Source organism: Falco peregrinus, chromosome 19, assembly GCF_023634155.1.
Source record: "Falco peregrinus isolate bFalPer1 chromosome 19, bFalPer1.pri, whole genome shotgun sequence".
In the NCBI taxonomy this organism is placed as follows: Eukaryota; Metazoa; Chordata; class Aves; order Falconiformes; family Falconidae; genus Falco; species Falco peregrinus.
In genome coordinates, this window is record NC_073740.1 from 5,348,509 (window position 1) to 5,414,682 (window position 66,174).

At 60.2% G+C, this 66,174-nt stretch overlaps 7 protein-coding genes across 13 annotated transcripts in view; 3 read left to right on the plus strand and 4 right to left on the minus strand.

The window, feature by feature from the left end:
* Positions 1–3,038, plus strand: part of ITGA10 (integrin subunit alpha 10) — a 14,679-nt gene extending 11,641 nt beyond the window's left edge. Inside the window, 16 exon segments of the mRNA XM_055792444.1 lie at positions 61–168; positions 254–339; positions 437–578; positions 874–966; positions 1,064–1,140; positions 1,246–1,329; positions 1,427–1,511; positions 1,603–1,623; positions 1,626–1,718; positions 1,808–1,903; positions 2,024–2,104; positions 2,106–2,138; positions 2,246–2,299; positions 2,302–2,340; positions 2,436–2,549; positions 2,663–3,038. Coding sequence (XP_055648419.1) covers positions 61–168; positions 254–339; positions 437–578; positions 874–966; positions 1,064–1,140; positions 1,246–1,329; positions 1,427–1,511; positions 1,603–1,623; positions 1,626–1,718; positions 1,808–1,903; positions 2,024–2,104; positions 2,106–2,138; positions 2,246–2,299; positions 2,302–2,340; positions 2,436–2,549; positions 2,663–2,725 — 1,269 coding nt within the window. The 3' untranslated portion in view covers positions 2,726–3,038.
* A 2,198-nt stretch (positions 3,039–5,236) lies between these two features.
* On the minus strand, positions 5,237–23,158 carry RNF115 (ring finger protein 115). The gene is made up of 9 exons (XM_055791902.1): positions 22,842–23,158; positions 13,448–13,506; positions 12,347–12,398; positions 9,501–9,712; positions 8,893–8,964; positions 8,635–8,707; positions 6,953–7,046; positions 5,616–5,731; positions 5,237–5,500 (listed from the first exon to the last, which is right to left on the minus strand). The coding sequence occupies exons 1-9, from the start codon at positions 22,932–22,934 to the stop codon at positions 5,369–5,371; spliced, it is 903 nt and encodes a 300-aa protein (XP_055647877.1). The 5' UTR covers positions 22,935–23,158; the 3' UTR covers positions 5,237–5,368.
* A 1,040-nt stretch (positions 23,159–24,198) lies between these two features.
* On the plus strand, positions 24,199–31,122 carry POLR3C (RNA polymerase III subunit C). The gene is given in 15 exon segments (XM_055791903.1): positions 24,199–24,259; positions 24,261–24,371; positions 24,835–25,090; positions 25,414–25,613; positions 25,743–25,832; positions 26,960–27,064; positions 27,260–27,352; positions 28,198–28,278; positions 28,615–28,666; positions 28,763–28,823; positions 28,910–29,060; positions 29,168–29,269; positions 30,299–30,348; positions 30,438–30,587; positions 31,003–31,122. Coding segments are annotated over 15 exon segments (1,620 nt in total). The 5' UTR covers positions 24,199–24,223; the 3' UTR covers positions 31,085–31,122.
* A 175-nt stretch (positions 31,123–31,297) lies between these two features.
* NUDT17 (nudix hydrolase 17) lies at positions 31,298–33,110 on the plus strand. The gene is made up of 8 exons (XM_055791900.1): positions 31,298–31,433; positions 31,715–31,837; positions 31,914–32,097; positions 32,173–32,198; positions 32,280–32,372; positions 32,527–32,625; positions 32,700–32,836; positions 32,921–33,110. Exons 1-8 carry the CDS (start codon positions 31,350–31,352, stop codon positions 33,093–33,095), a joined length of 921 nt encoding a protein of 306 aa, XP_055647875.1. The 5' UTR covers positions 31,298–31,349; the 3' UTR covers positions 33,096–33,110.
* A 493-nt stretch (positions 33,111–33,603) lies between these two features.
* On the minus strand, positions 33,604–53,745 carry PIAS3 (protein inhibitor of activated STAT 3). Of its 7 annotated transcripts, none has more exons than XM_055791893.1 (16): positions 53,601–53,617; positions 52,294–52,351; positions 50,986–52,176; positions 48,488–48,953; positions 44,666–44,750; positions 43,870–43,920; positions 41,468–41,558; positions 39,843–39,977; positions 39,551–39,656; positions 38,883–38,956; positions 38,211–38,371; positions 37,609–37,745; positions 36,992–37,163; positions 36,414–36,547; positions 35,549–35,586; positions 33,604–35,028 (listed from the first exon to the last, which is right to left on the minus strand). In XM_055791893.1, exons 3-16 carry the CDS (start codon positions 51,043–51,045, stop codon positions 34,759–34,761), a joined length of 1,980 nt encoding a protein of 659 aa, XP_055647868.1. In that variant the 5' UTR covers positions 51,046–52,176; positions 52,294–52,351; positions 53,601–53,617; the 3' UTR covers positions 33,604–34,758. The 7 variants fall into 7 exon arrangements, with proteins under 7 accessions (XP_055647868.1, XP_055647870.1, XP_055647872.1 ...); XM_055791895.1 differs by having other exon boundaries at positions 50,986–51,412; positions 53,601–53,615; XM_055791898.1 differs by having other exon boundaries at positions 34,890–35,312; positions 53,601–53,618.
* A 768-nt stretch (positions 53,746–54,513) lies between these two features.
* ANKRD35 (ankyrin repeat domain 35) lies at positions 54,514–60,697 on the minus strand. The gene is made up of 12 exons (XM_055792420.1): positions 60,659–60,697; positions 59,527–59,675; positions 59,338–59,426; positions 59,011–59,075; positions 58,526–58,583; positions 58,363–58,433; positions 58,175–58,281; positions 57,359–57,522; positions 55,702–57,272; positions 54,948–55,037; positions 54,803–54,868; positions 54,514–54,640 (listed from the first exon to the last, which is right to left on the minus strand). Exons 1-12 carry the CDS (start codon positions 60,695–60,697, stop codon positions 54,581–54,583), a joined length of 2,529 nt encoding a protein of 842 aa, XP_055648395.1. The 3' UTR covers positions 54,514–54,580.
* A 946-nt stretch (positions 60,698–61,643) lies between these two features.
* Positions 61,644–66,174, minus strand: part of ARHGEF2 (Rho/Rac guanine nucleotide exchange factor 2) — a gene marked incomplete at its 5' end in the record, with an annotated part of 8,399 nt that continues 3,868 nt past the window's right edge. Inside the window, 9 exon segments of the mRNA XM_055792046.1 lie at positions 61,644–62,219; positions 62,321–62,339; positions 62,341–62,508; positions 63,285–63,698; positions 64,389–64,439; positions 64,549–64,590; positions 64,680–64,747; positions 64,863–64,958; positions 65,101–65,292. Coding sequence (XP_055648021.1) covers positions 62,134–62,219; positions 62,321–62,339; positions 62,341–62,508; positions 63,285–63,698; positions 64,389–64,439; positions 64,549–64,590; positions 64,680–64,747; positions 64,863–64,958; positions 65,101–65,292 — 1,136 coding nt within the window.

Below are 66,174 nucleotides of genomic sequence, written 5' to 3' on the forward strand. Positions count from 1 at the left end.
GGGGGCTTTTCCCACCCCCCCAGCAGCGCTGGAGGCTGATGGGGACCCCTCCCCCCCCAGGACACCACAGACTATCTGCGCCCCCTCAGCATCACGGTGAGGTTGGCCATGGCTGAAGCCACGGGGCCGGTGCTGGATGAGACGTCCCCCACCACCATCCGGAAACTGGTGGGTGCTGGAGGGGGGGTGGCAGCTCCAACCCCCGGCCCCCCCCAGTGCTCTCAGCACCAGGATCACACCCGGCTCCTTCCAGATCCCCTTCTTCAAGGACTGTGGGGAGGACGACGAGTGTGTCACGGACCTGGTGCTCAGGGCCACCATGAACATCGCGGGCTCCAGGTATGGGGTGTCGCCAGGGTGTCCCCAGAGCTGAGCTGTGTGCTGGGAGCCCCCAGGACCGTAACCCCACCCCCCACCCCCACCCCCGGTGCTGCAGGCAGAGCCCCCATGTCCTGCGCAAGGGCAGGAGGAAGGTGCTGGTCGAGGTGCTGCTGGAGAACAAGAAGGAGAATGCCTACAACGCCAGCCTGCTCCTCCGCTTCTCCAGCAACCTCCACTTCTCCAGCCTCATGCTCCAGGTACGGCGCCATCGGGGGGGTCCCCCCAGACCTGTGCAGACCCCCCCAAACCATACTGGTCCTTCCAGCCCTGTATCGACCCACCAGCCCATCCCCAGGACAAAGAGTGGGGTCTCTCCAGGCTTGAGTAGACCCTCCAGCCCCCCCTTATCACTAACCCATCCCTGGTGGGACACGGGGTGGGGGGGGGGGGCATCGGGGGCCCATGTGAGTCCCCTAACCCGTCCCAGGTGGGGGTCCGTGGGCCCCCCATGAGCCACCCACCTCCCGTGGGTGATGTCCCCCCTCTCCCCAGGACACCAGCCCGGTGAAGCTGGAGTGCACAGCGCTGGCTGGTCACCGCCGGCTCTGCAGCGTTGGCTACCCCGTCTTCCGTGCACTGGCCAAGGTAGGGGAGTGGGACCCCCCCTGGGACCCCCCTGGGGACCCCCCTGGGACCCTCCTGGTCACCCAACCCCACCGCTGACAGCCCCACTTGCCCTCAGGTCTCCTTCACCCTGGAGCTGGAGTTCAGCTGCTCCCTCCTCCTCAGCCAAGCCGAGGTCGCCCTCCAGGCCAGCAGGTAGGGGCGAGGCGGGGGGGCTGCACGCCACGGGGGGCTGCAGAGGGGTGGCAGGGGTCTCGGGGTCCTCCTGAGCTCCCCTACAGCCGCCTCCCCCCCCTGCAGTGACAGCACCGAGGTGACACCAGAGGACAATGTGGTCCAGCTTTCCGTCCCCATCCTCTACGAGCCCGACCTCTTCCTCTCCAGGTAGGACTGGGGGGAGCGGGGCAAAGATTAGGGGGGGGCTTCAGGGGGCTGGAGGGTGGAGGTGGGGGCAGGATCCGACCCCCCTCTCATCCCGCAGTGATGCCAACCTGCACCGCTATGAGGTTCACCCGCTCGGCACCTTCCCCCACGGCCCTGGCCCTGAATTCAAGACCACGGTGAAGGTGAGGAGATACGGGGGGGGGCAGGGGTCCTGGCGGGGGGTGCGGGGTGGTGGGGGGGTGGTGGTCCTGGCTCACCCCGCTCTCCCCCCAGGTGCAGAATTTTGGGTGCTACCCCCCGTCCGAAACGTCACCCTCCGCATGGCCCTGCCAGCCCTGGGCTACCGCCGTGCCACCTTCCTCTCCGTCACGCGTGTCCTGGCCGACAACGTGAGTCCCTCGCCCTCAGTGGGGGCTCTGGGGGGGTCCCTGCGCGCCCCCCCCAGTGCTGAACCCAGCTCCTCTCCCCCCCCCCCCAGGCTACCTGCATGCTGCAGACCCCCCCCGAGGAGCCGCGGCAGCAGGGCACGGTGGTCCCTGTGCACCCTGAGGACCTCCTGCACGTGGACAGGCTGGTGAGCATCGCCGTGGCACCCCCCCGAGCTGGGGTTTGGGGGGTGGGGGTGGGGTGGGGGGGTCCCCGGGGGGGTGTGGGGGGGTCCCCACAGTGTCACCCCACGGTTTTACCCCCGTAGGACTGCGGCAATGCCTGGTGCCAGGAGCTGAGCTGCCGGCTGGGGCGGCTGGATCGCGGCGGGGAGGTCTCCATCCACGTCCCTCCGCACCATCCACAACGACTTCTTCCGTGGGGTGAGGAGGGGAGGGGGTGCTGGGGAAGGGTGACATCCCCTCCCCCCCCGCCCCGCTCCAGCCAGGGGCAGAACAGGGCTTGAAGCCCCCCCTTTCCCCCTCCCCAGGCTAAATTCAGGAGCGTGAAGGTCGTCAGCACAGCCTGGCTGGGGGTCCCAGGAGCAGCGTGCTGGTGCTGGAGGAGGGGGCACATCGGAGGGAGGTAGGAGCCCCCCCAGACCCCTCCCCCATTGTAGGGACACCCCCCTGCTTGCTTCCCAGAGACTCCCGTCTTTTATGGTTCTTTTTTCCCTGCAGACGGTGCTTGAAATCATCCAGGGGAAGCGGGTGCCCATCTCCCTCTGGATCCTGGTGGGCAGCATCCTGGGGGGGCTGCTCCTCCTGGCGCTGATCATCTTCTGCCTGTGGAAGGTGAGAGTGGGGCTGGGCTCAGCTCTGGGGGAGGGGGACAACAGCAGGGGACGGGGGGGGGGGCTCTGCCTGCCGTCCGCATGCCCCCCTCCATCCTCTCCCTCTTGCCCCAGCTGGGCTTCTTCAGCCGCAAGAAGCTCCCCAAGGAGGAGGAGGAGGAGAAGGAGGAGCAGTGAGGGCAGGCGGTGGCCCCTCGAGCCCAGCACCGTCAGGAAGGGGACGTGTCCCTTCCCCCACCCTTGGGGACAGCCAGGGGCTCGGGACTCTGCCACCCCCCTGCCTCAGCTCCATCCTTGCGGAGGGCGATGCCTCCGCGGGGGCTGGATTGTGCTGGCACGTGGATGCAGCCAGGTGAGGTCGGGGTCTGGCCTTGGGGTGAAGGAGCCCCCCAGGTTTGACCCGAAGGACTTTGGGGTGGTTGTGGAGTGGGGAAAGGGGGAAGCAACCGGGCTGAAACCAGCAGCTCCACCAATAAAGCTCAGCCCCATGGAGATGCTCGAGCGTGTGGTACCCGCCGCCGCGCTCTGCCCGCATCCCTGGCGCCGCCAATGCTTGGGGATGCTCCAGGAGTAGAAACAATTCCCGCTCCCAGAAAAAAGCACCGGAACACTCCGAAGTGACTTCAGATTTCCAGGAAATAGAAAGGGATGGGGGGGAGGCTTGTGGGGCCGCTGGATGCCCCAAACCCTGGTCCCTTCAGCCCCACACGCCATCCTGCCGGCAGAGCTGTGACCCCCTCGGCGCCCAGGGAAGCAATGGGCTGAAATTCCTCCCCAGGGGGAAGAAATTCCTGATTTCAGGCACTTCAGGACTGAGCTGGCAGCATGGGCGAAGGGGCAGGAACCAGGAGCAGAAGCCTGGTGCCACCCCAAGTGTCACTAGAAGGTGTGTGGCCCCCCCAGGGGAGCCCCAGGTGATGGAGAAGCCGAGGCAGGAGCCGGCCACAGCTCCTTTTCCCTCCGGTTTTCCCAAACTCGGCGGCCCGGGGGCGTTCATGGGCGCTCACCCCCCCACCTGGCCCCCAAAAGCACGAGATGGGGCAGGAGGGGGGGTGTCCCTGCTCCTGGGGGTGCAGCAGCCGCTTCCCCAGGGATGAGCCAGCTTCCCCCCCCCCCCCACTGCTTCAATAGGGCCGGGGCAGCTGTGAGGGGCGTCTGGCCGAGCCCCCAGCCCCTCGCTGTGGGGTCTGGGGTCTCAGGGAAGCGCAGCGTTTGCGGTGCCCCCGTCCCCAGTAGAGAAACCCAGCACGGGGGGCTCCAGCCTCCAAAATGGGGCTGGGGGGCACGGCCTCAGGGGTGTCGCAGGAGGGGACGATGTTCCAAATGCCATAGCCTCCCCCCCGCCCCCCCCCCCCCCCCGCTGCCCTCCAGCACCCGAATAAACGATTTTTCTCACCAAAAAAAGCCCCTCCCAGCCACACCACGGGTTTCCTTCCCTCCCCATTAGCCCCCAACAGCTCCCCTCCCCCACTTCCCCCCCCCCCAAATCTTTTCTCTGCATTTGATCTTCTTTATAAAGGCCTTTTATTTGACTTAATAGCAAACAAAACACTAGTTTAAATCGAGTGTACGTAGTACACTGTTTACAGCAACAAAGCGGTGACATGTTTAGACACAACCTCCGTCGTCCCCCCCCCCCCCCCCCCCCACTGCCAGGCCGAGCTGGGGGTGGTGGGGGGGTGGTGTGTGACACCGTGGGGGGTGGGGGGTGACATTGCCACGTGGTGGTTTGGTGGGTGCCGTAAGCACAGACGTTCTTCGGGACGATAAAAACAAGAAGTCAAACATGGGTGAAATGTTACAGGGGACGGGGGGGGGGGGGAAACCACCACCAAAATCCCAAACGAACAAATGGAAAAAAAAAAAAAAAAAAAAAAATCGGCAAAAATAAAGTTATCGGACTCAGGGAAGAATTAAGATTGTGGGTTAAAGACGGAGGAATGGGCCGGTAAAATGGCTCCGCAGAGTTAGTCTGGTCTCCTAAAGGATGCCTTTAATGTGGTCCATACGATACAAGCCAGCTAAGGATCCTAAACGACTCGCCGTGTGTGGGGGACACACACACACACAGGTTTGGACAGACCTGGGGGACACAGGCACGTGGAGAAGGGGCAGAAAACCCCCAACCAAATGGGAAAAAAAAAAAAAAAAAATATCCACGACAAGACAGAAAAATCCTGCTTGGTGCATTCCTGTTCCTAGAACTGGGGGTGGGGGTCCCCCTGTGGCCCCAGTACGAGCACCGGAGACCCTCCAGTGCCTCCATTTTCACCTCTGCCTCTCCCTTCGGAAAACCTCCACCACTTTTACCGAATTCAAGGGGGGGGGCACATAAAACCAACCTCCTGGCTTTGATTCCAGCCACCCCCTCCGAGGGGCAGGGAAGAGAAGCCCAAATCCTTCTTCCCCTCCCTTCCTTTGCGACGGGGACGCTTTCCCTGCTCTTTGCCAGGGCAGAGGACGCCGAGGAGGGCAGAGAGAAATCTCAGGACCCCAAACCTCCCTGCAACGGCTCGCCACCCCCATTCAGCTGGGCCACGTTTGAAGTAGGGGTTTCCCACGTATAAAATCAAGTCAAATCACTCCAAAGATTCTGAATTTAGGACTAAAGAGGCGATTCCAATGGAGACGCGATTCGCTCGGAGATGCTAGTTTAAAGTTTCAGGAAAAAGACAGCACTCATCGCAGTAATACCACAGGGTGGGTTCCCTCCCCTGCCCTATATTTCCTGCTACTCTTTTTGTTTTGTTGGAATTACAATACAATGTACATCTGTAGTAACGATACTCCAGCCAGAGCCCCCAAGGAAGCCCTCGAGCGTCAGAAAGTCCATCGGTCGTGTAGTTGGCTTTCGCTGCTAAAGCTGTTACTCGCTGAGGCCTCGGGGTTTTGTGTTTGCCGAGTCGAATCTTCACCTTTTAAGCTCTTCCTGCACACCGGACACGTGTCGTGCTGCAAGACAAACGGGGGGAGCTTCAGGGACACGCCAGGGGGGTGGCCACACAACCCCGGGGGGGGGGGAGGTTGGGCTTTCGGAGCCCGATAAGCCCCGGCCGCCCGCTCTTACCAGCTCTAACCATGGCACGATGCAGTTGCTGTGGAAGAAGTGATTGCACGGTAACTGCCGGACTTGCTCCGCTACTGTGTAGTCCTCTTTGCACACAGGACACTCCAAACCCGTATCTGGAAGAGACGCGCAGAGCGAGGGAGGTGAAGCAGCAGCTTTAGCTCTCTGGGAAATCCCAGCTCCGGTCTTCACCGCCCAGGATCCGTTGGCATCCGAGCCGCCGGGGAGGGCAGTGGGCAGCTACCAAAGAAACTCCCGCTGTCCTCTGCATGGGAGCAGCACCGCCACCGGCACAACTGGAGGGTACCTGAGCTGCCAAAACTTTTTCTCTCGGAATAAGGGCGGTTTTGCAAGGCGGGTGGGGGATGGTCCATCGCACCCCAGAGCCTGGCAGGCTGCTGCGCGCGCCACTGACCACGGCAGACGGCAAAAACCCCGATCCCTCTTCCCACGTACCCAGCCCGGAACGCCAACGCAGGCATCCCAGCGGCGGGGAGAGCTCCCGGCTGCCAGCCCGCACGGCCCGAGCGCTGTCAATGCCGACAGGCGAGACAGAGCATTACAACATGGAAATCCAGATGCTTCTTGGCTTCCCCGCCAAGAAGAAGAGACACGAGTGTCTACAAACCATCAGACAGAAATAGCTGTTGGGGAAACAGCTTTTCTAATCTCAACAGTTTGTCTTAACGGAGCATTTTAGTTTCCAGTAATAGAGCAGCTTGGAGGGAAAGGGATCCTTTGAGCGGCCTTCAGAGACAGCCTTCTGCAAACACGGTGAGAAAAAATCCCCGGGATGAGCTAATTGCAAAACCATAAACATGATGAGAAAGCCACAAGCCTCCGCTGCCAGCTGCACTGCAAGAACCCGTGAGTTTTACATGCCATTTCCAGAGCAGGAATGTGTTCAGAGCCTGGTTTGAAAGGGACGAGAGCAGCACGCCCAGCCCGGCTCTAACGAGACCATCAACAACTGCACAAACAGAAGATTTTGAGAAGAAGGTAAAGCGATCGGGGGGTTGGGTAGGCCAAAAAGGCAGCGCAAACGTTCTGCGGAATGAAGGTCGGTGCTGATGGCCTGAACTGGTGAGATCTGGACTGAACCCCAGCGGTGAGAGCGGCAGCAGAGCTCAGGATCTCCCGGGCTGGAAGAGACGAGTGTTTCCAGCCCAAGCCCAGGCAGTAACTGGGGGGGATGGAGCACCGCCCTCCCTCGTGTGCTGGGGAAGCAGAGGGACACAGCGAAGGGGGTGACCTTTAGCTGGGGGGGGGCTCAGGCCGCGTATGTCAAAGCATCAAGAGACAAGGGACATCAAGCACCGGCGACCGATTCCACCTACCAACTTGTTCCTGAGTTACTGTCACTGTCGGGAGAGACGAGATCTTCTCCTTGTCGGCTGGAGGTGGCCCCGTGTTCTCCAACTGCCCCAAGAGCTGCGGAGAAGAAAACAGGCTGGGGTCAGGAGTGGGGACACGGCCCGGCCAGACAAACACAGGGAACACGACATCCCACAACTGGACAGCCAGGCTGTCCCCGGGGAACGTCCCCAACCTGAAGCCCCTAAAAAACTGACAGACGCTGGTGGCCACCGCTCCCTTGCCAGAAACGTTGGTGTTGCCCCAACCCTAGGAGCACGCTCAGGCCATTTCATCCGAGTTTAGACATGCGGGTGATGTTTTTGGTGCTCCAACCTGACTTTTGTGCCTCCAAGTCTTGACAATCCCACCTCCAACCTCGCTGCCCTCCAGACATCTCCTCTGGCATCAACAGGTGGGGGGAGACCGAAGGGTCTGGGTGGGCAGGGAGACGTGGCCACGGCCACGGGGGAGGGTGCTAAGCTACTCCCGGAGGATTTTGATCCGAAAGGGAGTCGGTAGAGATGCTTTGAGAAGAGGGAGAACTTTGTGCTGCAGAAACAAGGGAGACTGAGCACCTTCTGCCCCTCCCAAGACTAGACCCGGGAGTTAGGAGGAACGAGGCCACCTCCCAGGGCTGAAAAGAGAAGCTGCTTTAGTCGGGTACCACCAACTGAAGACCCACCGCTCCCGTGGGTCTGCACCTCCTGCGGGGGGTCCCTGCCATCACCGCGCACATCAGCGTGGGGCTGAGCTCGAGGTGCCGGCGGTGCTGACAGCGCCTCTTTTCCTCGTGTTACAGTTTCACGACTCATAGGAATTCCACCCCGTGAAGACCTAGATTCACCCGGCAATCAGCTGGAACGGGTTCAAGCACGGTCAGAGGAGCATCGGTAGGAACCTCATGGACCTTTGAAGGCCACATTGAGATGCTCGGGGTGACACGGAACCCCGGGACCCCTCCAGCCCCAGCCCCGCTGCGCTGCCCGGGGCTCGCTGGCCCCACCGCCTGTGGGGTGGGAGGGGGAAGGTGCCGAGCGGCCACGTGGGCTGCGGGCTCCTCTTGGGAAGCCGTGAGCAAGGTGGGCGAGACGGGCTTGTGATGCAGCCGGGGAAGCCAGGGGCTACTTATGAATGGCAGCAGATGGCTTGGCCAGGCGCTTTCGGGAGGTGTCGGCACGATAAAGCAGCCAAATTAGCTCTCAGCAAAGCATCCGTCTGCTGATACCCTGGAAGAGGCTGTGGATGGAGGCTGGACACCCCCGATCCTCAGAGGAGCCAACAATGCTCCCGGGGAGTGGGAGGGGGCTCACGCCTCCACAAACCAGCGCGGGAAACAGCTCAGGGCTGCGAATCGCCGAATTTGGCGAGAGAAGCCAGGACTGACGTCGGAGAGTTTCACCCTCAGCCTCCGCTGAGCCCAGCACCAGGCACCTGCCCGCCTCGCAGCGCACACGGGTGGGCACAGCGCTCAACCAAGACCCTGTATGTCCAGTGTCCCTGTCCCCAGACCCTCTGAGGAGGCAGGGCACGAGAAACCACGGTCGTAGCCCTCAGCTGAACCCCACGGCTCATCCCCAGCGGTGGCACTGACCCCCTTACCGGCACAGACCAAAGCCCAGGCCAGCCAGCTCGGGTCCTTCTTCTCCACCCAGGAGGGTCTTACCTGGGTGACAATAGCATCAAGGCCGCTCTGTCCCCACGCATAGTCCCCAGGATTGGAGTGCAGCATCCCACTCCTGCAGACAGGAGCAGAGAGTCAAGGAAACTGTTTCACCCACCCCAAACCAGCTCTGAAGTTTCCACAATCCTCCCAGAGAAACCCCAGTGAGGAGACAGAGCTCCTGGGCACCAGACCACCACCGTTGGCTGGTGTGGACAGCCGTGATCGAAGCCACAGTCTAAACCCATGCTTGCTACTCACCAGGAAAAAGGGTGTTGCGAGCCAGGAATCGCTGAGTTTGCAAAAAACCCTGCAAAGATCTGCTGGATTATTCTAAAGTGGGAGGAATCGAAAGAGAAGAAAAGAAAAAAAAAAAAACAACAAACCACAACAAAAAACAAGTTGAGCGAACAAATAAATGGCAACAGTTCAGCAAGAACGGGGCAGCAAAACTTGAAATGCTGCTCCCGTGGGTCGCAGCCACGTCGCTGCAGGACTCACGCCCAGGTAAATCCCTCTGCAGAAGGGCAAGCCCTGAGACAGAGGCACGGCGTGAAGGAACAAGGGATGCTAAGTCATCGGTGTGGGAGGGTTGGGAGAGGAAATGACTGAGTTTCCCCAAGCACTGACTCGTTTCCCTGTGGCGAGGGCTGGCACTGTTACAGGCAAAACCCACCTCTCCCACCACGCGGCTTCGGTTCGTGCTGAGGGGGACAAAGGGCAGAGCGTCTGAGGTGTGAAAACCTGCGCTTTCTGGGTCCAGGGGGTGCCTACCGGGAGCGCCAGCGTCCCCTTTTCCCCCCCAAGATCCCGCGTTTTCCCACTGATGGAGGAAGGAGAGACTTCCAGGGGGTAACCTGGGCACTTACCCTTCGATAGCAGGGGACCTGTCGGGGCGCGAGCTGCCCCGGGATCTGTACCTCCGCGTCATGGGCAATCGCGGGGGTCGGCTTGGTCCCCAGAGGTCGGCGTGGGCTTGGTGGCCCCTCTCGTTGTCCCTGCTGTCTTGATCCAGTGAGCTGCTACTCAGAAAGGGTCTGAAGTCAGGAAAGAACATCGTGTGGTCCAAATGGTCCCAAAGCTGGGGGGGAGAAGAGGGGAGACACAAACCACGCACAGCTCCGTCACTAATCCCGGTGACTCCACCGCCAACATCGAGACCGGGAGGTCCACCTTGGTAGAAGCAATTGAGCAAATTCATACGGTTACCATGGCAAAAATGCTTAATTATAGCCCAAATTAATCAGATGTACCACCCCCAGGAGGACCAACACGTCAGCTCTGTATGGCTCCCAACAACACAGATTTTGTGAAGCCACCGCAGGGCACTGCAAGGGTCGGTCTCTCTCTGCAAGGAGACGGAGGAGAGAGAACAGACGCCCAGGCGCCCGCATCCACAGGCTCACTGAGCGCTCTGGGTCCTCGCAGCAAAGGGATGTGGCCGAAAGAACGGCAGCAGGGCCCTGAGGAGGGGGTTTGGGGCTCTGGTTGCATCCTCGGGTCCAGCATACGCGACGCGGCAGAACAGAGCAGCACGAAACGGCCGGTAACGAAAGGTTTCGCCCACGTCGTGCTCTTCTGCACGCGGGTGAAGCCACCTCCCGGCCCCACAGCAGATCTACCCGCTGCTGGTGGTGCAAAAACCCACCTCGATCCTCCATCGAGCCAAATTGCCTTTCCTGAGCCTGTCCGAGGGTGAACAGGGACGCAGATCAGGAGCGGCGGGGGGTAAATCCATGGATCTCTGCCCCCGCTGCGGGCTGCCAGCCTGCAGGGAACGCAGGGGATGCCGGAGGACACCCCCAGAGCAAGGCACCCCCACCCTGAGCCGCAGCCTGGAGCCGAGGGCACCCCTCGGTGACCCTCTCCTGCAAAACCCATTTGACTTTATTCCTTCTGAAATTCAGATCACCTGCGGATTAAACTAACAGCGGAGGAGGGCACTGAAGATTGATGATGTGGGTTTACGGAAAAAAAACCCCAAAAAAACAACAACAAATTGGTGGAAGACAACAAAACCAAGGAGCATCAGCCAAGAAACCCTCCGCCACATGGGAGCAAACTGCTGCTCGGGCTCAATACCGCAGAAGTGACATTCGAAGGAGCAGTGCCCTCGGATTTACCGCAGGAATTAAATGCGACACAGCGTAAGACGAGGGCTGCTCTTTCCCGAGTTGTGCTAGATCCTCATCATGTCTTAGGACACGATCAGAGCAGCTTAATTTCCATTTCACACCAAATTAGCTGGCTTTCGAAGCCTCTTGTGTTGCCTGGTTCAATCTGGTATTGCAGAAAAAGGAGAAGTCAAGTTTACGACCTGTTCCCTTGAATTAATACCCCACAGATAAGGGTTTTGCTTGTTCTCCTGCTGGTTATGATCAAGACAGAGCTCTGCCTGCCTGCAGCCAGGCTGCTGAGAGAAGACTTTCATTTATTATTTATCCTAAAAGCCATTTCAATTTACATAGCCCCATTCAGGCTGAGGCATCCCGAAGCTCTCTGTAAACCGACACGTGGGCTCTAAGACCTTTTATCTCACTTTGGCTTTATCTCACTGGAACACGGGGCCTTTCTGGGATACGGCGCTGGGGAGGCGCGACATCAAAGCAGCAACAGTTTTGTTCAGCAGACAACTAGATCCAGCTGAAGAGGAGGGGAGGAGAGGCAAAGCGGCCGCGGGCGGGCGGGCGGCGTGGAAGCAAACAGGATCCAGATCCCAAACACAAAGCTGTAGAGGAATTCCAGCTATTCGGTGACCCTGTTCCTGGCGCTGAGCTGAGCAGCTTTGCTGGAGCACGAAAAGGAGAGCTCAGCAGCCACACAGACCCACCCCTCCGCCCCCCCCCCCCAAAAAAAAAAAAAAAAAAAAAATCCACCCAGGGATAACCCTGGCTCAGGACATCGGGGAGCTCTCCTGACAAGACCGAGGGACAGTTAAATCTCCTCGATAACTGAGCAAACAAATAACCTGATCTCCAAGCTGGCAGAGGAAACACAGGGAAATTTTATTTCCATCTGTTTCAGGCAGCTCAGGGAAGCGGAGCCCTGCGGAAGGGAGCCTGCCAGCAGAGGCTGAAGCTGTCCTGCCTCCCCCCGGGGGCTGGCAGAAGAGCCCCCGCCATAGCCCCGAGCTCCGGGTGACTCAGGCGAGGCCACCGCACGAGCCGGGGGTGCGTCTTGACGGAGCTCGACTCTGCTGTCAGAGGCTTTAGGTAACGGGGGAAGAAAAAACGCTTCCAGCCCTCGCTGCCCAACAGCCCCTGCTCCGAGGTCCGCGCAACTGAATTACAGGACACGGACTTAATTACAAGTTTGGGCTTTTTAGACAGTTGCATTTATGGTAAAAGTCAGAGCGGCAATAAACAGGGAGGAAAGGGCAGTCGGGCAACACCCTGCCTGGCTGGCTGAGCATCACCGACGCGCGTCCCAGCGCTGCCACGCTGCCAGGCTGTCTTTCTAGCACCCTTCCCTCCTGCACTGCCCAGTGAGCAAACCTCTGGCAGGTCTCACCCCTGGCAAGGTCGACAGCCTCCTCGAAATTTGCCAAGTTCCTGAAAACCCTTCGGAAGGTCAGCTGTCCTTTTCGCAAGGTAAGGAGTGAAGATGCCCACAGCCAGAACCGGGACTGAAAACCTCTTCACGGCTACGGGGTTTGGTTTTTTTGAAAGAAAAAAAAAAGAAAAAAAAAAAAAAAAAGCAAGGCGGCAGAACTCACCTCTGCAAACTGTGTGGACGGGCTGTCATCTATGCCGCTGCCATCTAGAAAACTGGAGAAAAATAGTTGAGTGAGAGCAGGTCACCCTTCCAGAAGCGAGCTCCCCTCCCAGGGTTCGGTACAGACGGGGAGCTCATGCGAGCAAGACAGTCCCCGTGTGGTCTGAGAGAGAAAGGGATGAACAAACAGCCTGCCCGTGTGGAATTCCTAGGGACAGGCAAGGACTGCTCGAGTTAAAAGGCTTGTTTCTGTGGAAGAAACCTGGTTTCTAACTACCCGGACTCTGGAAGAGGCATTTGAGATGCAGCATCATCGCTCTGCAAACAGGATCGTGTGCTAAGTGTGGAGGACCCCTCCAGCCTCGCCTTAAGCGACGGGTATATACCTATATTTAAGACGAGGACGTAGCGTGACATTAAGTCATCTCCCTGGTGACACCCGGCCCCAGATTCCTGCTGTGGCAAGTCTCAGATAGCAAAGGTTCACGTCAGCCCTGCTACCCTCTCATCTCGCCTTCCCCTGACCCAAATTAAGCACTTTTCTCAGCAATTACTCAAGACCCAATACAGCCAGTGCTGAAGAGGCGCCGGTTTGGATCCCTAATTCGCTGGCACCGTGTGATGCTGGAGAGAAAAGGTATTTCCTTCTCTCCTGGCCCGAGCTGTGAGACTGGAGAGGCGGTCAGGAGACCGAGCTGGGGCGGACAGAGGGGAAAAAAAGGTACTGTGAGTCACTGAGGTTCAGGCTTGAGTCCTAAAATAAAAAATAACGTTTGTCACACTCCACCAAAAAAACAGGCATCAAAAACACGTAAGCGCTTTCGGTCACGGGACCTTGTACAGCCTCAGTTCCCAACTTCCATCTTCTTGGGAGTCTTCTCCAAACCTCTCCACGTGGCTCTAGCAGGAGAGCGATGGCCACCACAAAACTTCAGTTTCACCCGGTGTGAAGTCCAAAGTCACGCTAATATATAAGCTTTTCTTTTGCATTCCTTATTTTATCCTTGTTGACCACGGTTTTCAGAGGCTTTAGACCAGGCATCTTATAAAAGCAGACGAAATGGAAGCATGCAGTAAAAAAAAAAAAAAAAATGTACGTTACCTGGAATCATCTGTGACTTCCTCAATAAAGCCAGATTCACACCTCGGGCAAGTGTACTCCTGGGAAGACAGAGGAAGCTGGTTTTAGCCACCGAGCACTTTGCTTGTGATTTCAGGAAAGAGACAGAGAGCTCAAGAAGTGAGAAAGCGGGAGCCTAACGCGGATTCCTGATCTCCACCTCCCCATAAAGGCACCCTGGAAGGCCAGAGTTTCAGTTTCATTAAGAGGATTTCAAAGCCCAGTGATTACAGCAGATATGACTCGGTTGGCGACCGCGGAACAGAAAACCACCCTTATCAAGATCACGTCAGGTCAGTGAGTGACCGAAGGAAAAAGCACGACACGCCTACAGACTCCAGCCCGTCCGGATTTTAAGAAAACAGCCATTTACAAGCCTGCTGCAAAGCACCGGGACAAAGCAGCTTCCAGCCCCGGCGACGCAAACCGGTGTCATTCAATTAAACCGGTGTCATTCAATTAAACCGGTGTCCTGCTGGAAACAGCTCTGGTGGGGAGCTGGATTTGCTGCCACTGGCACCACAGGGAAGAAGACACCTCTCGCAGGGAGCTCACAAAGATGCTCTGCAATTATCAGAGTTAGAAAAATAAGTATTTTTTCACTTATTTGCCCACTAAACCATCCTCATAAACCGGGACTCTATATTCAAGCCAGACCAGTGATACCAGCTCTGCCGTTGCTCTCGCCTCCCACCAAGCACACCACCCCTTCACCCAGTTAATGATTTGGGGTGCAGAGCGGGGGACACAGCCTCAGGGCTGCTTTTCCCGACACATCACCTGGACACAAAGCAGCTCCTCTCCCAAGGCCACAAAATCCCAATCCGAAAGGTTCAGACACGCACCTTTCCCTCCGAGCCTGCCCTGGACCAGTAGCGAGGTGCTGGTCACCAGTAAAGCAGGATGGAGGTGGATGGGTTTGCTCAGTAGCTGCAAAGCTTTTAAGAAAGGGAGAGAGGGAACTGGCTAAGCCAGAGGCTTCCCAGGCTCTGGAACGTGGCTCCAGGGCCAGCACAGCAGGATCTGCTGCAGGTGGAGGGTGGTAAGAAGCCAGGCTGGGCAGGACAGAGAAAGAGGCGCCTCTGGGTCTCCCCCTGCTGCAACCCCCTGAGCTCCGGACCCCAGGGACCACCCCCCCCCATCGCCTCCCTGTCCCTAAGGAGGGGAAAAGCCTCCCGCAGGTCCTCCGAGCTCCTCAGCCCACGCTCACCTGCTGCTGCAGAAGCGCAAGTTCTGCGTAAAGGGTGAGGAAAAGCCACTCTCCAGCCTCCCCCACTCCTGACAACCAGCCAAAGGAGAAAAATTCCGACCTCCCCTGCAGCTCCTCGCTCCCTGCAGCGTTACCCAGCAGGGATAGCTCCAGCCAGGGGCAAAGACGGACACAGGGAATGCCAAGAAGGGCTTGTGCCAGCAGGGAAAGAGAAGGATTCAGTCCTCACAGCTCCATCGGCGCCGCAGCACCCCTTTGCCCGGTATTTATCCACCAGGAGAAAGAGCAGGACCGCTGCCCAGGAGCACACCAGCACCATCCTTCCCCCGAGACAAGGGCACGATCCCACGGCCATCCCGGCTTCGGGCAGATGGGAACTGTGCCGGCACCCCCAGCTTTTAGGAGCAGTGGGGGAAGATTTTATTTTTTAGAGGAGAAAAAGTTTTCTCATTTCGTCCCAGAGCTCCGGATCGGCTTCAGTTTAGGGCCCAACACTGCCAATCCCAAAAAGCAGCGGCAGCAGGAGACAGGGCGCTCCCAACGCACGCCCTGGGCAGGGATTTTCCAACTGATCATTTACAGGGTCCCTGTCCCCAAACCAAACCCTGCTGACAGAGCCTTGCTTGCTTTACTCACGCTTCCCAGACCACGGATAAAATCCCTGCCAGCACGCCGTCAGCCACAGCCTGGCGCCCTCGGTGTCAAATCCTGCTCCCTAGACCCGCAGCCTGGCAAGGGAGAGGAAAGACAACACAAGACACCCAAGCCAGCGGACACCAGTTGCTCCAGTTCCTTCCTTTGAGCTCCCACCATGCCGCCGAGCCCCAGAAGCAATCCAACTCCGGTGCAGGTGAGACGCCTCCCAGCCCTGTAACACAACCCCTTCACCGAGGCAGCTCCAAATTCACCCACAGGTATTTTTTTTTTTCCTTTTGCTTTCACAAAACACAAGCTTCCCCTTCGCATCCCTTTCCACCTTACAGCTCCGTGACATTTCCCCACTGAACCGGTATTTCCCCATCTACACACCTCGATCAATCTAATTTTGCTTTTTCATACAAGCCGTCTACACACCTCGATCAATCTAATTTTGCTTTTTCATAGAAGCCGTCTACACACCTCGATCAATCTAATTTTGCTTTTTCATAAAAGCTTCGCTCCCAAAATGTGCCCGACACCCCAGCCCACGCCGGGAGAGACCGAGCACTGGTTTGCACAAAGACCCATTTAAGCAGCCCAACATGTGGGGTATTTTGAAAAGAGCTCCAACCTTGAGTATAATGGGAACTGATGGGTGATGAGCTCTTAGAAAGAAAAAAAAAAAAAAGAAAAAAAAAAAATCTGTCTGGGGCTTTCAGCTTTGCATCCGTGAATCGCAAGGCTAAGGAGAATGGACGCGTGCGTTTGGAAGAGGAATGCGTGTCGTAGGAGCAAACGGCGGGGCTAAATGCCACCGTGGAGAGCAGGCCCAGCCCCCGAACTTGCAGGGGGGGGCAAAAAAATAAAAGCTTTTTTATTTTGGGCAAAGCTCTGCGAAAGGCAGAGCCCTCTCGGGTGTCCCTCTTCAAAGACGCGGGGTCTGCGCTGCGAATTCGAGGCGAGGGCCGGTGGATGCCTGGCGCAGGCACCAAAACACCGGGGTCAACAGCTCGTTTGACACGATTCCGCCCCATTTCATACCTCACCGCCCCATTTCATACCGTGCCACCAGGTTTCAGAGCCGCAGCGAAGCAGGAGGACGTTCTGTGCTGCCTAACAATCCTGCACTTAATTCATTTCCAGCATTTTCCCCGTCAAAACCACCCCGTTGGAAAGATTTTTTTTTTTTTTTTTAAATTTTTTTGCATTCTAAACTTAGCAGCAGGCCATGCCATCGGGGACACTGCAGGTCTGATGCGTTTCTGGAAGCTTTTGAATGTTTCTTTTTATGTTATAATCTGGATGGAAATTACCAGCATCTTGCCCAGAAGCTCAAATGTATAGTCAGAGCATGGCGAGAGATAAAAATGGCATTTGGGATAAATAGCAACAGGGGGGAGGGAAAAGGGAAAGCAGAACAGACGATGGGAGGTGGGTGGGATACTGCGGAGCCATCACACGCACGGAGCGGCGCGAGCCCTTCGTCTTACCTCCCCGCTTTCTGCAAGAGGTTCAGGGATGCACGGGGCAGCCCCGGGACCTGCCGGAGCTCCCCCACCCGCACGGGAGTTTGGTGGGTGCCCCACGTCCCGAGAGCTGCCACCGTGCCCGTGTTGGTGAGCGCAGGGACCTCGCTCCCCAAACCGGATCCAGCCACAGTGCAAAGAAAAAAAAAAAAAAATTTCCCAAGGAGGCTGGCAGCATCCCATCGCTCTGAGTCCCCTTCAGCCTGGTGGTCTGTGTTTCCCAAAAGGAAAATAAACCAAAATCCCCCTCCCAGGAGCTCTGGCCACCTGCGGCTCTGCCCAACGGGAGCCCTGCTCGTCAGAGCCGTACGCTCGTTCGCTAGAGGAAAGCAGCCAGAGCTGGGTGGCACGCGCACCTCTAGGCTGAGCACGCCTGTCAGGAGCGACGCTGCTAGACTCGGTCCTACAGCGGGCCAGAAAGGATGGACTGGGAGGGTTTTCCACCCCTGGTTTGCGGGCCTGTACCCCCAGGTGGTCCCCAAACCCCCTTCACCCCAAGAGGCGAATGCAATTCCAATTACGCAGCGAGCGAAGGAGCCTGGCAACAAACCAGTTGAAGTTTTGACGTCCCCACAAGGCAGGACTCAAATTGTCCCCTTGGCACGTTCTCTCCCGGCTATTCCAGGCACCGGCGAGGGTGGGAGGGGAGGCATCAAAGCCATTTCCCCCATCAGCAAGGCACGGAATCCAACAAAGCAGAGAAAATAAGGCAAGTGGAGAAGTTTTCCTCCACTCTTGCTGCACGCAGCAGCTGTGCGCGCTTCTACACTGGCTGCTTGTCCTCCCCGCGACGCCTCTAACCCCAGACGCGCCTTAACCGCCTTCCCCTCTCTTTTCCGGGCAGCTCTGGGCAGGGTAACTCAGCTCCGCCACCCCAGGCTTGGGTTGATTCATTTGTTTTTGCCGAATGAAAATCTCCCTCCTGTAATCCCCCACAGCTGCAAAAATATTTACTCCTGGTTTTTTTAAGTACCGGGCAACATCACACTGCGCTGTCCAAACTGGTTTCACCCAAGGGGTGGCTGCTTCTCGCGTTTAAATAAACGGTATGGTTTATATTTGACACGGGTGGAAACAGGAAGACCCGGAGAACCGACCCTAATTCAACACCGTAGAGCCGCACGCTGAAGCAGCAGCTCACAGAAAGGCTGAGCCTCGCGCTCCTTAACCCTCAGGTTGGAAAAGACGGCTCCTGCATCCTCACGCAAAGAAAAAGCGGCAAAAAAACCCTCCACGGCAGCTCTTCCAATGGCAGGATGCTGCGGAGATCTGCTCCTCATCTCTGCCGGCACAATGAGCCACGACCGCGGTCGGTCACCTTTGGAGCTTCTCCCCAGGTCTCCTCCGGGCAGCTTGTCAAAGCGACACGTTATTTTTACCACCCGAGGACTCTCCTCGCGCTCCGCTTGGGTTTGTCGGGAAGGCGAAAGCACGGAGCGTCTTTCCAAAGTCACCAGATGAATTCTTGGAGGGCTGCGATGATGGAAGCCAACAGCACTGGGAGGTCTGGAAGGGAGACTGCTCAGTAACCCCTCGCTTCCCACTGCCGCGTCCCGAATCCCCTCCCTAGTCCCTCTCGGACAGCGGAGCCAGAGTTCCACCGACCCAAGGCAGCTCATTTTATGCCAAAAAAAAAACCAAAAAAAAAACCCAAAAAAAAAACCAGTTGTTCTGTTTTGTTTTGAATAAAAACCATTTTGCACGGAGAAGGCACAGCAGTTGTCACGCCGGACAGCAAGGTGACATCAAACGCTCTGGGACAAACCCCCCACCCCCACCCCGGTACGTGCCCACCCCCTCTGCCCCAGGACCTGACCTCAGAACCCCCCCGCGGCAAGGACAGGGCCCTCGGCCAGACGCAGGCGCGTCCTTCGCACCCTTCGCTACAAATAAACATTCATGGCGTTGTCACCGCTGGTACAGCCGGGGCCTACCGCACCCCAACCTCGACTCCGTTTCACCATCACCACGCGGTTAATCAGCCCATTCCAGCGTTTCTCTGAGGAGGCTCCATCGCCCCGAGGGGGGCTCCGTCGCCAGAACGCTGGAGAGCCGGGCGGCAGCTTTTAACCATGGGTGGCACCGGGTGGCCGCTCTGTCCTCCTCGGCGTCGATCCAGAGCTCTCCGAGGGGGAGGAAGGTGAAGCCAGAAGAGCTCCTCTCCCGGCTCGCCCCCAGCTGAGCCCACCCGGCTCCACACCGGCGAAGGAGAAGGGGCTTCAGGCCATTTTGGGGGGGACAGGAGCGTAGCACGGGCGGAAGCAGGCACAGCAGGGATGAGCAGCGGGATCACTTCAGCTTCCTCCTCTCCCCACCGCGGAGGGTGGCCCGGGGCCGAAACAAGCACACACGGCAGCAGAGCTGTGGCACTGGGAGAGCCGAAATCCCCGCTCGGTTTCGCCTCTTGCCGAGCCACATGTTCTCTTTCTCGGGTTTTTCCTCCTCTTTTTAAAATAAAAAGCTCCGCAGGGCTGCAGCCCCCAAAGGACAAGCGTCTGCTGTGCACAGCGAATGGAAAGAGCCGGCAGGGGATATCGTTAAACATCAGCCAGCTTCTCAGCATCAAACCGGCGCTGCAACCCACCCACCGGAGCCCACCGAGACCCAACACCAGCCCACCAAAGCCCCAACCTCCCATGGATGCTCCAGGCGACCACCAACACGGAGGCGACCACCCCGAAAGGGCTCCAGGCCACCTGCTGGGGTGCTGGTCCTCCTCAGGGCACCCACGTGTCGGCGCGGAGCGAAGTCTGAGCCACCTCTGTCCGCTCTCTGGAAACCTCCAGCTTATTCCCGATGTGTTGGGAGCCCTCGCCAGGTCCCGGCCATGGAAAGAAAAACCTCGCGGGCAAACAATCTGCAGCCGGGGTTTTAGTTTAGGTTGCCATTATCGTGGTGAGAGCAGTTAAAAAAAAAAACAAACCAACAACAAAACCAGTGCACTCAGCATTTGTTTTGTTTTTGCAAAGACAGGGAGAGGAGTTACTTGTCTGGGGCGAGAGAAAAAAGAGGTTGGGGGCGCAGGACCGTGTCGGGGGTCCAGCTTCTCCCCATTTATCGCTTTTGGGCTTGCAGATCCTCCCTCGGCGGAACGGTAATTGCTCTGCTGATGGTAAACTGAGGCACGGAGAGAGAATTACAGACATCGGCGCTGGGCAGGATCGGGGTGCACGCAGCCAGCGCTCCTCTGCAAGGCCGGGTGACGGCCACGCAGCCTGGAGGGACAAAGGGACCCTTTGGTCTGTCCTTGGAGGGAAGTGGCAACAGCGGCTTCCAAGGTCACCCCGCTGCAGAGCAGCCCCACGGCCACGTCCCCCCCCACAGCCGGGGGGTCCAGGTGACACCCCTGTGCCATCTGTCCCCGAGCCACGGGGACAGCACCGACCTGATGCCGCAGCGGGGCAGGCGACGCTCCTCAAAGCACGGCTGGGTGCCGAGTAAAGATTGCAAAAGCCTCTCCCAGTCGAGCCGACTGGCTGGGGAAGGGCGTAAGGAAGTTCTGGCTACGTTTTCCTTCAAAGGGACAATGTGAAGGAACAGGTTTGGGGACGACTGATGGCAGGCGGCATCCCCAGCAGGACAGAGGGAACCTGTCCCCACCCCAGGGCCAGGCCAGAAGAAACTGGAGATCTCAAAAGAGCAAAAATATTCATTACTGTGGCAGACACAAGCTCCAAAGAGATGTTTTTATAAAGCCCGGGCTGTGCCAAGCTCCATTTCTAGACCCACCACAAGCTCTAGGATGCTTATCCCTACCGAATCCGGCTGTCTCCGGAGGGGAACGAGAGCGGAGCCCACCGGGAGAGACAAAACAACAGCCTCCACCAAGGCCTCAACCCTCAGCTGGGTTTCTGGGTGCTCTTGAAATAGAAACTGGAGCAAGCCACGCCAGGAGAGCTGGGCAAACCATCCTCCAGGCAGAGGATTCGGCGACCTCCTTAACGCCCGCACCAAGCAGAAGGGCCTTCGGTCCGTCTGGGCTCCCGATTTAGAAGCGAAGGAAACCACTGGCAGCGTGCCGGACCCCGGGAAGCGAAAAACCAGCAGAGGTTTGATGTAAAGGTGTTCCGCGGAGCAGTCCTGGAGTGCTGCTCCCAGGACAAACAAGAAAGATTTTTGAGGCACCAGGAAAGCCTGAGTCTCGCGGATGGCCGGGGTTTGAGCAGATTTCGGGCAGTGCTCCTTTAACAAAGCCCATTTTGAAACACTGGAAAGGTAAAGTGCTTAAGTCAGCAACACCGAGAAGTGGTATAAAAAGAGAATTAAGCAAAATTTAGGAGACAGGAGGGAAGAGAAGCACCCAAAGGTGAAGCTACCAGCTCCAGAGAAGAGGAGCCGGAATGGATTGGGGTGCAGATATTTGATTTCCATCCTGTCAGATGAGGATAAACCTCGGGGGGCTGCTCATGCCTGCAAAGGGCCCCCCGCTTGAAGCCACGTCGGGGTGCGAGCGCTTTCGGAGCCTGCACGCATCCCTCTTGCTGCCGAGGGGCACGTCACTTCATTTGCCCGGATTTTACGGAAATAAGGGAAGGGGGCTCAGTGCCCAGGGGGTCTGCGCGTGGCCTCGCTCCTGCCCTGCTGACGGAGAAGGACAGGGAGAGCTCCAACAGCCTCGGACAGTGAAGGAGCAGAGAAAACCCACAAGAGACAGCTCAGAAAATGGACTTTTTGGGTTAATGAAGCTGCTAAGTCCCTGCCTGCAGATCCCAGGGTGCCTGCGGGTGACGGGAGACGCAGTCGGGCAGCACAGCAAGGACAGCTCGACAATCGGACCTGGATGTGGATGCAGCCCGTGCGGGATAACGGCCGCTGAGACGTCGCCGCTCCGTCCCACGCTGCTCAGCCGGGTGAAGGACGCAGGCAGCCGGGTGAAGGCGGCCACCCGGTTCAGCACCCCCTCCTGCTGCTGCCCCACGCGCCAGCCCTGCCTGCATTCCCCCAGCCCCCCCCCCCCAGTCCTACCCCTACCCTTTCCCAGGCTGGGCACTGGGATTACACCCACCAGCACAGCCCAGTCCTGCCCCCTCTCCCCAAACGGCCCCCAGCCGCAGCAATCACAGGCCGACACTTCCATCTTCAAACCCCCCGAATTAGGGGGGGGGGCAATATTAAGGTCACGGCAGCCCAGACCCACTTCAAGCTGCCTTGCTGAGGGGCCACGGGGATTTGTCACCTCCCTGCTCACCCCTTTGGGGTTGGGGTCCCCAGATAGAGGGGACTCAGTCCCACCGGGCTGGGGCTCGAGCTTTCCCTCTCCCCCTCACCCGGAGGGACGGCAGCGATGGAACCCCTCGTGGGCTCAGTTAGCGGTGACAGCTGGGGGTCATCCATCCTCACAGAGTTTTTCGGGGGGTCACTGCGCTCAGCAGGATTTTCAGCTCCACCCCCTTCTACAGGGCTGGGGGGGTGGGGGGGGTGGGGGTGTCACCCCTAACCACTGGGTTTCTGCAGAACCACCCCTTCCCCATGGGATTTTGGGGGTGGTGGGGTGGTGGTGGTGTCAATCCCTTCCCTGCAGGGTTTGGGGGTGTCACAGCAGCCTCCGAGGCTTTGCAGGGCAGCCCTGTTTCAGGGGGTACCCCTTCCCCACAGGATGGGGGGGCCCCCCCTTTCCCTGCGCGGGTCAACGAGGTGATTTGGTGTGTGGGGGTCTCCAGTGTGTCTGTAGGGTTTGGAGGGAACACCCCTTCCCCAAAGATCCAGGAGGGGATGGGGGGGGGGGGTGTCTCCCTGGCTGCCAGGCTTGGGGGGCTGCCCTTGGGGGGGTCCGGGAGGGGATGGGGGTCACCCTGGCTGCCGGGCCCGGGGGGGGATGATTCCCTCAGCCCAGCCTGGTCTCCCGGCCCCAAGAACAGCTCCCGGGGGTGGGGGGGACACGGGGCCGACCCCCTCAGCCCCGGGGCCTGCCAAGCCCGGCCCGCCCCCGCCGCGGGAGGGGGCAGCGGCGCTGAGAGGCCTCGGCCTCCCCCACCCCCCCGCCGCAGCCCCCGGCGCTTACCGGCAGCTTGGGGCTGACCTCCCCCTTGCAGCTGTGGCAGAAGAAGCGGTGCTGGGACACGGCGGCCGCCGCCGCCGCCGAGGCCTCCGCCATCTTCTCTCTCCCCCTCCTCCGCCGGCTCCCTGCCGTCAGTCCTCCGCCGAGGCAGCGAGGCCGCGGCCCGCCGGGGAGAGCGTCAACGGAACGACCCGCTAGCCTCAAGCTTCCGGTTCTTCTCGTCTGCTCCGGGCCGCCCAACTGAGCAGCGAGGCTGAGCGGGTAGAGCGTCACCTTGGCCCGACGAGACGGCGCGGGTAGGGCGGCGCCTGGCCCGGTCCTCCAGGGCGGCCAGCGAGGCGAGGCGGTGCCACGCGACCGGAAGTGGTGGGCGGGAAACAGGAAGTGGCAGTTGCCATGGTGGCCGCAAGGGCCTAGGCTGGGCCTGGGTGAGTGGGAGTGTGGCGGGTCCCCTCCGACCGGGCTGCTGTCCCCGGGGCGGGGGGGGAGGGTGTTGGGCACAGGGACCCCGGCCGCTCTGAGAGGGCCACCCCACCTGGGTGGGGGACAGAAGGGACCCCGCCCCCTCTGACATGGCTGCCCCTCGAGAGGAGGACCTATGGATCCAGGCCCCCCTCAGACAGGGCTGCCATATCCCCCCGAGAGGGGCCACAGGGCCCCCTGTAACAGGGCTCCCCTGGAGGGGGAGCTAGGGACCCCCAGCCCTGTGACATGGCTCCCCGTCGGGATGAGGACCTGTAGCCCCAGGCCCCAAAGGTAGGGCTGCCATCTTCCAGGAGGGGCCGCAGGGACCCCTGTGACAGGGCTGCCACCCCCGGGAGAGGCCAGAGGGACCCCTGTGACAGGGCTGCCACCCCCGGGAGGGGCCAGAGGGACCCTTTGACTGGGCTGCGACCCCCGGGAGGGGCCAGAGGGACCCCTGTGACTGGGCTGCCACCCGCGGGAGGGGCCAGAGGGGACCCCTGTGACTGGGCTGCCACCCGCGGAGGGGGCCAGAGGGACCTTGTGACAGGGCTGTGACCCCCGGGAGGGCCCAGAGGGATCCTGTGATGGGGCTGTGACCCCCGGGAGTGGCCAGAGGGATCCTGTGACGGGGCTGCGACCCCCGGGAGTGGCCAGAGGAACCCCTGTGACAGGGTTACTACCCCATGGGAGTGGCCACAGGGACCAGCCTTGTGCCAAGCCTCCATCCCCTCTCCATCTCACCCCAGCTGCGCCTACAGGGGTTGGTTTTCCTCACAGACCCACCTCCCACCCTGCATCCCTTTTGGGGTGGGTTTCATCAGGCGGCAGCACCCAGCCCCCACCCTCCATCCCCCCCATGACAGCTGTAACACATCAGCACTCTTCTCCAGCACTGCCAGCTGTTTGAATCTGCCATCGAAATGACTCAGGCGGAAATCAAGCTGTGTTCCCTCCTGCCTGCAAGAACATTTTGGGGAGATCGTGGAGAAGATAGGGACTTATCTCATCAGGACGGGCACCCAGCCGCTGCGGATGATAGTCAGTGACACGGGGCTGCTGCTGGATCAGGTACGTCTGGAACCCACCCGCGTCGGCTTTAACCCGGGTGCGATCGGAGGTGTTGGATAACGCAGCCTGGGCCACTCTGCTGGCAGTCCAAGCTGTCAGTCACTGCCACTGCTGCTCCTGAAGGAGAAACTGGTAAGAAAAAACCTTGAGAAGGACAAACGAGCACTTTTCTGCTTACAAAAGAAATGGTCAGGTGGTTTTCCTTCAGCGGGAGAGACTCAGTTAAAAAGTAGTCTGCGAAGGAGGAGAGTAACTGGCTTCTCCATGGGGAGCAAAGGCAGGGAATAGAGTCCAGAGTGACACGAGTGATGCGCAGGCGATGTGATGGTGACACAAAACACCCGCAGCTCAGCACTGGGGAGGGCCACAGTGGGGGGAGAATGCTCCGCAACTGCTGCGAAGGGGGCTGAGCACAGCGCGCGCGTCCCTGTGGCGTAACCGTGCCCCGCTCTGCCTTGGGCAGGTGAAGAAAGCCCTTTGCGTCCTCATCCAGCACAACCTGGTGACGTACCAGGTGCAGAACCGAGGATTTGTGGAGTACGTGGCCCAGTGCAAGCGGGTCCTGCGGATCCTCCGCTACCCGCGCTACATCTACACCGCCAAGACCCTCTACAACGACACGGGCGAGCTCATCGTGGAGGAGCTGCTCCTCAACGGCAAGATGACGATGAGTGCGGTGGTGAGGAAGGTGGCGGACAGGCTGACTGAAACGATGGAAGGTGGGAAGCTCCTCTCCTTACCTGGGAGTGGGAGGAGGCGCAACGGCTGCCAGAGGCCGGTTTTTACCCGGTGAACGTGGTACCAGAGGCTCTGTGGGCTGCGGTACAGTGGAAAACTGGCCCTGAACTTGGAGAAGGAGCCACCCAAAGTGGCTTTGCTGCCAGAGGGGTTGTAAATGCTGCCCCCCCACCCCAAAATGGCCTCTGAGCGCTGTGTTCGTAGCGGTTCTCTGAGGACCACAGCGTCACCGCGTCCTCCGGAGCCGCAGGAGCACCGCGGGGCTGGCAGAGCTTGACGCCACCATCTTTCTCCTCTGGCCTAGACGGGAAGACGATGGATTACGCTGACGTCTCCAACACGTTTGTGCGCCTGGCAGACACGCACTTCGTACAGAGGTGCCCAGCGGTCCCTGAAACCGTCGAGACCCCCAATGTGCCACCTCCCCCTGCACCCACGTTGGTGATCAATGAGAAGGACATGTACGTCGTGCCCAGGCTGAACCTCGTAGGTGAGGAGCCCCTCGTCCTCGGGGTGACCTTGGGTGCTACTGGGTGCTTCGGGGGATCTTGGGGGAGCGCTCGGCCACACGCTGTTCACCTGAAACCCTAACAATAGTTTTTCAAAGCAAACACTGTCTTTTGTGTTTGGCAGGGAAAGGGGAAGCGTCGACGATCGTGCGATGAGGAAGAGAACGGCGAACACAAGGCCAAAAAGCAGAAGCAAGATGAAGAAAGCCCCGAGGTACTGGGGGCGCTGATGCAGCGTCACCCTCGGCTCTCCGGGGCCGTAACGCGGAGCCGGGCCTGCGGCTCCTGGGAAGGTCGTGCCTGTCTCGCACGTGTCACCTTTGCTGGGGACACAGCTCTGTCCCTGCGCTACCGAGGGCTGAGCTCCTTCCTCTGAGCTTATGGGCTGGGGGGATCCAGCATCTTCCCAAAGGCATTCCCCTGGGGAAACCAACCAAGGAGTCTGGGGGCTCCTCTCCCTCCCTCGGTTTTTGGTGGCTCCTCTCGCTCCCTCGGTTTTTGGGCTCCTCTCCCTGAGTTTTTGGGCTCCTCTCCCTCCCTCGGTTTTTGGGCTCCTCTCCCTCCCTCGGTTTTTGGGCTCCTCTCCCTCCCTCGGTTTTTGGGCTCCTCTCCCTCCCTCATTTTTTGGGGTCCTCTCCCTCGGTTTGGTGGCTCCTCTCCCTCAATTTTTGGGCTCCTCTCCCTCCCTCGGTTTTTGGGCTCCTCTCCCTCAGTTTGTTGGCTCCTCTCCCTCAATTTTTGGGTTCCTCTCGCTCAATTTTTGGGCTCCTCTCCCTCCCTCGGTTTTTGGGGTCCTCTCCCTCGATTTGGTGGCTCCTCTCCCTCGGTTTAGTGGCTCCTCTCCCTCGGTTTGGTGGCTCCTCTCCCTCAATTTTTGGGTTCCTCTCCCTCCCTCGGTTTTTGGGGTCTTCTCCCTCAATTTGGTGGCTCCTCTCCCTTGGTTTGGTGGCTCCTCTCCCTCGGTTTGGTGGCTCCTCTCCCTCAATTTTTGGGTTCCTCTCGCTCAATTTTTGGGCTCCTCTCCCTCCCTCGGTTTTTGGGGTCCTCTCCCTCGATTTGGTGGCTCCTCTCCCTCGGTTTAGTGGCTCCTCTCCCTCGGTTTGGTGGCTCCTCTCCCTCAATTTTTGGGTTCCTCTCGCTCAATTTTTGGGCTCCTCTCCCTCCCTCGTTTTTTGGGCTCCTCTCCCTCGATTTGGTGGCTCCTCTCCCTCGGTTTGGTGGCTCCTCTCCCTCAGTTTTTGGGCTTCTCTCCCTCCCTCGGTTTGGTGGCTCCTCTCCCTCCCTCAGTTTTTGATGGCTCCTCTCCCTCCCTCGGTTTTTGGGCTCCTCTCCCCCTCACAGCCTCCACCCGACGATGGCATTTACTGGCAAGTCAACATCGACCGGTTCCACCAGCATTTTCGAGACCAGGGGATCGTCAGCGCCGTGGCCAACCGCATGGATCAGGTTCGTGGGGGCACTCGGAACCTCCTGCCATCGCTCTCCACGTCACGGGGGGAGCTTGGTGATGGTTGTCATGGTGGGGAGGTTCAAACCCTGCCCCCGGGCAGGCAGGGGTGGCCCACGCTGGGTTCCTGCTGCAGGAAGAGCTCAGCACAATGCTCCCACACTAAAAACTTGTCTCCTTCCCCCCAAAACCAGACCAGCAGCGAAATAGTGCGGACGATGCTGCGGATGAGCGAAGTCACCACGTCCTCCAGCGCGCCGTACACCCAGCCGCTCTCTTCCAATGAGGTGGGTTCCTGCCCCTGAGAAATCGGGGTGTAGCTGAGGCCCTTCTCCGCTGCCACGGCTTCCGCACCATCTTTGGATCGCGCAGGAAAACTCTGTGGAGCGCCTGCAGATTTAGGACAGCTGGTTATTCCGTGTTACCCCCCCCAGGACAGCTGGTTATTCCACGTTACCCCCCAGGACAGCTGGTTACTCCATGTTACCCCCCCAGGACAGCTGGTTACTCCGTGTTACCCCCCCCAGGACAGCTGGTTATTCCACGTTACCCCCCCAGGACAGCTGGTTATTCCACGTTACCCCCAGGACAGCTGGTTACTCCGTGTTACCCCCCCAGGACAGCTGGTTACTCCGTGTTACCCCCCCAGGACAGCTGGTTACTCCGTGTTACCCCCCCAGGACAGCTGGTTACTCCGTGTTACCCCCCCAGGACAGCTGGTTACTCCGTGTTACCCCCCCAGGACAGCTGGTTATTCCACGTTCCCCCCCAGGACAGCTGGTTATTCCACGTTCCCCCCCAGGACAGCTGGTTCTTCCATGTTACCCCCCCCAGGACAGCGGGTTACTCCGTGTTCCCCCCCAGGACAGCTGGTTACTCCGTGTTCCCCCCCAGGACAGCTGGTTATTCCGTGTTCCCCCCCAGGACAGCTGGTTACTCCGTGTTCCCCCCCAGGACAGCTGGTTACTCCGTGTTCCCCCCCAGGACAGCTGGTTATTCCACGTTCCCCCCCAGGACAGCTGGTTACTCCGTGTTCCCCCCCAGGACAGCTGGTTACCCCGTGTTCCCCCCCAGGACAGCTGGTTACTCCGTGTTACCCCCACTTACATTCTCGCTGGTTTTCCTCCCCTAGATATTCCGGTCTCTCCCAGCCGGATACAACATCGGGAAGCAGGTTTTGGACCAGTATCTCACCCTGTTAGCAGACGACCCGGTAAGACACGTGTGATTATTTTCGCTGCCCTAATTAAGGCAAGGCCTCGGTGGCGTAAGGACGTCCGGTGCCGCTCGATGGCGCTTCCTGGCCGAGCTCTGCGCCCCGCACCTGCGCCGCCTCAAACCGAGGAAAAATCATTTTTCTACTGATATTTAAAAGATACTGAGAGTGTTAAAATAAAATATGGCCAATGTTCTTAGGCTGTTAAGATCGAGAGATATTTCCTGCCCCCTAAGATCTGTGTATTATTTCTCACAATCAAGATTTTAAGAAAATCAGGGGGTTTATTTCTTTGGGAGGTGCTAAACTGTTGTGGTTTTTTTTTTCTTGTAGCTGGAATTTGTGGGTAAATCCGGGGACAGCGGCGGGGGCATGTACACTGTCAGTATCCTTTGTGGGTTAACGCCCTGACCCAGCGTTTTCCAGCGCGTGAAACGATTCCCGAGCGCCGGTGTTCTCCCTTGACCTTGACCTTGTACAGACCTTCACAAGGCCCTGGCGTCTCTGGCGACGGCCACCCTGGAGTCCATCGTGGAGGAAAGGTGACGCGGCGATTTGGAGACCTCACGGGCTCGTGCCTGACCCTTTCCCGCTTCCCGCCGCTGCTTTATTTCCCTCTCCCGCTCAGATTCGGTTCCCGCTGCGCCAGGATATTCCGCTTGCTCCTGCGAAAGAGGCACTTGGAGCAGAAGCAAGTGGAGGATTTTGCCATGATCCCGGCCAAGGAAGCCAAGGACATGCTCTACAAGATGCTGTCGGAGAATTTTGTGTCCCTGCAGGTGAGTGTGGCCACCCTGTCACGGGAGGGGACAGAGAGTGAGGACTGGGGAGATCTCAAAGGCTTCGAACGTCGCCCTCCTCCTCCTCCTCCTCCTTCTCCCGGCAGGAGATTCCCAAGACTCCCGACCACGCGCCGTCCCGCACCTTCTACCTCTACACCGTGAACGTCCTGTCCTCCGCGCGGATGCTGCTGCACCGCTGCTACAAGGTACGTCGCAGCCCCCGCCCGGGGCGCTGCCGATGACCCGCCAGGGGCTCTGCGCGGTCTGCCTGTCCCCAAAAGCCACCGGCACCGGGCTCGTCCCTGCTGGCTCCCACGTGGCCTCCAGCCACGCGAATGTTCCTCAGCGGGGGGAGATTCCGGCCCCCAGCACGCTCCTGCTCCAGGCGGTGGAGCCCAGGGGTTCTCCAGCACCGCCACCACACGTGGTTTTCCACCACCACGGCACATGGTTCTCCTCCTCCACCACCACCACAACGCGTGGTTCTCCATCTTCACCATCACCACCACCACCACGTGTCCTTCTCCACCACCACATGTGGTTCTCCACCACCATCACCATGGCACATGGTTCTCCACCACCATCATCACCACCCCCATGGCACGTGGTTCTCCTCCACCACCACCACAACGCGTGGTTCTCCATCTTCACCATCACCACCACCACCACGTGTCCTTCTCCACCACCACATGTGGTTCTCCACCACCATCACCATGGCACATGGTTCTCCATCACCATCATCACCACCCCCATGGCACGTGGTTCTCCTCCACCACCACCACAACGCGTGGTTCTCCATCTTCACCATCACCACCACCACCACGTGTCCTTCTCCACCACCACATGTGGTTCTCCACCACCATCACCATGGCACATGGTTCTCCACCACCGTCATCACCACCCCTGTGACACGTGGTTCTCCACCGCCATCTCTTCCACCACCACACACGGTTCTCCACCACCACCAGCTCCTCACCACCACACGTGTTTCTCCACCACCACGCGTGAGCAGTGACGGCTGCTGGGCCACCCCCCGCCTCCCCTCACAGCCCCCAGCCCCACGAGCGCCGGGGCTGGGTGTGACACCCCCCACCTCACTCTGGCCACTCTCCCAGCTGGTGCCACGGCGGGTGGCAGCAGCGACGTCCCCGTTTCACCCCCCCACCCCGGGTTGAGCTGCCGGCACGTGGCCGCCCCCCACCCCACACCCCCCCCAGCCCCATTTCTCTCCCCAGAGCGTGGCCAACCTGATGGAGCGGCGCCAGTACGAGACCAAGGAGAACAAGTGAGCGCGGGGCCGCGGGTGACGCGAGGGCTGGGTGGTGGCTTTGGTGGGGACCAAAGCCACCGTTTTCTTCTGCCCCCTCCCCCCAGGAGGCTGCTGGAGAAGTCACAGCGGGTGGAAGCCATCTTGGCCTCCATGCAGGCCACCGGCGCTGAGGACGCGCAGCTGCAGGAGATCGAGGAGATGATCACGGCCCCCGAGCGGCAGCAGCTGGAGACCCTCAAACGCAACGTCAACAAGTGAGCGCTGCCGGGGGGGGGGGGGGGAGGGACACGAGTGGGCTGGGGACCCCATCAATGAGCTGGGGACCCCCTCCATGGGCTGGAGACCCCGTGATGGGCTGAGGACCCCGTGATGTGCTGGGGGCCCCGTTGGTGGGCTGGGGACCCTCTCCATGAGCTGGGGACCCCATGATGGGCTGGGGACCCCATGATGGGCTGGGGGCCCCGTTGGTGGGCTGGGGACCCTCTCCATGAGCTGGGGACCCTGTCAGTGGGCTGAGGACCCCGTGATGGGCTGGGGACCCCATGATGGGCTGGGGACCCCGTTGGTGAGCTGGGGACCTCGCCTATGGGCTGGGGACCCCGTTGGTGGGCTGGGGACCCCATCAATGAGCTGGGGACCCTGTGGGCCACCGCTGCACCTGCCCCCCAGGATCGACGCCAGCGAGAACCAGGTGGACGAGACCATCTTCGTGCTGGAGTCGTTCATCGAGAGCACCGTGAAGAGGCCCTGAGGGGGGAGGGGCGCGGGGGGGGGCGGGGCCGAATAAAGCACGAGCCGCAGATGCCGCCTGAGCGTCCCGCGGGCACGGGGAACGTGGGGGGGTGGGGTGGGGGGGGGGGGTCGGTCGGTGCCTGTAGGCGTCGCTGTGCGCGCTGCCGTCGGCAGGGGGCGCGCTCCCCCCCCCCGCGATGAAGCCACGCCCCCAGTGGGGCCACACACCCTCCCAGTGGGGCCACACCCCCCGCCCCGTGGGGCCACGCCCCCCCGGAGCGCCCATGGCGGGGCTGGCGCGCGTGCTGGTGCACGTGCGGCGGGGCGGGGCGGGGCGCGGCGCAGGGCGGCCCGCGGCCTTCGGGCAGGTACCGGGGGCAAAGGGGGGGCGGGGGGGGGGGCGGGCAGTGAGGGGGGCGCGCTGGGCGTGCAAAGCCTGCACCGGGCGGGAGGGGCACGGCAGGGGGTGTGAGTGTGCAAGGGGGGTGCAAGAGTGCACAGACACCTGGGGGTGGGGGTTGTGCACACACCTGGCTGCTGCCGCAGGGGGTTCCTGTGCCACGCCGGTGGCCATGGCGGTGCCACGGTACTGGCCATCGTGGTGGCCATCGCGGTGCCATGGCACAGGCCACGCCGCCCCCCCCCACAGAGCGTCACCGGCACCTTCTGCGCCGCACACGAGGACGCGGCTGTGGTGACCTGCGGGCTGGATGGCGGCCGCTTCCTCATCTCCGACGTGGCCTTCCCCGGCTCCACCACCACCCTCCTCAAGGTGGGTGAGGGGCCAGCGCACCCCTGGGTGCCCCCCCCCAGTGCCCCCCCCTTCCTCTCACACGTCTCCCCCGCAGAGACCCTCCTTCTGCCCCGCCAAGTGCCTGGGGCAGCGGCCGGAGCTGAGCCCCCCCGCCGAGCTGCGGGGCCGGGGGGTGGCCGCGGGGGTGGCGGTGCTGCTGCAGGCCAGCACCGGCCGCATCCTGCTCACGCGCCGCGCCAGCACCCTCAGCATCTTCCCCAACGTCTGGGTGCCGCCCGGTGAGTCCAGCCGCAGCAGGGGGTGGGGGGGCAATCGCTTTGGGGTGCCCCTAACCCTCTGTCCCCTCCTCGCAGGTGGGCACGTGGAGCCGGATGAGGAGGTGAGGGGACAGGCAGGAGGGGGTGTTGGGGGGCTGGTGCACTCTGACCTACCCCCACCCCCCATTTCTCCTCGGCCGCAGCTGCTGGACGTGGGGCTGCGGGAGCTGGAGGAGGAGACGGGGCTGCGCCTGGACGCGGGGACCTTCTCCTGGAGGATGCTCGGCCTCTGGGAGGTAACACCCTGCTGGGCTGGGGGGCTCAGCACCGGCCCCCCGCCCCCATAGCACCCAGCACCCATGGGTGGGGGTGGCGGCACCTGGCTGACACGTTCCCCACTCCCCACGGGACCGGCCCCAGGGTCCCAGCACGCTGCCCATGTTCCCCCAGTCCATCTACCCGCCCATGCTGAGCCGGGGGCTGCCGCGCCGCCACCACATCGTCACCTACCTGCTGCTGCTCTCCGCCGAGCCCCACGAGCAGCTGGAGGTGAGCAGCACCCAACCGGGGGTGGGGGCTGGGGACCGCCGGGGGGGCTCCGTGCCTGAGCCTCGGGGGTCCAGGCCAGGATGCGTCCCAGCGAGAGTGAGGTGAGCGCCTACGCCTGGCTGGAGCCCCCCATCCTAGAGGCCATCGCAGCCACCGAGGACGGAGCAGACAGCGTGGGAAGCGTCCCCGACACGCTGCCGGCCACCATCAGGTGAGGACACACCCGGGGGGCTGCAAGAAACGGGGCGCAGAGCCCCCCCCAGACCCCGTGTCCCTACCGCCTTCCTTCCCTCAGCATCACGGAGCTGCGCGACGGCAGTGCCCGCAGCACCCAGCTCCCCACCGCCACGCTCCTGCGCGTGGCCCCAGCCCACGGGGAGGACGTGGAGCGCGTCAGCACCGGCACCAAGTTCGCTCTTCAGCGCTGGCTGGAGCCCCCGGGCCCGAGGGCAGCGCCACGCAGGGAATAAAGTCACTGCCCACGGGGACTGGAGTCCGTGTGGGAGGGGGGTGGGGAAGCGAGGGGGGGGAGCGGGATGGGTGGGCACGGCCCCCGCTGCCAGCCCCGGGGAGGGTGAGGAGGGGGCAGGATGGGCGCTGAGCAGGGCACGTGCCCCAGCCAAGCTCGCGCGGTGCCGGGTCCGTAAAAGGGGGTGACAGCCTGGCAGTACCCAGAGCGGAGCCACCGTGCTTGCCGGGGGAGCGGGGTCCCACGGTGGCCGCATCCTGCTGCTCCAAGAGGGGGCTGGGCTCCAGGGAGAGCAGAGCAGAGTTAGCGGAGGGGGCTGACCTGAGCGGGTGGTGTTGGGAACCCCCCTTCCTGTGGGGGATTTCAGAAATGCCGATGTTCCAAAACTCCAAGACCCCCCTCAGGGGGGGCGGAGCCGGGGGGGGGGGTACCAGGCTGAGGTCCCCGCGCACCCCCTCGTCCCCCCAGCTCCTCGCACCAGTGGTCCGGGCGGCGATTTAACCCAGCTCAAGGATTTAACACTTTTATTGCATTGAAATACTCACCGCGCGTACGATACAAGAAATAAATCGTCCAAGCAGGATGCTGTGCGCTGCTCCCCCGGCCCGGGCACCGCATTGAATTCCAGGGAAGGAGCAGTTATTAAAAAAAAAAAAAAAAAAAAAAAGTGCTAAAAAAAAAATGCTACATGTGATACCTCGCGCTGCACCACCAGAATTGAGAGACGAGGTCGGCCACGGGAGCAAGCCCAAGCAGTGGGTATATCGCTGTAGAGGTTACAAACTAAGATATACATTTAAATACATAAATAATTTGTGCAGCGGATGATGCGTCGTCACCTCTGGACGCAACCTTCATTTAGTCCTCGCGTAGGTACAGGAATGGGGAGCTCTTTGGAGTTTTGTATGTACAAAAGCTGCAACTGAAAATATAGATCATCTATTTGTTCTCTGTACAGGTCTGGCTGGGAATATTTAAAAGGGGGAAAAATTAGTTTGGGGTTGTTTTTTTTTTTTTTCCTTTAAATACACTGTAATTACAACTGTGACAGCACTAAAAAGATGGGTGGGAGGGAGGCAGCAGCGTGGTCAGGGCAGCCGCCGCGCCTCCCTCCCGGGTTGCTCGTCCCTGCTCATCCCCCTGCTGCCGCCTCCCATTAAAAATGAGGAATAATTTCCAGTCGGGGCTCGGGAGGCAGCGCCAGCCTCGCTCAGGGGCCCCAGGGGGGGCGGGGGGGGTGCAAGTGCAGGACGGGCTGCCCTGGGGAAGCGGGAGCTGCTCCTGCGGCAGAATTCTCCTCCTCAGCTCTTTGACCGCTGGAGCAGAACCCTAACAAATAGTTTAAAAATACTTCTTTAAAAGTCAGGGGGTTTGGCTGACCCTCGGAGACGGGCGCTCGCCAGCCGACATCCCACGGAGCTCGGGAGCGTGCTGTGCGCACAGCTACGGCCGTGGGACGCATCCTTCCTACCGCGGAAGGACTGGAAACCGCCGGCACAAGGCCTGGGGGCACTGGTGACAGCGGCGGGGGGGGGGGGGGGGGGGTCACCCGAAGGGTTCCTGGTCGGATCCTTCCAGCCCCGGACAGGGAACCATTCCCGAAGGCTGGAAAAGCGCCCTGGGCTCCCGCCCTGGCAGAGGGAGGAACAGCCACCGGCGTGGCCTCAGTCCAGGGAAATGATGTCTGGCCTGCAGCCCGGGAGCGCCGCGCTGCTACTTATCGTCCCGTTGTGCCCGTGGCTCTCCCGCAGCGCGCTGGTGGAGACGATGCTGCTGATGCGGCCGCCGGCCGGGCTGACCGCGCCGTGGGAGCCTGCCATCACGGGGGCCAGGGGGCTCATGTTTATGAAGTGGCCAGACGTGCCTCTGTACTGGAAGAAATGGCCGAGCGCATCCTGCTCATCCAGGGAGGTGATCACGGAAGGGCTGTAGTGCTGCCGAGCAAAGGAACAAACAGCATCGGCTCGCGGTATCCACAAAAACCTCCGGCCCCGGCGTCCCAGGCAGCCCTTCGGACGGGGCACGCGCCCACGGGGAGGACAGGTCGCGCCGGGATCGCTCCTGCAGCTCCCCACGACATGTACCAGATTCCCAAGATCTGAACCGTCAGCACAAGGTGGGCTCGAGAGGGGAGGGCGGCGGCAGCGGGGAGCAAAGCCCAGCAGCGAGAGAGAAGCGGGAGCCGTGGCCCAGCACGGCAGGCTCAGGGGAGCGGCTACTGTGGAAGAAGAGAGGGGCGCAACGTGTCTCCCCGCCGTGTCGGGTGCTGCCCGCGGAACCGCAGAGCTGGCACCCTCCCTGCCTCCTACACCGTTCTCACAGAGGAAGAGGATGGAGGAGGAAGGAGGAAGGTTGGAGGAGTGAAGAGGGATGTGTTTGCCGGTCTGCAGATATGGCAAGGAGAAAACAAAAGCAAAAACAAACAAACAAACGCACGCCAAGCCCTAAGCTTACCTGATTTTCACTTTGGAGGAAGGAAAACAAATCCAGACCTAAAAAAAAATAAAAAGAGGAAAAATAAAAAGGGGAAAAACAAATCTCTTGATGGTAAATAAACTTCTGGCAGGAAGGGGAGCCCAACGGTGCTACCACACTGACCCAAGTACTAGATATCACGACACGGTCAGCCCCAGCTCCGTTCCTACGACCCCTCCGCGACCCAGCGCGTGGCCTCAGCGATGGAACCGCCCAGGGCGAATGAAACGTCACCTCTCCGGAGCTGTCGCGGCGCCTGGCACCGCAGCCCGGTTCCAGCGGAGCTCAGCAGCCCCGCAGAGGGCTGCACCAGCACAGCGCCGGGGGGCTGGCGACACCGAACCACGCTGCAAAAAGGGTCTTGACCAGAGCCTTGACCTGAGCCTGCTTCCCTCTGCGCCACCCGCGTCGCCGGGCACGGCCAGGTCCCCCAAAAGGAAGCCACAGCGCGAGACCTTGGTGGCCCTGGGACCCACCAACAGCCAAAACCTGGCTCCTTCCTACCCCCAGGCTCCGAAAAACCAGATTTCAAGCTGTTCTGCCGGTGACTATCTCACTGCAGGCCCCTCGAGCAGTCTCTTGGGGGCCCTGCCCCAGGAACGAGGGACTCTAGAAGTTTCCTTCCCTCTTGTGTCAGGCCAGCGAACTCTTGTCGCTCGGGAATACGGGCTCTGGTCTGCAGGAGCTGCCAGGGCAGGACAGAGCAGCGCATGAGCAACCCAAAGGCCTCCAAAGCTCGGCTGAAGAGGGGACCAGGGTGCCGGGCGTTATGGCCAGCTCCTTAGTCTGGTAAACTGGTACAGCTGGGTGTACTGGTAACTGCTGCCTGGGGCTTTGCTCTTACCTTGAAGCTCTGAGGGCACCTGGTAGGAAGGATGGTAGTCGGGAATGGGGAGGCTGGAGAGATACTCGCTGCCGAGAGCTGCCGTGGGAGGACTCCGAAGGACGGAAGCTGGCGGGTGGTCGACACTTAACACCCTGGAACAGAACAGAGACGCCATGAGCATGCGACAAAAGCAGAACAGCGCCCGAGGGGAAAATTCCATCACTGATCAGAAAAAACAGGGGGTCAGGAAAAATAAAAAAAGGAACCCCCCCCCCCCCCAATGCTACCACACGTACGGCAAAGACAAGCTCCCCCCGTCCTCCCCCGTGCCAGGGCAGCGAGGTGAGGTGACCAGCCAAGCAGCAGCAGCGCTTCCCGTCCCAGAGCTCGGATCCAGTTACTGCGACGGCTCCGGCGTTCGCGACGGGAAGGAAGCAAGCCGACGGGAAGGAAGCAAGCCGACGGGAAGGAAGCAAGCCGACGGGAAGGAAGCAAGCCGACGGGAAGGAAGCAAGCCGACGGGAAGGAAGCAAGCCGACGGGAAGGAAGCAAGCCGAAGCCCAGTGGAGCAGGGGGTCCGGTCCCTGCTGCCTTACCCCTTGGGCCTGGCCGCGGGCGGCAGAGCCACGCTGGGGAGCGGGCACGGCTTCTTGGCAGGCGGCTCCTCCTCATCCGACGAGCTGTCCAGGGTGAGATCAATAACCTCCACCGGTTTTTTGCCCTCTGACGAGCTCCTGCCCTCGGAGCTGACGGTGTAGAGGGAGGCGGCTGCAGAGAAAAAGCCAGCAACCGGCTTCAGCTGCTGAAGCGGAGGCGAGCAAAACACCGCCGCCTCTACAAGCGCTACAACCCCGTGAGACACTCGGGACTTCCAAACGGCTCGTGGCAAATCCACACCCCATCCCAGAGCAGAAGCATCATCCCCACGCTCGCAGCCGGGTCTCCCAGCCCACCTGGAATTGTTGCTGCAGTTTCAAGAGGGACCTGCACTTTTTTCTTGTTTTTCCTAGCACTTACTCCACAGGACCGTGCTAAGTGCCCATCACGCTCCCAGTATTGCAGCGTGATCCCAAATACCAGCTCCCAGACGGGATCCGAAACGCTCCCAGTGTTGTGTTGTCAATGTAAAAATTGTAAGTGTATATGTTGCTTTGGAAAAAAACCCCCAAAACCCACCAAAAAAACCCCAAGTGGGTGACCAAAGCTCCCATACCCTCGATCCCACTGAACGCAGCCGTCTGGCACACCTCCTGGCTCTCCTTCTTGGGCTTCATGGGACACCAGGAGCCGTCCTCCATGAACTGGATCTCATCGCAGTCGGTGCAGGAGTTCAGGATCTCCATGAACAACCTGTCGGAAGAGAGCAGAAGCTGGGGAGAGCAAACCCCTGCAGGGACTCCCGTACGAATACACGCACGTGGGCCGGCACACGCGACACGGGACTGACGGTCCTGAGGAGATGGGTACCAGGGCTACGAGGAATTGCTGTTCTAAAACCTGTGCCAGCATCACCTGCGAGTTCAGTTCGATGACGGGCTGTTTGGCGTACACAGGGGGGCTCTGTTCAAACCCTGGTGAGCAGGTTCCCTCACTACTGCCTCTGCAGAGGCTGCCAGCAAGGAAGCCAAGATTTTGACAGAGGCTTCTTGTTCTTTGGGAGAAATCTCTCCAGATTGGCATCAAAGCAGTTCAGGGAACGAACAATCAGATTTTTAAGTTATTCAGGGCTGTAACTTGCCTATATCTGCTAGCATCAGAGGATAAGGGAAGTATTATCCAGGCTAAAAGGCCGCGTAAGAAGCCTGCTCAGCTCACCCGTCGATTATCAGGCTGTCGTACGGGGCTTTCTTGTCACACACGGGACAAGTCCACGTGGGTTTCTTCTCATTCATTTGAAGGTAGAGCGCTGCGTCGAAGCACTGGAGGTGGGTGCACGTGATGGCTCGGCAGGGCACAATCAGCCTCATCTTCCCCAGCTGGGGGCAAGGGAGAAGAAACGAAGTTGGGTTTGTACAAGCCACCTCTTGTGGTGCCAGGTAAAGCCAGCGGTGTTAGCCCCGTGCATTCCCTTCTCTCCCCTGCCCAGCTCTCTAGCACGTTCAACAAGAGGCAAAAGGAAACAGCAACAAAGAATTACCACGCAAAAAGAAAACAAGCTTTCCTGAGGGCATTTTTGCCTTTTGGTTGTGTTTTTAAGCTCGCTTCCACCTCGAACGCATACTAACAGCCATGGTGAAACACAAGGAGCGGGTCAACAGAAGACATTTTTTGGCTAGGCAGTTTGGGCCAACCACCGCGGCGATTTTTGTAACGCACCAAAGCGAGCGGCTCTGCTTTTATTTAGAACCCAAAGCTGATTTCTCAACACAAGCAGGGCTGCAGCAGCATTAGCTCTCGTCTCGCTCCAAAGCGCTCAACCGCAACGGGAAGGGAAAGCAGGAAGCAGAGGCCTGTCCCAGAAAAATGAATGAAAATATAGGAACCTACTGGACACATCAGGGAAACGCGTAAGCTCGTTGTAGCTATCTCGCTGTCGGGATCAGCTGTTAGTTTTTCTTTGACTGAAAGAAGAGGAGGAGAAAAAAAAAAGGTCTCCTGTCAACACCCTCCTCCTTTTACACGCAGAAATACGCACAGACATGATTTATAGCTTGCACCACGACACTTATCCCAATTACAGGCAGGTAACGCTTACGGCAGCAGACATTATCACTATTTACGAGGTTAACAGCTCCAGCAAGTCGCCTTGGCCGCACCATACGTGCAGCACCAAGAGACACCCCTGATTTAAAAGACTTTACAGCCTGTCTGTAAAACGACAGCACGGGGGAAACGGGTGGTCACGGGGAAACAGCGTGCAACCGAAGCGGCAGCAGCGTCACTCCCACTGCTGCTCACGGAACAAACGCTCCGGTAATATCACAACGGGGTACGGGCAGCGACCTGGAGAACAGTTTGATTCAGAGCCTTGTCAGACGGCATCGCTGGGAAACAATCCGTCATCCGGGGTCCTTCCCATCCCGTCAGGTGCTCACCAACGGGCCAGGGTGAGAGGGGTGCACAGGAGGACCCGCGCTGCCCACGCGCACTAATTCAGACCTGCTCCGTCTCCCCAGACGCGGCACAGGACCAGCTCAGAGCTACGGGACACTTACTCAGGGCTCGGGAATGGTCCGGATTTCGGATGCCCTTGGCTCTCAGTTTCTGTAGCAGTGTTACCGACGTCAGCTGCTTCACCAGGTACACCGACAGGGAGTAGTTCTGTTGAAAAGAAGTTGGCACTGCTCAGACCCAGCAAATCCCAGCGGCAAGGAGGGCTCTCCCCCTCCGCACAGCTCGGCGCTACAGCAAAAGCGCCCTCAGTTCTGCCCTGCAGACCCGAGGCTGCCAACGACCCGGTGGCGAAGGAACAGCAGCAAACGGGGAAACAACTTCCACCTCCCTCACCCTGCCAAACTCCGAGGACCAGTTCACGACGATCGTGTTCGGGACGGTGGCTGAAAGCCGCGCCAACGGAGTGATGTTGACGGGGCGGCTGGGTCGTTTCGGCTCTGCGCCGTTCTTTGTGGGCGGGAGATAACCCTGCACAGAAAGAAAGATTACCTGGCATAAAAGAAATTCTCTCTGAGGCATAAGGCCACGTACAAAAATCTACAAGCCCCATTTCTTCACGGTTACCTTCTGCAGACATTTCCCGTCACACCTCAGAGCTCACATGAGAATTTCTCTACGAATCTCAAAGCGGCACGCTGCTGCTCCTCAGCGTCAAGAAGTTAAGACTAAAGGGTCCCCCTAATATCCTTATGCTGACGAGCACGCTCTGGGATCCATCCCGTCGTTTAGCTGAACCTCTCTGCACAGAGAGCTGTCAGTCCGGGATGTGTTGCATGCACAAATGGCATTGAATTAAAAACCAAATCCCACCCAGTTCAGCGAGCCTGGGAAGCTAAAAAATTACCTCCCGTGACAAAGCTCATGTTCATCTCATTTTTTGCTTCATTATATCCACATTCCAACTTGATTAGAAACCCATCCCGTTACTCAGCCCAAGAGTGCTTTCCCTGTAATTCAGGGAGATTTACACCCCCCCTTTTTTCATCGCTCTGTCAGAGCGGGCAGCTTGAGACTGATTCAGCAGCCACCCCGCCGCAGTTTAAGCAGAAGTAAACCCCAAAAAGCGTTTCCCGTTGAGCTGCTGTGCTGCGAACAGCTTCTCAGCTGCGGATGACTCATCCAACTGAAGGCAAGAAACCTTATCCGTGAGCAGAAGCTGGGGGGAACCCTGCAGCCATCTTGCATCTCACATGCGCTTCCCTCTTGCCACCCCACAGGGCCAGAAACGGCCTCTTTTTTAAATTTTTTATTTATTTATTTATTTATTTATTAAAGCAGGTTACTAATCATCTGGGCCATAAACCAGACAGAATATCTGAGGCACAAACTGAATAATGGCTAAAAATATTAAGGGAGCGATTCAGGCAGAGGGTTAGCTGTTCTGCAGGTTTGATTGCCAGCGGTGCCAGCGAGAGCGGAGCAAAGCCAGCGTGGGACAGCTGACAGGGAGCCGGCCCGACTGCCAAACCTCGGGTACCTTTCCTAGGTGCGACACGGAATCGCAGCCCTTTTTGGGCTGTAAACTGAGGCGGGCACCACTTCTGATTCTATTTTTACGCATAACCCAGCCCAAAGGACCCCAGCTTTGACTGGAGCATCCAGGTCTCTCCTGCAATGCCATAAAGTAAAGGCAGTGCCATTATTCCGTTAATCTCAGATTTTTATTGATAAGTTTCTCATGAAAAATGAGACTGAATCTGCTTGTTACAAAACGATAAATAAATCGGGCCCAAAGCTTGCATATTCTTACTTCAGGGCCACGCTCCTTGAAGCAAAAAGCAGCTTTCATCACCAATCCACAGCCCTGTCACACGAAATCAGTTTTGCACTAACCACACCATTCTTCAGTCTTTAATCTCCGGAAAAATACATTCCCACTGCACTCACTGGGAGCTGCAGCTGTGCAAAAGGCCGGACTTCAGTCTACAACATATTAAGAAGAAATAAGATTTACTCACAGGCAGGGGACAGAGTTTTCCATTGACCTTGACAAATAAATTAGGAGGGAAGTAATCTTCTTGGGGACAGCTGGTTTCACACAAGCAAAACCTAAGAAGCAGGAGGGAGAAACTGGCAAGTGAGTGGTGACACTCGCAAGAACCGGCAGCCAAACTTCCCTTGAAAAAGGGAAAAACATTTTCCAAGCAGAACAGATCAATGGCTGGAAAACACAGAAGCAGATGAAGAGCCCTACAGGCGTTTCAAACCCTCCCTGCGGCAAAAGCGAGACGAGAACCAAGACAGAAAAACGCCAGCGGTTTCAAACGACGGCTAACGTGCGTGCTGCGAAGTGCGCGGGGCGAGGCTCGTTTCCTTCAGCCCGGGTGACAACCTAAGCTATCCAGAACCGCGGTTCCAAAGGCAAAGTGTCTTTCTCCAGCCTTAACCTCATTCCCAGAGTGCCACAAACCGAGCTGCGGGTTCGAGCGCTGCGGGCAGCTAACCCGGGTGCCGTTCAGGACCCGCTCCGGCCACCCCGATACAATTCCCACAGCAGCAGCGTCGCGGCGGATGGCTTAACCCAGCTTTGGGTGCAGATTCTGCAGCCCTCCGAGATGGAAGGAACTACATCAAGTTACCCAAGAAAAGCACCCGAGGAAGTAAAAAGTTGCATTTGACCCAAAGTGCATCTCGCAGCAGGCCTGGTTACTGCCTGGGCCTCTCTCAAGGCTCATCTGCCACCACTTGATATCCCACCGTTGCCTTCCCCATCGTAAAGATGTCAGCGCCAGCAACCCAGACCAGGCTCCGGATCAGACCCCAATCCCTTTGAGCAGGCGGCCGTGCGCTCTGTTTGCTCTCAAAGGAGGGTGCCCCGCCAGGGACGGCTCCCCACGCCGAAACTGCAGCCCTGCCACGCAGCCGTGAGTCAGCCGGGACCTTGGCCGGCTTTTTGGAGCGATGAGATCAAGCCCTGGCACGTCACGCTGCTGCAGAGCCACACCACCAATGTTCTCAAAAAATAAATAGATCTGATCTTATTGTTCTTTAACCTGGCTCTGCTTGCCAAATAAAACAAAGAATAAAATTGAGAGTTAATCTTTTTCTTGCTTGGGAACATGAGTACACCATGTCTGCTGAAGCACATCAGCAGGAGAGAAGAGATGGTGTCACCATCATCTTTTAACTCCTGCGCTGAAGTTCACTGAACAAGGATTCGCTTCTCCAAGAGAAGGGATGGCCCCTGGACACCCCAGGAGACTCCTGAAAGCTTCCTGGAAAACACCGACGGGCTCTTTGGTAACCTCTGTTTCCTCCCCCACAGACAGCAAGGAGCAGATACGCTGAAACTGGTCCCTCAAACACACCGGCGGTGCTCCTGTGCTACAGCAGAGACGTTCCCAGCATCCGCCTCCTGGTGCATCCCAGGGAACAGGCTGCCCGTACGCCTCGCTCTGCCAGCTCCGCGCGCGACAGCGGAACAGATGGACACAGCAGGAAAACTGCCACTGTAAAGCCCCAAATCAGACAGACACCGTCACGGAATCATAATTCATACAGAATGCCCTCCTGAAAACAGAGAGGCTCTTTTTTGAATTAAATCAAAAGTCTTCCGTTTCAAACAACCACTTCTCTTCAGGCTTCCAGGTACCAAAGCCCTAAACACCTCATCCCTTTTTTTCCTGAGAGTACAGCAGTGATCCTCTTGTCTCTTTGCTCTCTTGTTCAAACCCCTGATAATAAAATTTAACGTTCTGTAACGCTGCCCAGGGCTGAACGTTGGGCAAGAGCCTCCTCGGTTCCTATTCAGCACGGCAGGACAGTGTGGGTAGGCACTTAAATAACCACCCCAGTACTGACCGCGAGCAGCGGAGGGGAATTCACGAAGCACTTTCAAATATTTTTCTACTCACACTCTCCAACATGTCTTGCATTTTCACAAGCATTAAAAAACGTTCAAATTTTAAGGTCACGTAGTTTTTGCGTCTTACTCCGCCTTTTGCAACGCATCTGCAAAAAGGCAAATAATTAAAACCGAGATGAGAAAGCAGCGAGCTCTCTGTAGGTGTAGCAAAATCTAATCTTTTTCAGTTTTGCACACTTCAAATGGAAAAAAAAACCCAACCATTTGTGAGGCCACATCGCCTGTGCCAACAAAGCATCACCCAGAGAGAGAGCTCAGCCTCGCCGAGTTCAGAAGGACCCTCGCTGCTGCACAGCATCAGAGGCGTGCTCCCCTACAGAAACTCGCGCTCCGAGCGCAGCACCGAACGTTTAAAATCTTCCTCCGAGCAAATCGACATGCAATTTCAAAGCAAATCAAGTGCTCAAAGCATGAGTCATCAAAATTGAGGACAAATTAATACCAACGCACTAGCTCAGGGAACAGGACTTAATGCATTCATCAAAAAGACATTACCTTAATTGCACCTGTATAGTGTAATCACATTTGGCGCCCGGTAAGATATCTCTGCAACAGAAAAGAGGGTCTTAACACCGTCAGCAGCGCTTAAGAGGGAACTACAACAGCCTAACACTTTATTAAGCGGTATGGGTATCAATACATGGTAGTTGTGTTACGAACAAAACTAGTGCAGCTGAATTGGAAGAACAGGTCACACCTGTCTGGACTCGCGGGCAACACTCCCCCACAAGGACGTAAAGCAAAAGCCCATCAAACAGAAGAGAGTGCAGTGGGAAAAGGGAGAAAATCAACCTCAAAGCTTCGTCCTGCTGCTGAGTTCTAAGAATAGAATGCCAGCGACAGGCTCACCAAGGCAAACAAACGATTGTGTTTGCAGGCACAAGTGGAGGGCAGGCCTACATTTTGGGATGGACTAGCAGGTTTTGTCCCAGTTGCTCTCTTTTCTTTCTTTCGTACAAGAATTCCGCTCCGCAGGCTTTTAGGCAGGTCCTCAATGGCTGTGAGCAGCACAGCATCGCTGACATCAAGGAACTCCCCTTTTTACACTCAACTTGGCATTTTATCCTAACGTACCACGCTGGAGCGGAGAACCACAAAATTGTTTCAAATTCAGTCCTTCCTCCTACTCTTACTGCCCTGAGCTCCTCGCCTGCCGGGCTCACTCACCCAAACCCTGCCTGTTTTCCCTCCTGACTCCCCTTCCCGCTCCGCCAGGGAAGAACACGCAGCCACAGCCGGGAAGCAGCCACACGCGCCTGCACAGGACCCCGAAAGCCACCGTTCCGCTTACCGGGAGGTGAGGATCTGCTGAACTTGCTGGGGGGTTAGAGCAAAGGTGAAGTGAGCTTCTTCAAACCGCTGACTGTTCGTTGAGGCTGAAGAAGATAATTTAAGACAAATTAAATCATTACCAAGTCATTCTTACCCTCGAAGGCACCAAGGCTCCTAATAAAGAAAAGGACAGCATCCACAGAAAGCAGAAAGCAATTAGTCATCAAAATTAACTGCCATTCCCACGCAGGGGCCCTCCAAGCCCCTGAGCACGTAACCGAGCTTCAGGTCTGTCTTTCCAGGTGACGTTCCGTTTCCGTCGTTTTATTTACAAGGAGAACGGAGGGCTGGGATGTAAGGTGGCTCGCAGAGACAGCAAACCGTGAGGCCCTCGGGAAACCCACCCTCTCGCTCCCCGGAGTCTGCAGCAGCCTCCCGAGTCCAGCAAGAGCAGGCAGGCCGGGGAGAGCGAGAACAAACGTGGAGCTACGGGAACGCCAGAGGTCATCCACCGCCCTAGAAATTATAATAATTACTGTGGTTATGGAATAAATAGTTGATGAACAATCATCAGGCATTGCCAGATTCTCCTCGGGCACACGGACAGAGTCACGGTGAATTCAGAGAAAACCAGCCGTGCCCTGGATTAAGAATAAACACACGTCAAAAACCCACACCACGGGAGAAGCAAGGATTTCACGCTAGGGTTAGTGGCGAGCTCGGTGAAAACATTTGCTGCAAGATACATGTAAAAAGGAGCCAGGATTTCCCCCCCTCTCACCCTGACCTTAACCAAGTTACTTCTTCTTTCACGCCTGAGCTTCCCCCTCGGTAAAACTGGCAGGTCTCTGCCTCCCTCACAACAACCACCATGAGCTATTTTATTAATATATTGCAAAGCACTGGTAGCCCAGAATGAAGGCCACCGATGTTGCAAGCCAACATTAATCTGCAAAATGCCGATTTGGCCTCTTTGCACTCATTTTTACACCCGTCAGGAGAGGTCCTGAGCAGCGGCAGCTCCCACCGGTGCTCTCTGGGACGTGGAGCATCCCTGGGTCAAGAGAAAACGAAGCCAAGGATGTTACCACAGTGGCATGAGTTGGTGTAAATCCCACATTTTGGCCCTTTATTTATTTCAGGGAGTTTGGTAACGAGCTTGACCATCCGAGGCAACTACAGACCCGCAGAGGTTTGCTTCACCCTCTGCGCCACCTGCCTCTGGAGAGGGGCACCCTTCTGCTGGCCTCCAAAAAGCAAATTCAAGCACGGATTCCTCAGCGGGGTGAGGGGTTTTGCTTCTCCAGCCTCCTGCAGCTGAGGAATGCCAGGAATGCAAGGCCCTGAGTTTCCTGGCAGATGACCTGCCAGATCTTCCCCGGCAGCAGCAACAGGCTGGCAGACCCGAGCAGAAAAATTCAGAGGAATTTTGACCATCTTGGGACTTTCTGAGCCTTTCACTCCGCGATGACAAAATCAGATCCCGATTCTGCTGCGAACCGAGCCGGGTTAAAGCTGTTGGGTGCCAAAGCAGCGCTAACTCCTACCTGCAGTTTCTCCTCTGCTGCCTCCAGTTACAACCAACAACCAACTCCCATCTTACAACCAGTTTATGACCAGTGTTACTGCTTTGTCAGCAGCCTTCGTCCAGCCCAGAAACACCCACAGATGTCTCTGAGATAACACAGCTAGAGCTTGGTACGGGATGGGGAGCAGGAAAGCCAAAGCCTGGATCTTCCTCGCTTGCAGCAGAGCACGGAGGGACCAGGAGGCGTCATCTTTAACCCCCCGTGTCACTGTCCTCACCCATCATCACCCTCTCCAGCCCTGCCTTCATTCTTCTTTCCCACACATTGCTTATTGCTGGCATCTTTCTGCTACCACGACCTTCATATCTGGATGCTCAGAACAAAACTGCCCCAACCAACTAAAACAAAAGAATGGGAAGGGGACATTTCCGCAGCTCAAGGGAGGAGAAAGATGCAAACCACCAGAAGCCAAAAATAGAAGCAAAAGCCTGTAATCCCCGAGGAATTGCGTAAAAAAAAAAAACCACTCTTCCAAGTTCAAGCAACAGCACACAAGTACCAGAGTTTTATCAAGGGAGAGGAAAAAAAACCCAACAAAATTAAAAATTCATTTCTTTTGCAAGGCGAGTATCCCATTTCAGGGAAGACGCTTAACCACAGGTTGTCAGAGAGACTGGGCAAAGCCAAACCTAAGAAAAGGCAATTTTTAGCAAAACAGCAACAAAACCAAACCCCCCAAAAAGCGCAGGGGTTTTGGTTGCAGTACAGACACAACTTATCTCCTCCTTAGCAAACATTACTATGTTTATATGAAAGAAAAACAACCCCGAATCCAAGCGAAAACCATTTAAAAGGCCTAAGATGGGTGGATCTAGCCTGAAGAGGCCAGAAAGGCTCAAGCTGAAGTAAAAATACAACTTCTTCTAAAAACCAGAATAACCCTCCCTTCTTCGCGGGCTCCCGTCACCCCAAGTGCCGCAGCCCTTCCAAACCCACCAGCAATTACCGGGCTAACTGTACCTCTCCCCACCAGCATGTTAATTTCAACGAACACACAAATTCCCTGGAATTAGCCAAAACCCAGCATTTTCTTTTCCCCCTTTTACAAATGGGGAAGCACCGGCGGGCTCGGCCTCCGCATCGCGTCGAGAAACACCCTGTTTCTGTTCTTAAATAAGATCCTCGTTTACCTCCTGCCCCATGTCAAGTTTTCTCATCAACACAAGAGCTGACCGCTTGTCACGTTTGCAGCCTTCAAGCATAAACCAGCTCCTTAATTTTATATATTGGAAGATTTTAAGACCACAGGTTTTGTTAATAATTAAGGCAGAATGAAGACTGAAAGGCGGCAGAGGATTTTGCTGGAGGTTGTAACACTGATTCTTTGCAAAAATAATAAACCACTTTTCATAATTAATTCTCCTGGCATTCGCCGATTTGAGCCCACGCCAGCTGAACCAAGTTTTTACTCTCTCGGGATCAGGACCCAAATGCTAACAGGGCAGAGGAAGCTTCACAGTTCAGAAGGTAAAGAAAACTCTCAGGTGAGAGCAGTAAATAATCCAAAACCGATATAAACTTAACAGAAAAGGTGTCAGCTGGGAAAGAAACAGCCTTTTTCATGCACACAGATGTGGTACGAGACCGACAAGCAAGTAAAAGCTTCCATTCCTGGCCAGTTGGGAGCTGGGAATTATCCATTCAAACGACCCAAGGGCTGGAGCCCCTCTGCTGCGCGGCCAGGCTGGGGGCTCAGCCTGGAGAGGAGGGGGCTCCGGGGGGACCTTATCCCGGTCTTCCAGCGCTTCTCAGAAGGATGGGGACGGACTTTTCAGCAGCGTCTGCAGCGACAGGACGAAGGGGAGGTTCGAACTGAAAAGGGGAGATTCAGGCTGGGGGTGAAGAAGGAATTTGTTGCGCCGAGGGTGGTGGGACCCCGGCAGGGGCTGCCCGGAGAGGCGGTGGGTGCCCCGTCCCGGTGGGTGCCCCGTCCCTGGGGACACTCCAGTTCAAGCGGGACGGGGCTCTGAGCACCCGCTGTAGCAGGAGGTGTCCCAGCCCAGGGCATGGGGGGCGCTGGGTGGTCTTTAGGGTCCTTCCCCACCCAAACCATTCTACGACTCTATGAAATCCCACGTTCATCTGGATACCGTCCTTCTGAGCCCGCACCGACGGAAAGCAGCCCAGCAGGCTCGCCCCACCGCTCCTCACGCCACCCCTGTTCTGCTGCACGGCCTCTAGCTCCAGTTCCTCCACCCCAGCAAACAAAAGGAGCCTCCAAAGAACTAGAGGATGAGCATTTTCAAACGTACCTAACGTGGTGGGTTTTATCAACTCATCATAAACGTCGTAGAAGGGCAGCCTCTTCATCTTGACATCAGGATGGACAGGATGGATGGGTGGTGATAAATGCTGAACGTCCGTCTCATGCTTGGGCCCCAGGACGGGCACGGGAGGCAGCAGAGCCGCTGGCACGGCGGCAGCGGTGGAGCTGTGGTCATAGGGCAGGTGACACACCGTGCCCTGCGTCAGCGCGGTGGCCGAGGGCAGCTGTCCTGCCTGAATGTGGAGCATTGACAAGTCCGAAGGGGTTAAGATCTTCCTTGGGAACCGCCGCCGGTACAGTTCTTTAATTTTCATCTGGACAGCCGGGCTGCAGCCAGATTTCAGCAGCTGTAACGCCTTGGTGAGAAGTTCGTGCTTCCTTCCACTTTTGTTCCTTCCAGCAAAGCCCAAGAGAACTTGTAACTCTGATACCCTAAAGCTCATAACCATATGCTGCAAGAAAATAACACAACCACCATTACAACTGCCGTGCGAGCAGACCCAACCCAAAAACAAGCCACGGGTTCACTAAGGAAGATGGTGGGAGGCCTTGAAAGAGACACTGTCAAGTTTGAGGGTCCCCTTTGTCATCAGGAACTTGTAAGTATGTGGCTTGGGTTTTAATTTTAGATACTTTGTTTGCATCCGGAAATGCAAAAAAAAAAAAACCCAACAAAAAAAACCAACTTCCTGAATCAGTGGATGTCCGAGCAGTTCCTGATACCCAAACGGCTGTTACATCACCTTCCCTTCAGATAAACACTGACAAGTCCTTGTAGGGTCAACAAGGACTTTTAAACTAAAGTTTTTCTACCTCTCCAGCTTTAAAGCTCTGACTTTAAACCCCCTTTGGGCTGACTTAGAGAGGCCGAGCCCCAGCGTGACTGCAGGGGTCTGCAGCTGTTGCTTTTATCCTTTTCTTTCAAAAATCTACTTTGGGAATGCCCCGTTTCTCTAAGCAGACGCAGCAGACATCAACTCTGAAAACACACATCGGTCATTAACGAGAAAGGCTGCAATTAAGGAAAAATATACATCAGGCACCAAGTCTATACCTAGGCTGGCATCATTGAACAACCTGCCTCCCCAACAGCGACCTGCTGATTCTCACCACGAGCCCAACAAGCCCGACAGGGTTAAGCTGAAAGATGCTCCAAGAGGAAAAAAAACACAGAATTATTCCCATTTCACAGGAGGAAAAATAAAAAGGGTCTCGGAGACCTCTCCACAGTCACACCAGGGAAGTTAGTAGCAGATCTAGAAACTCGGCTCCACCTCACACTCGTTCACAAAATCATCCTTCTCCCAAGCTGGCAATATGATTTCAGAATTAGTCAAGCAGAAACACCCATGAGGTGACAGAGTGCTACGGAAGCACACGTACTTACGTGTGTATGTATATGTACATATTCTAGCACAATCTTTTCTTTCACGCAAGTAAAAAAGGGTTAAACCTGGGATGGAGCAAATCCCAGCACTCTCCCTTTTGAATAAGAAAAGGCACACCTGAGTTTCACCACCACTCTGCATCTAGAAAGGCTTTTCTCTTTAAGCTCCCAAAATTCAGCAGTAGTAGAACTGCTCTCAGGTTAGTTACAACACTGTGGGGTTTAATTCCATGATTTCGGTTCCACGGAGGGGCTTCAACCAGCTGCAGCGAAGCACCAGGGGGAAAGGGAAAGGTTGGCTTCTGTCAGTTCAAAAATGCCAAAAACCTGCAATCCCTTCCATAAAAGAAATGCAAACTAAAAGCTGAAACTTCATCTGTTTAACAGGAGGCGTATTTTGCTTTCAAATCAATTCTGAAACCCAACGGAGTTGTTTTTCCTTCCAAAACAGCTGACAGGAACAGCTCGCCTTTACACCTTACAGCCCAAGTTCTTCAGAGTCACTTATAAACCGAATTAAGAGTGTCCCGAATCAAATGTGCCGAATTAAGAGGCACACCTCCCTAATCCACAGGTCAAGCTCAGGAGTTAATTGATTCTGGTCTACGCACTGAGAGGCCTGAAGGTGGTTTAGTTCGCTGCACTGGGATTGTGTTACCCCCGCACCAAAAACACGGCATCCCAAAAGGACAATGTGGCAGATGTTCTGCTTTCCGGGGAGAAAAGGAAAAAAAAAAAAACCCCAAAGGAAAGTATTTGGTAAAGCTATCAAAGCCAGCTCTGCCGTTACAAAAAGTGCCATGTGGTCCCTGATGCAGAACAGACGCAGCGTCCGGGTAAGGTTTTGTGTAGAAAAAGCCCTGTAAGGTCCTGTGGGTTTGGCTGTTACCTTTGCTGGGTGATACAGTCAAGAAAACAATGAATAACTTTTTTCCCCCCTCCCTTTTTGGAGCCAGGAGAATCTTTTAGAAGCAGGAAAACTGTCATTTAAGAGGAAAAAGCTTGACCTGGGGTCTCTCAACTTTGACAGTGCCCGATTTAAACACCTCCCAGAAAAGATACATTAGGGATGCACATTTATCAAATGTTCCTCTTACCAACTCCCCTCCCCTTCTGCCACAATCACTGCGAAGGAACCGACCTCTTCCCACATCCATTCCGCCTACAAATCCTCCAGAGTCCTTCAACCGGCAGGAGATTAGTGTAGCATGGCTCACCAGCACGAGATTCACATTTATCGTTAAAAAACACTCACACCCGTGACATAGGATGGCTGTGTCACCACCGCTGCAGCAGCTGTGGACTCTTATCTACACCCGGAGCCTCTCCGATTACTGCTCAGAGTATCAAAGCAGCGGAAAAAACTCTCTTTGTTGCCATAAGAGAAGGCAATCGAGAGCTCTCAGAGGGCACCTGAGGCCTGGGGAGCGGCTGGATCCGCAGCAAGCTCGAGTCCGATCGTGCCGCTGTTGAACAAGGCACGTCCACAAACCTCTTCTCTTTCCAGGGGACCCACCGTCTGGTCTTTTAAATAAAGGAAAGCGTCTTAAGCCAAGTACGGGCTTTATAAGGAGAAATCATTTCATTTTCAACTAGCTCGCCTTGCTTGTAGAATGAGACACAGATGGTAAAAAGCTTAAACAAACTCCTGGTGAGGAAACCAGAAAGGGGGTTAGGGGAGAGGGAACAAGAGGGAAAGGGAACAAGAGATTCAAAACTAAACTGGAGAAGCCCCATATCACACCAAGCTCCACCGAAAGGGCTGGCGCCCGGGGGGGGCCAAACCCCAGAGACGTGGACCTGCGCGCTAAGCTACACCTAGTCTGAACCCAGGACTCCTCTGCCGGGGTTTATCCGCAGAGCAAACAGAGCAGAAAGGATTAGACGCTTCGGCCTGGGTCGTGCTCAGCTTTACCGTTTGCTAAACTACATCCCCAAATTGCAGGACTGCCAGAGCTCGACTTCTGCATGGTCCCAAGTCACCCAATCACCGGATCCAATTTCTCCACTAATATCGTTAATGTTTTGCTACTTGATAGGGCTCCCGTCGTAGTTGGGTTCGAGTTTTAGGGGAGGGAGAAAGATCACGCCATGAAGCCGTATCAAAAACTTGGATGGGGGCACTGCTGGAAAGATTATGGGCAAGTATTACTCCAGGGAATTATGTCCTTGCTGTGGCTGGCTGCCAAAAAGGTGCCGGTTCCCAAATGCCTTACTGTTCCCAGCACGGGGAAGGAAGGAGGCAGGACTCCGAGGCCCCTTCAGCCAGCTAAGACCTATATTCCAGCCTGTGGGGGGAAAAATATTAAATTGCCAACAAGGAGAGGGAGGAGGAAAAAAAAAAAAAAAAAAAAAAAGAAAAAAGAAAAAAAAAGAAAAAAAAATTCAGCTTTGGAATTAGTTACCAGGGGCAATTTCATATTCCACAGTCTGGTGGGCAAAGGTGGTGACACACTCTGACTCCTGAAGAAACGAGAAAAAGAGAGTGGAGGGAGATGAAACCCCATCCAGCTGTGAGCACTGGTGCAGCACTACCATGTTACACGCTCTCTGCTCCCTCCGCCCGCCTGCCCCCCAAGCTGCCCCCCTGCCTGCCCCCCGGCATCCTCCAGGGCTCCGGACCTGCCGGCTCTTGGTTCTCCCCCTTCCTTCGGGTTTCTACTTCTCTTCTCCACAGCTCTGCGCTTCCGAAGCCCCCCAGGGTCTCCGGGCTCCCTCCTCTCACGGAGGAGCCCACCGGGCTCACTGCCGCAGGCGACAGCTTCATCCACCGCTCCGTGCACCAAGGACCGGAGCCCGGCACCCCCCAACGGCCCCTGCGCCCCGGTGGTCCCTGCGCCTTCCCCCCACGGCTCAGCCCCCGAGCCAGGACCCCACGGCTCCTCTCAGCCCCCTGCGCACCCCCACAGCGGCTGTCCCCACCGCCCCCCTTCAGCCACCGCTGCCCCACAGAGCCCAAAGCCCTGGCTCTGCCGCCCCGCGGGTCTCCCTGTCTGTCTCCCAAACGTCCTCTGCCCCACACCCCACCTTGGGCCCACTGCAGAGTCCCCCAGCCCCCACACATCCCTGCAGCCTCCCCCACCCCTTCAGCCACAGGCTGCTGATCGCCAGCCCCACACAATCCCCTCAGCCCAGTGGTGCCACTCGCCGTCCCCACAGCCCCCTCAGCCCCACACTGCCTGGGGCCCCTTCCCCACAGCCCCCTCAGCCCCACACTGCCTGGGGCCCCCTTCCCCACAGCCCCCTCAGCCCCACACTGCCTGGGGCCCCTTCCCCACAGCCCCCTCAGCCCCACACTGCCTGGGGCCCCTTCCCCACAGCCCCCTCAGCCCCACACTGCCTGGGGCCCCTTCCCCACAGCCCCCCTCAGCCCCACACTGCCTGGGGCCCCTTCCCCACAGCCCCCTCAGCCCCACACTGCCTGGGGCCCCTTCCCCACAGCCCCCTCAGCCCCACACTGCCTGGGGCCCCTTCCCCACAGCCCCCTCAGCTCCCCCCACCCCACACCGCCTGGCCCCTTCCCCACAGCCCCCTCAGCTCCACAGGCCCCCTCAGCCCCACACCACCTGGCCCCATCCCTACAGCCCCCTCAGCTCCCACTGTGCCACACCGACTCGCCCCAGCCCCCCGATGCCCACAGCCCCCAGCCCCGCGCTGCTCACTCCCCCCAGGCTGCTCACTCCCCCCAGGCCGCCCCCAGCCCCCGCCGCACCTTCAGCTCCGCCGCCTCCGCCATCTTGGGACATGGCGGCCGCCGCGCAGGGGCCGAGGTAAAGTGCGCGCCCCGCGCGCGGGGCCGGCTGGGGGCGCGGCCCGGCCAGGGAGCGTCGCGCAACTCCGCGCCCGCCGCTCCCTGCGCCCCGCCCCTCCCTGCGCCCCGCCCGCTCCCCGCGCCCCGCCCGCTCCCCGCGCCCCGCCCCGCTCCCCCGCGCCCCGCCCCTCCCTGCGCCCCGCCCCTCCCTGCGCCCCGCCCGCTCCCCGAGCCCCGCCCGCTCCCCGAGCCCCGCCCGCCGGGACGGGAGGGGCGGGGCTGCGCGGGGGGCGGTGGGTGTCCTGGGGGCCCCGTGGGGCCGGGGTCCATGGGGAACTGGGCCAGTAACGGGGCTGGGGCTATGTGGAACTGGGCCAGTATGGGGCTTTATAGGGCGGGGGCTATAGGGAACTGGTCCAGTGTGGGGACTGGTCCAATGTGGGGTTCCATGGGTCTGGGGCTGCATGGAACTGGTCCAGTATGGGGACAGGCCCCGTGTAGGGACTGGTCCAGTATGGGGTTCCATGGGTCTGGGGCTGTGTGGAACTGGTCCAGTACGGGGACGGGCCCCGTGTGGGGGCTGGTCCAGTATGGGGTTCCATGGGGCGGGGGCTCTATGGAACTGGTCCACTGTGGGGCTGGGGCTCTATGGTCCAGTATGGGGCAGGTCCTGGCCTGAGGTGTGCCCAGTAGCCCTCCCAGTCTGGAGCTGGGGCGCAGGACTGGCTGCGGGGCGCAGTGGGTGCTGCGAGCCCTCCTGGAGTGTCCCCCCCATCTCCCCATCCACCCCCAGGTCCCGTGGTGGGGCAGGACTCCCAGCCAGGACCCCCAGCCAAATCCACCCCACGCCCAGACACAGATGGGGACACGGGCTGGGGACACGCGGTTTCTCCAGTTTAATGGCTTGGGGGGGGCAATGGGACCAGCACCAATCCTGCCCCTCACTCCTCCGCCCGCAGGATCCGCAGCAGCATGGCGTGGACCCCCTCGTCCATGAAGCCCTGTGGGGAGCAGAGCTGTGCCGTGGGGCTGGGGTCGGCATCCCGGGGGGCCCCACATCCAGGGTGGGGCTCCCAATTTGTATTTTCCAGCATCGCAGCAAAAATTGTGTGTGTGTCCCCTCTATGTCACCCCAAAGCAGGAGGGGGGGGCGCGGGTCCCACCTGGGCAGCGTTGAGGAGGTGGGTCCTATAGACGGCCACGATGTCCCGGTGGTTCTTCTGCTGGACCTGGGGGACAGGGGGGGAGAAGGGGGAGGTGGCAGGGGTGACACGGGGACAGTGGGTGACACTGGGTGCTGGCACCCACCTCAAGCTGGAGCTGGAGCCGGGCGTTCTGGCCGCGGAGCCCCAGCACCTCCGCCGACAGCTTCTCCGTTTCCGCCAGCAGCTTCTTCATCTGCGGGGGGGAGGGGCAAAGCTGGGGGCTGGGGGGGACCGGCTGCCCCCCGTCACACCCCGGGGTGGTCCCTTTGGGTCCCATCTGCTGCCCCCCAGGTTTGCCTGGAGATGGACTGGGGGGGGGGGGGGGAGGAGGGGGGGAAGCTCCTGGTCCCGGGCAGCATCCGCCCCCCCAAACCCGGCTCCTCTGGGGCATTGGGGGTTGGTGGGGGGCAGGGGGCAGCGATGGGAGGGGGACAGGGGTGGGAAGGGGATGGGGACAGTGATGGGGACAGTGATAGAATGGGGATGGCAATGGGAAGGGGGTGGGATGGGGATGGAATGGGATGGGGACGGCGATGGGGACGGGGATGGGAATGGTGATGGGGACAGGAATGGGATGGGAACGGCAGTGGGATGGGGACAGCGATGGGATGGGGACAGCAGCGGGATGGGGACAGCAGCGGGATGGGGATGTGATGGGTATGGTGATGGGGACAGTGATGGGATGGGGATGTGACAGGGACAGGGACGGGATGGGGACAGCAATGGGAACGGGGTGTGATGGGGATGGCAATGGGATGGAGACGGCAATGGGATGGCGACAGGAATGGGATGGGGACAGGAATGGGATGGGGTTGGCAATGGGAAGGGTCCCGTGTCCCCGCCAGCCGGGCCCTCACCTTGCCCTCCTTGTCCCGGCAGCCCCTGGCCAGCTCGTCGGCCCTGGCCCGCAGGCTGCCCACACTGCGCTCCAGCCCCTCCGCCTGCTCCCGCAGCTCCCGCGCCTCCCGCTCCCGCTCGGCCGCCCGCGCCTCCGCCGCCTCCGCCGCCTGCTTCTCCGCCGCCACCGCCACCCGCCAGCGCTCGGCCTGGGCCGCCGGTGGCTCGCCGGGGGGGTCCCGGCCACGCAGGGCTGCAGCGGTGCCGACCAGCCGCCCCAGCAGCCGCGCCAGCCGGGGGCCCGGCCCTGGCCCCAGCTCCTCCACCAGTTCACCCAGCGCATCCTCCAGCTCGCCCAGTAGCCCGACCCCAGTGTCCCCGTCGCTACAGGGGGCTCCTTCCCCGGGGGGGCCCTCGCCCTCCATCTCTGCCACGAGCTGCAAGGCCTCATGCTGGGCCCTGACCAGCCCATCCAGCCGGCGGTGCAGCTCCCGCAGGATGCCAGCCCCGGCGTCGCCGGCCGCCTCCCGCGCCTGCTTGCCCACCCCATCCCGCAGCGCCGCCAGCTCCTGCCGCTGCCTCGCCAGCCTCTGCCGCAGCCTCGCCGCCTCCTCCCGCTCGGCCGCCAGCGCCTGGGCCAGGCCGGCCGCTCCGGAACCTTCTGCCGCCGGCTGGGCACCGGGGTCCTGCCCCCGCAGCCCCCGCAGCTCCTCCTGCAGCCGCTCCCGCTCCCGCCCCAGCCGGGCCAGCTCCCCCAGGAGCATCCCGTTGGTCTCCTTCAGCTCCAGCATCTCCTGCTCCAAGCTCCCACCCTCCTCTGGTGGCTCCTCTTGGCTCTTCCCGCCCGGCGCCGGCTCCGTGCCGTTCACCGGGCATGCGGCAAGCGGCCGCACCAGCTCCCGCCGGAGGTTTTCCAGCAGGACATGGGATCTCTCCAGCATCTCGGCGTGGGTCTCGTCGGCGCGGCTCAGCGTCTGCTCCAGCCCCAGCACCATCTTCTCCCAAGCCGCCAGGCTCCTGCGGACGGCGTCGGCCGACACCACCTCGTAATGCAGTTTGCTCCGCAGGGCCTCCTCCACCTCCCTGCGCAGCCCCCGGCTCCGGGCGCAGGCGCTCGCCTTTGCCGCCCGCATTTTGGCACACTCGTCCCCCAGCCAGCTCAGGAACTGGGCCAGTGCCGGCACCGCAGCAGCACCGTCGGGCTGCGCCGCGGTGTGCTGTCCTCCACCCTCCTCCTCCTTAGCCAGCACCTTCTTCCTCAGCTCGCCCAGGTGCTGGGCCAGGAGGGCCAGGCAGGCGCCATCCTCGTCCTCACCCTGCGCCCCCGTTCCAGCCTCGCACCCGGGCAGGAGCTGCACCAGCTCCCGCACCCGCTGCCGGAGCCTGTCGGCAGCAGCCGCCAGCCGCTGGCATTCCTGCGTCTTCCTCGCCAGCTGCTCCTGCAGCCGCTGCACGCGCTGGGCATCACACCCATCCTGCTGCTCCTCATCTTCCTCCTCTTCTTCCTCCTCCTCGCTCTCGCTGCCCAGGGTCCCCACTGCCTGGCTCTCCACCTGCGGCGCGGAGTCCCCGGCACAGCCGGTGCCGTTCTCTGCCGGGAGGAAAAGAAACAATCCTTCTTTTTCCCTGTTTTTTCCTAAAAATAAGCAGCCAGGTGAGGCGGGGCAGGGGGCTCACCTCTCCCCCTGCAGCGGGCGCTGCGCAGGAGCCGGCGGAGGGCACGGCTGGGGGGCTGCTCGGCACAGCGCCAGCGGTCCTTGTCCCCCACGGCCGCACCGTGGCTCAGCAGCAGCTCGGCCGACTCCAGGCTGCCCTGCTCGCAGGCCAGCATCAGCGCGGTCCTGCGGCACCGGTGGCACGGTGGCACCATGATATAGTGGCACAGTGACATGATGGCACAGTAACATGATGGCATAGTGGCACAGTGACATGGTGGCATGATGGCACAGTGGCACAATGATATAGTGGCACAATAATATAGTGGCACAATGGCACGGTGGCACAGTGACATGATGGCATGGTGGCACAGTAACACGATGGCACAGTAGCCCGACAGCACAGTGGCACAGTGACATGATGGCATGGTGGCACAGTAACACGATGGCACAGTAGCCCGACGGCACAGTGGCATGATGGCACAGTGGCACATGATGGCACAGTGGCACAGTGATGGGATGGCATGGTGGCACAGTGGTACAGTGGCAAGGTGGCATGGTGGCAAAGTGGCACCATGACACAATGACACGGTGGCATGATGGCACAGGTCCCTGCCCCCCCCTCCCCCCCCTCCCTGGGTGACTTTCCCAGGACACCTGGGTCCCTTGGGGAGAGGGGACAGCGCTGGAGCTGCCTTTGCAGGGGGCACCTCCAGGGTCCCCATGGAGCAGAACCTCGAGCCATCACCCTGGGCATGGGGCGGGCAGAGCGGAGACATCCCCCACCCCCCACCCCCAGTTGTCCCACACGCGTCCCCTTGTCCCCATGGCCACCCACCTCTCGTCCTTGTCGGCCAGGTTGGGGTCGGCCCCTCTCTGCAGGAGCTGGGCGCAGATGGCAGTGTGGTTCCCCCGCGCCGCCAGCATCAGGGGGGTCTGCCCGTGCTGGGGGGGGGCACGAGGCGCCCGTCAGCCCCCCACATCCTGGTCCACCACCCGCCGCCACCCGCTGCCGTCCCCACTCACGGCGTCGGTGACATCCAGGAGGGCCTCGTGGTCGCAGAGCAGCAGCACGCTGGAGGCACAGCCCGAGGAGGCTGCGGGGGGGTCGTGTCAGCTGGATGGGCCCCCCCGGATGAGTGCTGCCCCCACCTGCCCCCCATCCTGGCCCAGGGACCCCGGCACTCACCGGCCCAGTGCAGGGGGGTTCGGTCCTGCCTGTCCACGTGGCCCTCGTTGGCACCGAACTGGGGGAGGACAGCGGGCAGGGACCCTCCCCGGGCTGGGGACAGGACCCGGCGTCCTGCCCTGTCCCTTCCCATCCCATCCTCAACCTCATCCCTGCCTCCACGCCATCCCCATCACCATCGCTGTCCTTGTCCCCATCGCCACCACTGTCCTTGTCCCCATCCTTATCCCTGCCTGCACCCCCAGCTCCATTCCTGTCCCTAGCCCTGTCCCCATCCCCAGCTCCATCTCATCCTCCTCTGCGTCACTATCCCTGTCCCTGTCCTCATCCCTGTCCTTGTCCCCATCCCTATCTCCATCCCCAGCTCCATCTCATCCTCCTCTGCATCCCCATCCCCGTCCCCATCCCTGTCCCTGTCTCCATCCTTATCTCCATCCTTATCTCCATCCTCACCCTCTGTGTCCCTGTCCCGTGCGGGCTCCTACCTGCAGCAGGACCTTGACGCACTGGGGCTGGCAGGCGATGGTGGCCAGATGCAGAGCGGTGCTGCCTGCAAGAGACCTGCAGGCTGGGCACCGGCAGCCCAGGGGGACCCCAGAACCCCGCCAGGGGACACCTGGCCTTGGGGACATCCCTGGCCTTGGGGACCCCCCCAGCACGGCAGGCCAGGCTGCTCCCCCGGGCTCAGCGCCTTGGGGTGCAGGGCTCAGTCCTTTGCCATCACCCAGGGGGGCCATGGGGACCGGCTCAGCCCCGTCCCTGTCCCCCCCCGCCCCGTGCCAGGCAGTGTCCCCACCGTGTCCCCCACTTACCGTCATCGTTCTTCTCGTTAACGGGGGCCCCGTGGGCCAGCAGCAGCGTCAGGCACTCGGTGAGACCCTTGGACGCAGCCAGGTGGAAGCTGCCGGAGGGCGACAGGCGGCTACGACCCGCGTCCCCATCGGCCACCCCACCGCCCTGGGGACCCCCACGCGTGTCCCCCACCCCCCGGGCTGACGTACGCGGACTGCCCCACGGCGTTGAGCTTGGTGGGCCGGGCTGTTTTGCGGGAGGCAAGGGCGGACACCTTGCCCACGTCGCCCTTCTCCACCGCTTCTAGCAGCTTCTGGTCCTGCTTGTTCCAGCTCTCAACCTGGTGGGTGGTGAGCGGCTGGGGGGGCGGCGGGGATGGGACCCCCACCAGGGGGAGAGGGGAAACTGAGGCACAGGTTCCCCAGGCAGAAGGGCCACGGCAGAGGCAGCGCTTTGGGGTTGACCCCTCTCCTGGGATGGGCCCCACAAACGCCTCCCGCTGCGGTGCCACGGAGCCGTGCCTCAGTTTCCCCACCTGGTGGGGGGCTCCACCGAGGCTGGGGCGCTGGGGACCCCAAAGTGCTGTGGAGCCCGGCCCTGGGCGCCAGCCGGGAAGGCGAGGCAAGGCTGGCAAGCGTGTCCCTGCCTGCGCCTGCCCAGCTGGTTTGTCGGGCTCCGCCGCCGCGCGCCGGGTGGGTGGGCTGCGGGACCCCCCGCTGGGCCAGGGCTGGGGGCACGCGCTGGGACTGGGGCTCCACATCGCGCATTGGGGCTGGGGTCGGGGTGGGATTGGGATCGGGAATGGGGCCGGGATTGGGGGCAGGATTGTGGCGGGATTGGGGCAGGAATGGGGTCGGGGCTGCAGCTGGCATCAGGCTGGGATCGGGGTCGGGAATGGGGCTGGGGTCGGGAACGGCGCTGGGATCAGGGCTGGGAATGGGACCGTCCTTGGGGCTGAATTTGGATCGGGATTGCAGCCGGCATCAGGACTGGCATCAGGGCTGGGACTGGGGTTGGGATTGCAGCCGGCGTGGGACTGGCACTGGGGCTGGAGCGGGGCTGGGATTGCTGCCGGCGTCAGGATTGGCATCAGGGCTGGCCTCGGAGCCAGGATCAGGGCAGGACTGGTGCTGAGCTCCCGGGCTGGCTGGCAGCTGGGGGGCTGCAGCATCCCCTCACCCCAAACGCGGCCACAGCCCCTCCCGGGCTCCGCAGCAGCACCCATGGGTGCCTGCAGGGCACCGAGGCTGGAGGTTACCCCCAGCCACCGGGTGGGGAGGGGGTCCCGCACGCCAGGCCAGGCTGGGGTCCCCCGGGGCACGGCGGGGGGCCGGGACTCACCGCCACCTGCGAGCTGGAGCAGGAGAACATCCGCTTCATGGCGGCCGGGGGGGTCTCCCCAGGACCCCCTGCCCCGTGCCGGGCGGGTGCAGGTGCCGTGAGCGAGGAGACGTGTGGGTGCGGGCGCCTTGGGTGCGCGTCCTCCGCCCCGTCGCCTCCCCACGCCCGGGGCTGGCTCGCACCCAGCCCGGGCTTGTCCCGTCACCTCCCCGGGGACCTCCCGCTCGACGCCTTCCCCGGGAGAGCCGGGAGCCCCATCCCCAGCACCCCGCTCGGGGACCCCGGCGTGGGCACCCGGCGTCGGGCAGGCTGCTGAGCACGGCCACGCGCGGCTCACCCTGACGGGACAGCAGGACAGGCTGGGGGACAGGCACCCACCGCCGCTCCGCCACCCCGGGGACACCAATGGGTGGTGGCACGGGCTTGGGACCTGGCACAGTGCATGGCTGAGACCCGACACACGGCTGAGACCCGACACACGGCTGAGACCCGATGCACTCGGCGCACGGCTGAGACCCAATGCGCTCACTGCACAGCCGAGACCCAACGCGGGGCTGAGACCCGATGCCCTTGGTGCAGGGCTGAGACCTGACACGCTCAGCGCAGGGCTGAGACCCGACACAGGGCTGAGACCCGACGCACTCAGCGCAGGGCTGAGACCCGACGCACTCGGCGCAGGGCTGAGACCCAATGCGGGGCTGAGACCCAATGCCCTTGGTGCAGGGCTGAGACCCAACGCGCTCGGCGCAGGGCTGAGACCCGACACGCTCAGTGCACAGCTGAGACCCAACACACGACGCACAGCACGGCCACGCCACTCCAGCCACCCACTTTGTGTCCGCCCCTGCCCGCAGCCCACCTCAGCCCCCCTCCTCCTCCCTCCTGCCTGCCCCCCCCACCCCCCACCTGCACAGTTTAGGTCCAAACTGGTCTTTTTAATTTCTTTCCAATTTTTTTTTTCCTTTTTTTTTTTTATACAGTTAAACCGAGGGGAACCAACAACTGATTAAAAACGCCTGCCCCAGCCCCGCCCCCCCGGCCAGCCCCCCCCCAAACCAGGCTGGGGGATGAGCTTTGGTAGAGATGGGCTCACCCCCACCAGGGACCTTACCGCTGTCCCAGGGCGGGGGGCGGGGGGGGGCTGCATCCTGCTCAGCACTGGATGGACCAGGACCCCCCCCCAACCCCACCGGGGCCACCTCCTCCCACCCCAGGACAACAAAATAAATAAATAAATCCAAGCGGAGGGAGGCGGGACGCATCGGCCCCAAACTGCTGCCTGTCCCCCCCCCTGCCACCATCTTGGGGGAGGGGAGGGGGCGACTGGCCCCCCCCCCCCGCCCCATAAGGCTCCCATGGGAATAGCAGCTTCCCCATCCCGCTGGCCCCATCGCCCCATGGCTGGATCCGGCCCCCGGCATCTCCCGGGGGGGGGTGGGGGGGGTGGGGGGCTGGGGGGGAGCTGGAGCTGGTCCCTAACTGTCCGAGGAGCCCCCATCACCCTCCTTCAGCTCCTGGCTGCTCTCCACCTCTTCGGGAATATCCTGCATCCTCAGGAAATCTATGGAAAAACAGCAGGTTAACCCCCTCCCCCGCCCTGGGAAAAGCGGGTGCCCAGGGCTGGCTCCTGTCCCCGTCCCCCCCCCCACCCCCGGGACCCACCTCGGGGGCTGGCGGGGGGGGGAGTGGCGGCTCCCCAAGCCCTCGTCCTCCAGCAGCGCGTCCAGGGCGTCCTCGCCTTCCCGCAGCCGGTCGGGATCGCCCCCCCGGTAATCCAGCTCCTCCCGGGGGCAGGGGGCGAAGGCAGGGTGGTGGTAGGAGAGGCTGGCGGGGTGGGGGCCGTGGCTCAGCTGCTGAGAGGGGGGGGGGGGGGGCGGTCAGGCCTGCACTCCCGTGTCCCCCAACATGGGGGGGGGGCGGGGGGGGGGGCGGGGGCTGAGGCCAGACACACTCATGTCACGTGTGAACGTATCCTTCACCCCCCGCCGCTGCCTCCCCGCCCCCCCCCACCCCGGCGGGCTGAGGCTGGATGCACTTGTGCCACACCTGACTGCATCCCTCCCACCCCCACCTCCTCCCCACACCCCCCACCGCGGGGGGCTGAGGCCAGATGCATTCATGTCACGGATACGTTCATGTCACAGATGCACTCGTGTCACGCATCAGCACATCTATTTTTTTTCCCCTGCTGCCACTTCCCCAGGGCCTGACCCAGGTGGGCTGAGGCTGGACGCACTCGTGTCACACATGAGCCCATTGCTCCCCCTGCCCTGACCCCAAATCTGGGTGGGCTGAGGCTGGACAAACTTGTGTCACACATGAGCCCACTGTCCCCCCTGTCCAGACACCAAACCCGGGTGGGCTGAGGCCGGACGCACTCGTGTCACACATGAGCCCATTGCTCCCCCCTGCCCTGACCCCAAATCTAGGTGGGCTGAGGCCGGACGCACTCGTGTCACACATGAGCCCATTGCTCCCCCTGCCCTGACCCCAAATCTAGGTGGGCTGAGGCTGGACAAACTTGTGTCACACATGAGCCCACTGTCCCCCCTTGCCCTGACCCCAAACCCGGGTGGGCTGAGGCCGGACACACTCGTGTCACACGCTGAGCCCCCCGTGCCCCTACCTGGGGCGGGGTGAAGCTGAGATAGAGCGCGTCCCCGGCCGGCAGACTCCTGCGCCGTGGGTCCGTCCCGCGGCGTCCCCGCGCGCCACCCTCCTGCCGCAGGGCACCCAGCTGCCGCCGGGCATCCTCCAGCTCCCGCTCCAGCCGGGCGCGCTCCTGCTCGCTGTCCCGCAGCCGCGTCTCCAGCGCCGCCGCCTCCTGCGCCCGCTCCTGGCAGAGCTGCCGGCAGCGCCCCAGCTCCTCCTGCAGCAGCCCGTGTTGCCGCTGCAGCAGCGCCAGCTCCGTGGTGCCCGGCTTCTCGCCCACCCGCGCCGCCGGCTCGGGCGCTGCCGGCTGGGAACCGCGGCGCGACGGCTTCTCCGCGCCCTCCTGCAGCTGCAGCTCCAGCAGCGTGTCCTGCTGGCTCACCACGGCCTGCGGGGAGGTGGGCGGCAGCGTGGGCAGGGGGCAGGCACAGGGTGGGCAGGGGGTATGGGCAGGGGGGTGTGGGCGGGGGGAGTACGGGCAGGGGGCAGCTGGGGGGTGGACATGGGGGTTTTGGCAGGGGGAGGGCAGGGGGCAGCCGGGGGGTGGGCAGGGGGGTGGGCATGGGGGTGGGCAGGGCAGGGGCCAGCTGGGGGGTGGGTGGGGGGTATGGGCAGGGGGAGTATGAGCAGGGGGCAGGCAGAGGGGTGTGGGCAGGGGGATATGGGCAGTGGTGTGGGCAGGGGGTGTATATGGGCAGAAGGGTATGGGCAGGGGGATATGGGCAGGGGGATGCAGGCAGAGGGGTGTGGGCAGGGGGATACGGGCAAGGGGCAGCACTGTGGGCAGCGGGATGTATGTAGGTAGGAGAATGTAAGTGGGCAGGGGGATATGGGCAGGGGGATGGGGGCAGAGGGGTGTGGGCAGGGGGATATGGGCAGTGGTGTGGGCAGGGGGTGTATATGGGCAGAAGGGTATGGGCAGGGGGATATAGGCAGGGGGATGGGGGCAGGGGGGTGTGGGCAGGGGGCTGCGGACAGGAGCGCAGGCAGGGGGATGGATGGATATAGGCAGGGGGATGTGGGCAGGGGTCTGCTAGCTTGCCCCCCCCTCCCCACAGCGTGCCCCCCCCCCCCCAACCTGGAGGCTGTGCAGGAGCGTGTAGAGGTTCACCAGCCGCTGGTTGATCTCCTGGGGGGGGGAGGGGGGGGGGGGATGGTGAGCCCCCGTGACCCAGCACGGGGAAACTGAGGCACGCTGGCCCCACGGGGAGGGAGCTGGCGCCCTCCCCCCCCCTTACCTCCTGGGGTACCCTCTGCAGGAGCTGGTTGCCATTCCCATCCTACGGAGAGACACCAGTGACACCGCGGTGGCCCCGGCACGGGCTGGGGGTGCCCCCCTCGGCGCGCCCCCCACCCTCCCCCCACTCACCCGCTGCCCAGCATCTGAATCCGCCCTGCAGAACTCCAGGGAGCCGTTGAAGCTGCTGGCGTCGCCGTCTGCAGGGAGAGGCAGGGGGTGAGCCCCGTCGCAGCCCCGGGGGGGCCCCAGCCGGGTGCAGCCCCCAGCCCCAGCTGGCACGTGTCCCCCAGCCCCCCCGCCCCCCCGCCTTACTGCTGGCGCCAGGGCTGGAGCAGCTCTCGGCTTCGGCGAGGTTGTTCTGGTCCCGGTCCCGTCCGGAGCTGGTGAATATTTCCTTCAGGCACTCCACTGCGGGGAAGTGCAGGATGAGCCCCATGCCACGGCGGGGGGACCCCACACCACTGGGGGGGACCCCAGCCCCGTGCCTCAGTTTCCCCATCCAGAGCATCGCCATCCCAGAGCATCCCGGCACATCCCGGTGGATCCGAACCTTCCCGGATGGCGTCGTGCATCAGCTTCTCCCCTCGGGAACCCTCGGCTGAGTCGGAATGGAAGAGGGTGCGGGGGGCCAGGGTGGGCGAGGACTCCTCGCAGCCGCTAGCCAGGGCCAGCATGTCGGCGAAGAGCCCCACCTTCTCCTCCAGCAGCGCCGTGATCTTCCGATCGTGCTGCAGGATACGGTCTGCAGGGGGGGGGGACAAGAACGGATGGGGGGGGGGCGAGTACAGATGGGGAGTGTGAGTACGGGTGGGGGGGGACGAGTAGGGATGGGGGGGGACGAGTACGGACACGGGGGGACGAGTACGGACGCGGGGGGACGAGTACGGACGCGGGGGACGAGTACGGACGTGGGGGACGAGTACGGACGCGGGGGGGACGAGTACGGACGCGGGGGACGAGTACGGACGCGGGGGGACGAGTACGGACGCGGGGGACGAGTACGGACGCGGGGGGACGAGTACGGATAGGGGGGACGAGTACGGATAGGGGGGACGAGTACGGATAGGGGGGACGAGTACGGATGGGGGGGGACGAGTACGGATGGGGGGGGACGAGTACGGATGGGGGGGACAAGTACGGATGCGGGGGACGAGTACGGATGGGAGGATGAGTGTAGATGGGGGGACGAGTACGGATGGGGGGACGAGTACGGACGCGGGGGGACGAGTACGGACGCGGGGGGACGAGTACGGATGGGGGGGACGAGTACGGATGCAGGGGGACGAGTACGGATGGGGGGGACGAGTACGGATAGGGGGGACGAGTACGGATGGGGGGGATGAGTACGGATGCAGGGGGACGAGTACGGATGGGGGGGACGAGTACGGATAGGGGGGACGAGTACGGATGGGGGGGACGAGTACGGATGGGGGGGACGAGTACGGATGGGGGGGGACAAGTACGGATGGGGGGGGACGAGTACGGATGCGGGGGACAAGTACGGATGCGGGGGACGAGTACGGATGCGGGGGGACGAGTACGGATGGGGGGGGGTGCGAGTACAGATGGGAGGATGAGTGTAGATGGGGGGACGAGTGTAGATGGGGGGACGAGTACGGATGGG

Coding starts and splice junctions, on each gene's coding strand:
- ANKRD35 (XM_055792420.1), bottom strand. CDS start 60,697: ATGAAGCGGATGTTCTCCTGCTCCAGCTCGCAGGTGGCG. Junction 58,434..58,525: donor AACCCCCCTGCACTGGGCCG/GTGAGTGCCGGG, acceptor ACCCCCCCGCAG/CCTCCTCGGGCTGTGCCTCC. Junction 54,869..54,947: donor GGCTCCAGCTCCAGCTTGAG/GTGGGTGCCAGC, acceptor CCTGTCCCCCAG/GTCCAGCAGAAGAACCACCG.
- PIAS3 (XM_055791893.1), bottom strand. CDS start 51,045: ATGGATGTGGGAAGAGGTCGGTTCCTTCGCAGTGATTGTGGCAGAAGG. Junction 41,559..43,869: donor ACTATACAGGTGCAATTAAG/GTAATGTCTTTT, acceptor CCTGCTTCTTAG/GTTTTGCTTGTGTGAAACCA. Junction 37,164..37,608: donor TGCGTTCAGTGGGATCGAGG/GTATGGGAGCTT, acceptor TTTTCTCTGCAG/CCGCCTCCCTCTACACCGTC.
- RNF115 (XM_055791902.1), bottom strand. CDS start 22,934: ATGGCGGAGGCCTCGGCGGCGGCGGCGGCCGCCGTGTCCCAGCACCGC. Junction 7,047..8,634: donor TTGATGCTATTGTCACCCAG/GTAAGACCCTCC, acceptor TCTTCTCCGCAG/CTCTTGGGGCAGTTGGAGAA. Junction 5,501..5,615: donor TCGTGCCATGGTTAGAGCTG/GTAAGAGCGGGC, acceptor TTTGTCTTGCAG/CACGACACGTGTCCGGTGTG.
- NUDT17 (XM_055791900.1), top strand. CDS start 31,350: ATGGCGGGGCTGGCGCGCGTGCTGGTGCACGTGCGGCGGGGCGGGGCG. Junction 31,838..31,913: donor CCACCACCACCCTCCTCAAG/GTGGGTGAGGGG, acceptor TCTCCCCCGCAG/AGACCCTCCTTCTGCCCCGC. Junction 32,098..32,172: donor CAACGTCTGGGTGCCGCCCG/GTGAGTCCAGCC, acceptor CCCTCCTCGCAG/GTGGGCACGTGGAGCCGGAT.